The sequence below is a fragment of the Palaemon carinicauda genome, chromosome 1 (assembly GCF_036898095.1).
Source record: "Palaemon carinicauda isolate YSFRI2023 chromosome 1, ASM3689809v2, whole genome shotgun sequence".
In the NCBI taxonomy this organism is placed as follows: Eukaryota; Metazoa; Arthropoda; class Malacostraca; order Decapoda; family Palaemonidae; genus Palaemon; species Palaemon carinicauda.
Window position 1 is genome coordinate 119,412,767 of NC_090725.1, and position 64,801 is coordinate 119,477,567.

The 64,801-nt window shown below is 42.0% G+C and overlaps 1 protein-coding gene and 1 non-coding gene across 3 annotated transcripts; both read right to left on the minus strand.

Annotated features, from left to right (window-relative positions):
* Positions 1–40,630: 40,630 nt before the first annotated feature.
* Positions 40,631–59,536, minus strand: LOC137651215 (uncharacterized). Of its 2 annotated transcripts, none has more exons than XM_068384405.1 (2): positions 59,295–59,536; positions 40,631–42,164 (listed from the first exon to the last, which is right to left on the minus strand). In XM_068384405.1, exon 2 carries the CDS (start codon positions 42,137–42,139, stop codon positions 41,429–41,431), a length of 711 nt encoding a protein of 236 aa, XP_068240506.1. In that variant the 5' UTR covers positions 42,140–42,164; positions 59,295–59,536; the 3' UTR covers positions 40,631–41,428. The 2 variants fall into 2 exon arrangements, with proteins under 2 accessions (XP_068240506.1, XP_068240516.1); XM_068384415.1 differs by lacking the exon at positions 59,295–59,536 and adding an exon at positions 58,414–58,713.
* On the minus strand, positions 50,312–50,430 carry LOC137658993 (5S ribosomal RNA). Its single transcript, XR_011047449.1, has one exon. It is a non-coding gene; the product is annotated as a 5S ribosomal RNA (ribosomal RNA).
* Positions 59,537–64,801: the final 5,265 nt, after the last annotated feature.

The following is a 64,801-nucleotide window of genomic DNA, read 5'->3' on the forward strand; positions in this document are numbered from 1 at the left end:
GTTCTCTCTCTCACCCGAACCCACGACTTCGGCCTCGTTCGCTCACGACAAAAGAAACAACAAAACGAACGAAGCCAACAAACCAACACGAACCGAACGAAACTATCAAACAATTTACATCGCATTGTTTAACTATTCACAAGACAATATTCCTTGGTAACAATGCTTATTACAATTAAATATAAATAAAACATTCATTTGTACACAAACCTGCACATTTCCACTTAACGCAATGTAATATAAAGGAACATTTTCCATATACACCATGAACATAGATATTCAATAACAATTGATTTTCCATGTCGTTATTGTAAGTAACGACATATTCTCCGCCACAAAAATTATAATATACAAGTATTTACAACAGTCCCTTTTGAATCAAATCTTTTCTAGTTTCTGCAGCCACCCGAGCAGCCTTCCTGGATGGTCGGGTACTCACTTCAGGAATTTTGGCAGGATCAGGAGTCTCAACTTCTTGCCACAACTCTTAACGGGTACAACTTCACATTGGGATGCATGATCTGGCCATGGGAGGTTTTGAGGGTAGCTACCCTAACTACATTATCAGACCCCACATGCACCTGAATCACCTGACCCAACTTCCATTTGTTTTTTGGCCCTTCATCATGTACGAGGACATCTCCTATTTTGGGCCAAGAATTATGTTGGACTCCAATTCGATGAGTTTCTTAAAGAAATCAAATATTCATTTTCCCATCTTTTCCTCTTTTCCATAATTGATCACACAATTTGGATATGTAAAGGAATCTCTTTTCTACATTCTCAGTTTTACTAAACAATGGATCTTCAGATACCTCCTCCCAATTAATCGTTTCCTTGGGAAAGGATCTTAATTTTCTACCCAAGATCAGGTGATTAGGTGTTAAAATCTCCTTCTGATCAAGGTCCCCCGATGTGTAGCTTAGTGGCCTGTCATTTATGATAGATTCCAATTCCCCCAAAATGCAGGATAATTCATCATAACTGAGAAGAGCTTGACCGACTACCTTCTTCATACAGGTTTTCAATAGTCCGATCAATCTCTCCCAGATTGCACCAAACCAAGGTGCTCTTGCTGGTATAAATTTCCACTTACACTCTATTTTCTCCAGATGGTTTTGAAAAAGGGGGCTATCTGCCATCGTTTTCAGATATTCAGATGCTGCTACGAAAGTAGTGGCGTTGTCACTCAACATTAGTGAAGGAAAGGCTTTACGGCTGCTAAACTTCCGGAAGGCCATGAGGAATGAGTCAGCGGACTGATTTCTGACTACTTCCAGATGTATACCCCTAGTGATCGGGCATGTGAATAGTATGACATACACTTTCTCTGGATTTTGCTTCCCTTCCTTTATCCATAACGCCCCGGTGTAATCCACCCCTGTAACGCTAAAAGGTTGTTTCCATTGTACCCGGAATTCCGGCAATGGGGTCATTATATTAGTTCTATATGGTTTTCCTTACAGATCACGCAATAATGTAACACGCTCTTGACCAGTTGTCGCAGCCGTGGTATCCAGAACTCCTGTCTTACACTAGCTACAGTAGCGTTCACCCCCATGTGTGCTTGCATCACATAATGTTGTCTTATTATTAACTTACTCAGAACACAACCCTTTGCGGTAAAGTAGGAAATTTGACTTCTTCAGGCAGTGTCGCGTGTTCCAACTTGCCTCTACATCTCATTACATTATCATCCAAAAACAAATTCAACTGGCGAATTAATGTCAATTTTGGGTTTGTTTCCTCCCTCTTCAGGCCTTTATATTCTTCTGGAAAGTACTCTCTCTGCAGGAGAACAATTGTTTTGACCTTTAATTCTTGTAACTCTTCCAGAGTCAAACTATCAGTTTTTCTGTCATTGGTTGATAGTTTGCAATTCTTTACAAATCGCATTATCCAAGCTATGGTCTTAAAGACCTTGTCAGCTCTGCTGAATCTTTCTCAATCCAGCAGGCGTGTTGCATCTATATCCCCTACAACATTGACCACAATGTCCTGTTTACCCTGTATATGTGTACACCCCACCCATGACCTATCAATTGGCAGAGTGTGATTTTTTAACCAAGGAGGTCCCTCCCACCAAAAGGAGTTTTTTGCTAACACCTTAGCACTCTTTCCCCGTGTCAACCAATCACTGGGATTTTCAGATGAGGGTACGTAACACAGGACTGACCCCGGAATCAAAGAGTTAATCTCAATTACTCTGTTTCCACAAACACAGGCAGAACATTACTGGACACAATCCAGTAAGGGCAACTTTACTGTCTGACCAGACATATAATTGTTTAAACTCCTTCTCATCAAAGGAGTCAATAATAAATTTGGTCATTCTTGCTCCTAGCAACAATGCCATTAATTCCAATTTCGGAATTGTGAATTCCTTGATGGGTGCCACTCTACCCTTTGCTAAAATTATATTAGAGCTTTCACCATTTGCTCTATAGGCCACACAACCATATGAAGTTTCGCTAGCATTGCAGAATATGTGTAAGGTATCACCAATTCCTAGGCTAGCACTCTTAGGAAAAGATATTTCAAAACACTTCTCCAAGTCCTTGCGTATTTCACTCCATTCCTCTTGTAGCGGGTTGGTGAGTTGTTCGTCCCAATCCAGATTTTGCCTCCACAATTTCTGCAAAAATATCCTTGCTTTCATAGTAACAGGGAGAAGCAATCCCAATGGATCATATATTTGAGCAACAGTACTGAGAATCTCTCTCTTTGTTTGACTCGATCTATTAACCCTGGATAGGTACGATGGGTCGTTTGCGACCCCGAGCGTCAAAAAAAAACAGGTTTTTCTCACGTGACTCACCCCCGTGACTGAATTTGTGGGTGATCGACCTGCAGGAGGTGTCTCCCCTACACGCTCTAGTAGTGTCCAGATGTGCATTGCTGTAGCTGTACTCCTTCCCCGATTTCTGAGACGCGTCGGGGTCGTTCGCGTCCGAGTTTACCCTTCTAAGGTAGTTTGCATAATTATCAAAGTTATTACGTATTATGAAATTGTCGTAGAATGGTGCAACTTGTATAGGTTATCAGTTGTGGAAAGTCTTGGTGGATTGTTTGGCTACCATGTGCATGATTTTTTTTTTTTAGTTAAAATGTCGTTCATCACCACGAGGACCATTTTACCGCGAGTGCCCCTTTTTCATTTTTTTTCATTTTTTTGCCAAGTCATTTTTCCGTAAGATATTGCCAAATAGGGTCGTAAAACTTTTGCTTGTTTAGTGTTGGAAAGTGTGTCTAGATGATCTGGCTACCCATGCATGACTTTGTTTTTGTCAGATACGACGTAGTTATTGGTATATTGGGTATTTAACTGCGGTTACCAATTTCTGTTTTTTTTCAATATTTGTAAAAATTACTACGTAGTAAGGAATTGCCGTATATTATTCTTTTTTTTTTCATGTTTATGTGTTAGAAAGTGTGCCTTGATGGTTGGGCTAACACGTGCATGTCTTTTTTTTTATCTGAGATGCCGTATATTAGAATGTCGGGCATTTTACCGCGAGTGTCTCTTTTTCATTTTTTTTCATTTTTTTGCCAAGTTATTTTTCCGTAAGATATTGCGAAATAGTATCGTAAAACTTTTGCTTTTTTAGTGTTGGAAAGTGTGTCTAGATGATCTGGCTACCCATGCGTGATTTTGTTTTTGTCAGATACGACGTAGTTATTGGTATATTGGGTATTTAACTGCGGTTGCCAATTTCTGTTTTTTTTCAATATTTGTAAAAATTTACTACGTAGTAAGGAATTGCCGTATATTATTGATTTTTTTTTCATGTTTATGTGTTAGAAAGTGTGCCTTGATGGTTGGGCTAACACGTGCATGTCTTTTTTTTTTTTATCTGAGATGCCGTATATTAGAATGTTGGGCATTTTTCCGCGAGTGCCCCTTTTTATGTTTTGCATTTTTTTGCTTAGTCATATTACCGTAAGGAATTGGCAAGTAGTCTCGCAAAACTTATATTTTTATAGTGTTGGAAAGTGTTTCTAGATGATCTGGCTACCCATGCCTATTTTTTTTTTAGCCAGATATGGCGTATATATAAGTATGTGTTCGATTTTCCTGTGATTGCCATTTTTTCGTTTTTTCCCATTTCTTTCAAAATTACTACGTACTAAGGAACTATCACAGAGTAATATTTCATTTATATGTTTATTTGTCGGAAAATGTGCCTTGATGGTTTGCCTAGCACGTGGCTGAAATTTTTTTTTTCTGAAATGCCGTATATTAGAATGGCCATTTTTCCACGAGTGCCCCTTTTTATTTGTTTTGCATTTTTTTGCTTAGTCATGTTACCGTAAGGAATTGGCAAGTAGTGTCGCAAAACTTATAATTTTATAGTGTTGGAAAGTGTTTCTAGATGATCTGGCTACCCATGCCTATCTTCTTTTTTTAGCCAGATATGGCGTATATATAGGTATGTGTTCGATTTTCCTGTGATTGCCATTTTTTCGTTTTTTCCCATTTCTTTCAAAATTACTACGTACTAAGGAACTATCACAGAGTAATTATTCATTTAGATGTTTATTTGTCGGAAAATGTGCCTTGATGGTTTGCCTAGCACGTGGCTGAATTTTTTTTTTTCTGAAATGCCGTATATTAGAATGTTAGCCATTTTTCCGCGAGTGCCCCTTTTTATTTGTTTTGCATTTTTTTGCTTAGTCATGTTACCGTAAGGAATTGGCAAGTAGTGTCGCAAAACTTATATTTTTATAGTGTTGGAAAGTGTTTCTAGATGATCTGGCTACCCATGCCTATCTTTTTTTTAGCCAGATATGGCGTATATATAGGTATGTGTTCGATTTTCCGGTGATTGCCATTTTTTCGTTTTTTCCCAATTCTTTCAAAATTACTACGTACTAAGGAACTATCACAGAGTAATGATTCCTCTAGATGTTTATTTGTCGGAAAATTTTGTTTACTTTTTTTTTTGATTGAATATCATCAAATTTTTTTAGCTAAAATATTATATTGTTTTACATTTTTTTTTTTTCGATTTTATTTCCCTTCAAAAAAAATTTTTTGGGTCAGAATTTTAATTTTATAGTCGTAAAATAATCGACAATTATCCAGCAACCCACCATACAATTTTTATGCATATCCAATAATAATTAGATTAGTAAATAACACCTTGAAATTGACATACCCTTCCTACATTTCAAGTGGCAGATTAGGGAGTCTGAGTCAGTGTGGTTGGCGGCCATTTTGTGGACATATCCGAAGCGTAAGCTGCCCTATCTATATATATTCTTGTTCCCTATAGAATTTGTGATATTTTGGTATATTTTTACCTGCATAAATATCATATTATATATTAGATATATGTATTTTTTTACGAAATTTCTAAGTACTCAAAAAATTACCTTTAGATATGGCCCCTGATATAAATGTAATTTACAAAATAATGAAGATTTTTTTACATATTTCTATTTTAGGATAACATATGTTTATTCCCTAAAAAAATTAGCCACTTCCTATTTCATTTGGGTACCCAAAAAAATTCATGAAATTTGGACAAATTTTTTTGGCCAAAAAAAATTACCCTTTTTTTCTCATTTCAGATCTTCACCTCCATGGGTCTGACTTCATCCAAAATACATCAAGATGTGTCCTAAACATTCAAGAATCAATTCCTAAATGGATTTGTGTATATATGTATAAACTTTTTTTTTATGAATTTTTATGTCAGGTCTTTTTTTTTCTACTTAATTTTTTAAAATATTTATAATAAATAGTTTTTCTGCAGATGAGTAGTATTTATCTTTACAGTTGTTTTAAGCATTCATTGAAGTTTTTTTTGGCAAAAGAAAAAAAGAGATTACTGCAAAAACTGATTTTTCAAGAATTTTTTTTGGCGTCGGGGTCGTTCGCGTCCGAGTATACCCTTAAAGGGGTGTCCGAGGAGCGTACCTATCCAGGGTTAATATGAGTTGGATTGATAGATAGGATGTCTTTAATTATATCCCAATTCAATCCCAATACTTTATGAATTTGTGTTTGTTTGGCTTCAATTTGATAAGCAGCAGCAATAGTTTGTATAGACTCGCTATTGCCAACCCATTCCTTCAAATATAAGTGAGCCTGAGCAAATATTTTGTTGGCATTAAAGTATAAATCCATCAACTCAGATTCACTATTAGCCGTAAATTGTGAATTATCTACGTACAAACCTTAATCCATTTTTACCTTGTTTTGATGAGCAACCAAACACTATTCTTATTGGAGTAGTGGCACTGTCTTTAAGCACTCCATGATGTGCCAAGTAATGACAATCCACATCAGATTTATTATAGATCACCTTCTCAATGAATCCTCTATCTTCTTGCTCTTGCAAGATTTTCAGATAATGATTCAAGTAATCCACATCCTTCTGAAACTTGATGCTCTGCTGTCGAAGTCTACTCATGGCTAAACCAAAATTTGTCTTCAATATGAATCTATTGGTTCTCCGCAGCAATGCGACAACATACTGTTTATCAATTTCAGAATAGGTTATATTGCTCTCAAAGTCCTTTAAGACCCTCTGGTCTTGTTCTCGCAACTCACTGCAATCCATTCCCAGTCTGTCCAAACTCCCCAATGCGTCGAGATCAGTCTTGGGATTTTCATTATGAGTAGCTTCTATTTCTTCAGTTTGTACAGCTAGCTTCAAAATTGTCAATTGAGTCTCCCTGAGGGGGGGGGGGAGCACTACATGTGCCTGTCACCACATAACCGAATATGGTCGGCAGCAATATTAAGTTTCTAACCCTTTTGAACCCTGGATGCAAAATATTGTAAACATTATCAACCCCTATTAACAATTCAATAGTTGATTGATTCTCAACAGGCAAATCAAAATCTTTATCAGCCAAGCTGATCTTAGTTTTACATAACGACTTTAAACGTCTCTTAACGTCGAACAGGTTTACTAGCTAGATAACCTCTCAAGGCTATCTTTTCAACTCCTTTGGACCTATATTGCAGTCTCTCTAGAGCTGATCTTTTATCTAATGTCCTCTCGGCACAAGTATCCAACAGCCCTCTAAGTCGTACCCTGCGACCTTTCTTCCCTTTGAGGGGAATTGTTGCTGTTGGCAATATGGATTGCTTACCTGACTTATTTGGTTTGTCCTGCTCATTTACTGATAGCGTTCCCACTTGTACACCACTTTGTTTATTCTTGCTTTGCTTTCTTGTTTGGTCTCTATCACACAAGATGTGATGATGTCTCATCTTACAACCATTATTGCAACTTGATTTGTCACAGTCCACACTAAAATGCCTCTTAGAAGGGCACACAAAACATAACTGTAAAGCTCTGGTGCGATTCAACCTTTCATCTCTGGTTGCGTAAGTTTTGCACTGTGTCCAACAATGTTCTTTATCACAAAGAGCACATCTTGTGGATTGCTGATCACTGGACTTATTCACATTTTCCTTGGTTTTCTGTCTAACAGCTTGGGATTGATTTACCGTGAATGTAGATATTGACGACAGAGTTTCAGTTTTATTCACATCAGTTGAAACAAAAGTTCTTAGATTGCGAATTTCCTCTTCTAGGCATTTCTTAAAGGTGTCTAATACCAACCAATCGTCTCCACACCACGCTTCACAGTCTCATTCACGCTTTGAGGCAATTTGGTATAGAGCAAAATAACATTAAGCTCATTTAATTCCAGCCTTTCACTTTGAAGCGATCTTATTGAGCATTCGAAATTAGCTCTGAAAGTTTGCAATGATTCAGAATTGGCAGCAGGAGACTCCATTTCTAGCAATCTTCTCACCATAACATGCTTAATTTCATCTCTCTTTCCATAAGTAGATAGGAGAAGAGCTACAGCTTGTAGATAATTGGCGGCCTCAAATTTAAATCCCGAGATTAATTTCGAAGCTTCTCCTATGAGCAAACTTCGTAAATATGAAAACTTCTGAATTGGTTCCAAGTCTTTCCGCTGGTGTACTGACACATCGTATAGTTCCCAGAAGGAATTCCATTATAATATTTCTCCAGAGTACTGCGGAAGATCCAGTTTGGGCAATCTAATACTGGCTGTAGGTAGTGGCGGTGGTTGCGTTAGCAGATTTAGTAACTTCAAATTGTTAGTAATAGAGCTATTGAGTTTGCCGATATGTGTATGGACGTTTCTTGCATATTCAGCTAGATTTATCATTTCATCAGACATTTCTTCTTTAACTAAATCCAAAATTTGTTCATCCAAAGCAAGAACTTTGTTCAGATTATCTAAAATAGAATCCCTAAGGGAAGTTATAGCATCAATATCAGTTGAATCGATCACTTCGGTCATCTTCCCAATAAAACGTGTGATAACGGATTTATAACCGCCACGTCTACGCTTCAACGACTCCATTGTGACAAGACCAAACTTAGAAAATACAAATATAATATATTCAAATTTTCAATAATTAATAAATATGCATCCAACTGTAATAACTGGGTTCAAAAGTTAAATTAGCAAATTTTCACAAAGGTGACTCATCACCCAATAATTTTCTCCCAAATTAAACAATGAAAAGGAGAAATTTTATTATACGTGCGTAGTGGAATGTGTAGGCCCTGACCTATACTTAACCCAGCCCTAAATCTGAAGGGGAAGGACGGGGTAACCACGATCCTACTCACCTTCTACCACCCTTTACTTTTCACATATTTGTTTGACTCAATGCAAATACGTTGAGCCAACGCCTTGTAACTTTTATGATTGAAATGAATCCCATCTCTGGCTAAATCACCTTCTGATAATAAAGTAGGGATCACCTTAACGCTTGTATCTCGCTTTAATTTTTTGTTTAAACAGTTTTTTCTCTTTTGATACTTTCCGGCAGAGGTTCTAGATGGTGTTTTACGTATATCTATTAACATAACAAAAACCTCTGAATTATTGATTGTACGTAGACTCTCTACCAATCCCAGAATATTTTTGTGAATACTATTCACCAGGTTAGGGTTATCTCCTGGTACATCTAAGTCATTGCTACCTATGAACAAGATAGTGATACTAGGCCCATAGGTAGTAAGTTCGGTTATCAGGCCAGGTGTCATAAGGTTGGTTGTAACAGCCCCTGGTCTACCAAATGTCTTATATTCTAAGGGTTCCAATAATGCCAATCTACCACCATGAAAACAATTCTCCATATGGGTGACATGAGAATGTCCCACAATAGCTACTTTACGCTTCATTATTAAATTGTTAAACGAGAATTATTCTAACAAGAAAAAATTTACATTAATTCAAAGTAAGGGAAAATAACAAAACCAAATTTAAGACAAGGCAAGCAGGACAAGGCCTTACTAATTTAATCAAACTTTTATTCGAAACCGTTTTAATCAAGCCTGAAGTGCCTCTAACCTACAAATAGCACGAAAAAAAGTATTTAATGTTTCTTGCGGCACCTCACAAAGAGAAAGGGAGACGGGTTACCCACGTCTGGTTATGTAGGCAGGATACCGCATACAATTTAAAGAAACGCGCAAAAACGAAAGGATTCAACAAGGTTAGGGAGAGTAGGCATTATCCAGCAAAACATCAACACAACATAGTTAATAGCAAGAAAACCCTGCGTAAATGTCCAATAGAATCACCAAGGGTATTAATCGTACATGTGACTAAACCAAAGAATTATTATATGATCGACGTTCAAAACTAAGAAATTATCGAAAAATCTCGCAAATTTCACATAAACCTGGTTAACACAGTAACATATTTCTGCGGACTTCTACTAAAGATTCATCAAACCGGCTTACGACTTCATATATACCGCGGACAAGTACTATGTGACAGCACCGAGTAAGGTTGTGAACTCAAAGGCAGGTTGGAAACGACTGAGTTATATTATTGTAGAACACTCTCCTTATATACAAAACCTCAAGGCAACAGGACATAACAAGTTCACAAGACAGACAATATCACAGAGGAAAAACCAGACATGAATTTTCATGTTCGTTTTAGTGCGAGGGAAGAGCGAAGATACAAGCATAATATATACAAAAGGAATTATGTACAATTGTGTGAAACACGGTTGGTACATGGCTCCCCCCATAAAAATGACATACTGTACATGTTAAATAGGGCGCCCTGATCTAGAGAGGCGAACTGTAGGCGGGTCATCTGGCAGCAGATAAGCAGGTTTTAGACGATCAATGGAGACCCAGTCTTCTTTGCCGCGAATGTTTAGGAGGAATGCTTTCGGACTGCGTCGGATCACAAGGAAAGGGCCCGTGTAAGGGGGCGTTAGTGGTGGCTTGCTGGTGTCGTTGCGCAGGAAGACGTGCGTTGCAGAGTGCAAGTCTGTTGGTATGTGATGCTTCGCTGGGGGTTTGTAAGTCTGGCGGCACGGAGTAAATTTTCCCACGACATGACGTATGCGCTGGAGATCGTCGGAGGAGGTTGTAGAAGGAAAAAATTCGGCAGGGACGACCAACGGGTCGCCATTCACCATTTCAGCTGCCGAGACGTCGAGGGCGTCTTTAGGAGTGGTCCTTAGTCCCAGGAGGACCCAGGGAAGCTGAGTAAACCAGTTGTAATCCTTGCAGCGGGACATCAAAGCTGCTTTGAGGGTGCGATGAAAACGTTCAACCATTCCATTGGCAGCGGGGTTGTAGGCCGTTGTCTGATGTAGGGTGATGCCCAGGAGATTCGCTAATGACGTCCACAATTGAGAGGTGAAAGTGGTTCCCCCGTCAGAAGTAATATGCTCAGGGATACCGAATCTTGAAATCCATCCAGAGAGTATGGCAGATGTACATGAGGCGGACGTTGCAGTTTCCATGGGAATGGCTTCAGGCCAACGAGTGGAGGGGTCGATGACGGTAAACAGGTAACAATGTCCTTGTGATGTGGGTAGGGGGCCTACAACGTCAACGTGAATGTGTGCGAAACGACGCTGAGGTTGAGGAAAGGTGCCCACTCCTGAATCCGTGTGTCGATGTACTTTGGAAGTTTGGCAAGAAGTACAGGCGCGGACCCAACCCTTAGCATCCTTAGAAATGCCGTGCCAAATGAACTTTGCCTTCAGCAGCTGTGCAGTAGAACGGCACGAGGGATGTGAAAGGCCGTGAATTAAATCAAACACCTGTCGGCGCAGGGGAGCAGGAATCCAAGGTCACGGTCTACCAGTACTGACGTCACAGAGGAGGGTGGTGTTGGAGTCTTCAAGGGGAAAGTCTTACCAACGGAGGGACGTGCAGGATGTCCTACAAGCTTGATACTCTGGATCCTGTCGTTGGGCTTCAGCCAGGGCGTTGTAATCCAATCCCAGTTGAACGGCAGCCAACGTGTTTCTTGACAGGGCATCGGCAACGGGATTCATTTTCCCAGGGACGTATTGGAGGGTGCAAGTGTATTCAGCCACGGCGGAGAGATGTCGGCGTTGACGGGCGGACCAGGCGTCAGACTGTCGAGTGAAGGCGTGCACCAGAGGCATGTGGTCTGTGCGAATGACGAAGGGCGTACCTTCTAAGAAATGGCGAAAGTGACGGACAGCCAAGTGCACCGCCAGCAATTCTCGATCGAAGGTAGAATAACCCGATTCTGCCTTGGACAGTTTTCTGCTGAAGAAGGCCAATGGGCGGGGCGAGCCTTTGACCACCTGCTCGAGTACTGCACCAATAGCGACGTCGCTGGCATCGGTGGAGAGAAGGAGAAGGGCGTGTGGGATAGGAAAAGTGAGAGCCGCAGCAGTTGATAGGGCCTTCTTTGCATTGCAGAAGGCTGCTTCTTGAAGGGGACCCCACTTCAGGTACTTCGGCTTGCCCTTAAGGGAGGCGTAGAGGGGAGCAAGAGTGGCGGCAATGGCTGGCAGAAAACGGTGATAATAGTTGATCATGCCCAAGAATTCCTGCAGAGCTTTGACGGTCGAGGGCACGGGGAAGTTCTGAACGGCTGCTACCTTCTCAGGGAGGGGGTGGACACCTTCAGGAGTGATGCGGTGCCCTAAGAACGACATTTCGTTGGCGCCAAAGGTACACTTGTCGTACCGGACTACAAGGCCGTTTTGTTGCAGGCGGTCGAGCACGATGCGCAGGTGACGGAGGTGTTCCTCTTTTGAGGAGGAGAACACAAGTATGTTGTCCACATAACATACACAGAAAGGGAGGTCCCCTAAGATGACATCCATGAGACGTTGAAACGTTGCCCCAGCATTACGAAGGCCAAAACAGGAGTAATTAAAGGTGTATGTACCAAACGGAGTGGTGATGGCGGTCTTGGGATGTCTTCTGGGTTCATAGGCACCTGATAATACCCCTTCAGGAGGTCGAGCGTAGAGAAAACCTTCGCTTTGTGCAGGTAGGAGGTCACGTCGGCAATATTTGGGAGGGGGGTAGTGATCCGGTTCTGTTTGCATGTTCAGGCGCCTGTAATCCCCGCACGGACGGAGGGAGCCGTTTTTCTTCAGAACGATGTGTAAGGGCGACGACCATGGGCTGGAGGCCTTTTTGGCAAAGTCCCATTTTCTCCATTTCGGCGAACGTCTGTTTGGCGGCTGCCAATCGTTCCGGTGCCAGACGTCTGAATTTTGCGAAGACTGGGGGTCCCGTCGTCTTGATATGGTGATAAATACCGTGCTTGGCAGGAACCGTGGGCGTTTGGCGAAGTTCTGGACGGAAAACTTCCAGGTACGACGTGAGGAGGTGGGCGTAGGCATCCGTGGGTGCGCTGATGTGGAGAGCGAGGTTAGAGGGGGCGGGTTGAAGAGGTGTCGACAAGTACAAGTCTGCGTTGACCAATCGTCGGTGGGCGACATCGACCTGAAGGTGGAAATGAGAGAGGAAATCCGCACCGAGGATTGGCATTGTGACGTCAGCAACGAGAAACTTCCAATTGAATTTACCGTTTCCAAACGATAATGTTAGGTTCTCGTAACCGTAGGTGGGTATCGCAGATCCGTTGGCAGCTACTAAGCGGACGTCGGCAGATGTAGACAGACTACGTCGTGCCTTGAAGAGTTTCCTTGGCAAAAGAGAACGACAAGCACCCGTGTCTACCAAAAATCGCACGCCCGTTCCTGCATCCTGTAAAAAGAAAAGATTAGAAACATGAGAGGCCACCGCCACAAGCGATGGCCTACTTACACGTTTTTTGGCCACTGACAATCCTTGGCACATTTCTTCGCGGTTGCCCCGAATCTGAAGTGGTAGTAGCAAAACTGCGGCGGATGGGAGGTAGTAAGTGGCTGTAGAAGTCGTTCGTTGGGGCGCGAGCGATTGGTGGGTGGTGGGCGGCTTTGTCGCCGCTTCGGCACGTCACGGGGTAGGCGTGTATGTCCTACGGCATTCATGTCAGCTTCGGTTGACGTTGAATAGGCATCCTCGTCGTCGGGTGGAGGCGTTGATGGAGGTCTTGAAGTGGCTGTCCATAAGGGCGTCGGCTTTGGTCATCAAGTCCTTTATGGGTAAACTATCGACATCGGGTATGGCAGCGCGTACAGGTGCGGGTAAACGGCGTATCCAAAGGGCACGAAGTAGGTTCACCTCACGAGGAGAGCCGTCTGCGGCAGGTTGAAGGCGAGCGATACTGGTCATTTCCCTGAGGGCAAGCGAAGCCCTTTGGTCCCCCAACGGTTGTTGAGAGAGCTGAAAAAGCTTTGCTATACGGGCGGCTGGCAACGGCGAGTACTGCTGCAGAAGGTATGTTTTGAGGGCGTCATACGCTATTGGGGTGTCTCCTTGTTCACAAAGCCAGTCGGATATTTCTGGGAAGGTGTCCTCGGGTATCGCCGCGAGAACATAATCCGCTTTGGTGGTTGAGCGAGTCACGCCCCTGATACGGAAGTGGACTTCAGCGCGTTGAAACCAAGCAAACGCCTCTCCGGTGGCGAACGGTGAAAGTTTCAATGGGGCGGCCGCAGCGCCAACTGCTGTAGTAGAGTCCGTCTCCGTCATAGTACCAACGATGGAGGGGCGAGGGAGGTGTGGGTGGAAGGCAGTGGGAGCGAGTCGACTTCCGGGGTCACCAATGTGACGGCGCCGAGTAAGGTTGTGAACTCAAAGGCAGGTTGGAAACGACTGAGTTATATTATTGTAGAACACTCTCCTTATATACAAAACCTCAAGGCAACAGGACATAACAAGTTCACAAGACAGACAATATTACAGAGGAAAAACCAGACATGAATTTTCATGTTCGTTTTAGTGCGAGGGAAGAGCGAAGATACAAGCATAATATATACAAAAGGAATTATGTACAATTGTGTGAAACACGGTTGGTACAACTACAAACTTTTACCAACTTGGCTCACAACACCAAATATACTGCCGACATATCCTGGTCACGGCACCAAATTATCGTTACTTATTAGGGTCAAACAAGCAACAACATATAATGACTTCAGTCAATTACAGAAATTACTAATTACCAGATTCGTTTAAGAGAACTCAAGACCCTTTCTCTACATAAAGAATTCATTGCATTGTGTTACAAAGACAAAAGGACATACTGTACTATATTCTATTGTCCTTCCCCCCCCCCCCCAATTATTACTTAATAGTTTCATATGAAGTTCTTGCCGAGTTCGGATTACAATAGGCACGGGTAAACCACGATACCATTAATATATATTTAATTTTACCCAGTCACGGAATCCCATGCATAGATATGCATATCCCTAGCGATTTATCCCATTCAAGGCAAATAAATAATATATGATACTCATCCAAACTTCGGTTGACTAATTCATCCACTTCATTAAATGCTGGGAAGGAACAGCATCGTTAATCAAAGTGAAATTCTCTTCACTCTGATTAAGTTCTCCTGTTACCAAACCACGCTACAAATGTTGAGACTTGAGAAGCGACAGACAGCAACCGTGGCCGTTACCTCTGCTGCCTCTGTCGTGAAAATAATTTGTTCGCTCTCTCACCCAAACCCACGACTTCGGCCTCGTTCGCTCACGACAAAAGAAACAACAAAACGAACGAAGCCAACAAACCAACACGAACCGAACGAAACTATCAAACAATTTACATTGCATTGTTAACCAATTATACAACTATTCACAAGACAATATTCCTTGGTAACAATGCTTATTACAATTAAATATAAATAAAACATTCATTTGTACACAAACCTGTACATTTCCACTTAACGCAATGTAATATAAAGGAACATTTTCCATATACAGTGAACCCTCGCTACTTCGCGGTTCGACAATCGCGGATTCACCACTTCGCGGGGTTTTTCCATAACCCATATATATATATACATATCGCGGATTTTCCGGAAAATTCGAAAATACCGCGAAATCTGAAGACAACCAAATACGATATTTTGTTACCTGTAATTCCATTAATACTGTAATTAGTAATATCTGCTCTTACTGATTGTTCATTGCATTACATATGATATATAATTCAGCACAGAAAGAAATAAAACACGAAAAGAGAATGTGATCATACGATAATGTACTGTATACAGTACGTAGTAAAATTAAATCGAACATGAAACGCAAATCAGATGCAGTCATACAATACGTATTAGAATGGTGTACAGTAAGGCTGCTGTTAACTACTACTGTACGTACAGTACTACAAATGTAATGGATGTGCTTCTTTTCCATGAATCTTTTGTATGTATACGTACGTAGTACTGCATCCAATAATATTCTTTGTTGCAAAAATCACATTTCGAATAAGCGTACGAGAGAGAGAGATAGAGAGAGAGAGAGACACACACATCCTACAACAAAAGCGTAAAATAGCGTACGTAAAGCTGTATTATTATTATTGTTATTATTATTATTATTGTTGTTGTTGTTAATAAAATTATTATTGTTATTATTATTATCATTATTATTATTATTACAGTACTGTACTGTATTATTATCATTATTTATTATTATTACGGTATTACTTAATCTACATACGTTCGGTATGCGCGGGGCATCTTCTATGAGTTGGTAACCTACGCATCATAGTACTGTAAGACGGGTTGTGATTGGTTCAAGCGCTGATAGATGACGAATCAGAACTCAAGTTTTGTTATCTAGCCTGTGATTGGTGTTTTGCCATCATCTCCTACCCGGAGCATCTAGGTTCTCGCGGGGCTGGATCGTCCACTCTCTGTTACCGCGTATCGCTGAGTAGACGTTCTTAAGTTTGTGAATCTGTGCTGTGTGCGACTTTTTTAAGTTGAACTTTTTGTTACTGTAAATCCTACTGTAATGGCTCCCAAGCGTTCTGCTTCTCTTAAGGCTGGTAGTGAGCCTAAACGCCACCGAAGGATGATGACGATAGCTGAGAAGGTTACGCTTCTCGACATGTTAAAAGATGGTAGAAGTTACGCGGCCGCTGGCCGCCATTTTGGCATCAACGAATCTACTGTTCGCTATATCAAGAAGGACGAGGCGAACATTAGAAAGACGGCTGCAATCACCTTTAGCAGATCAGCGAAGCGAGTCGTTACAACGCGTAATAAAACGATCGTACGCATGGAAGGTGCTTTAGCTGTGTGGATTGCCGACTGCCGGAAGAAGAACATAGCGTTGGATACGAACACCATCCAAACAAAGGCTTTGAGCTTATATGAGAATTTTGCTGCAAAGGAACCTAAAGACGACGACGGCAACCATGCTGAAGATGATGATGATGCAGATGATCCTCAACCAGGGACATCCACTGATTCCCAGCCTCAGAAACGTTTTTCCGCCAGCAAAGGATGGTTCGCGAAGTTTCAGAAACGCTTCGCCCTGAAAAGCGTTTCCCTGCATGGGGAGTCTGCTTCCGCTGACACTGCCGCTGCTGAAACTTACGTGAACCAGACGTTCAAGAATATTATCGCCGAAGGTGGATACAAGCCGGAACAAGTCTTTAATATGGATGAGACCGGCTTGTTTTGGAAGAGAATGCCGTCGCGAACTTTCCTGTTCAAAGAGGAAGCCAAAGCCTCTGGCTTTAAAGCATTCAAGGATCGCGTTATCCTCGTGATGTGTGGCAATGCTGCTGGATTTTTGCTAAAGCCGGGGCTTATTTATAAGTCGAAAAATCCTCGCGCTTTGAAAAATAAAAATAAGAATCTCCTTCCCGTGTACTGGATGCATAGGCCTAATCAAAAAGCATGGATTACGAAGATGCTGACCTCCAACTGGTTCCATCAGTGTTTTATCCCGCAAGTCAGCAAATATCTCTTATGGAAGGGCTTGCCATTCAAGATCCTTCTCCTTATGGATAACGCTGGTGGACACGCAACTGACCTGTCGCATGAGGGCATTCAGGTTGAGTTCCTGCCACCCAACACCACGTCATTAATTCAACCGATGGACCAGGGGGTTATCAGGGCGTTCAAGGCCCTCTACACGAAGAACACCTTGGCGGACCTCGTTGCGTGTGTGGATGCTGCCCAAGATGATGAGGATGAAGATTTAACTTGAAGGCGTACTGGCGGCAGTACACCATAGCCACGTGCCTGCAGAATATTCAGAAGGCACTTCAAGAGATGAAACCTGCAACCGTGAATGCGAGCTGGAAGAAGTTGTGGCCCGATATTGTTTACGACGACAAGGGATTTACTCCGTCGGAAATCCAACACTCTGCAATACGCAAATCTGTGCAGTTGGCTGCCATAATTGGAGGTGACGGGTTTGGCGACATGACGACTGGAGACGTCGACGAGTTGTTGGACTGCCATTCCCAGCCCCTAACTGACGCAGACCTCGAAGACCTGACGAAATCGGCAAGCGAAGAAGAGAGTGAAACTCAGGAAGAGACCCAAGAAAATGTCGAAGAAACGGGCTTAACATTAGAACGGCTTGCCAAGGCCTGCAACCATGCGAAGGAGTTGAAAGAAATGTTGTAAGAGTGGGACGAGGATATGGTTCGCTCGATGCAATTCTGCAACAAGATCGATGAAGACATGACTCCCTACAAAATGCTCTTGGATCGAAAAAAGAAGCAGCGGCAACAACTTCCGATCACAATGTTCTTCCAGCCTCGCAAAAAAGAGCCAGTTCCTCCTGCTAGTACGCCTTCGGAAGAAATTGAAGAAGTTTCCCAGGAAGAAGTTGAAGAGGTGTCCCAGGAAAAGACACCTCCGTCTGAAGAGACGTAAAATACTACCTGGCTGCACAGTAGAACACATCATCAGCTTCATCATCATCATTTCTACTGTGCAGCAAATTCATCGCCATCATCATTCAAGTTTTTCTTCAACTTCTTTCGTGGTGAGTACAGTAACCATCTTTATTTTTTACTTTAATATTCTTACTGTACATTCTAAAACTGTATTTGTGCCTGTTTTATAGTTTAGTACTGTGCGTACTGTATGCATTAAGTTAAAGGGAAGGTTTTAAAAGTCTACATGTTGTAACCTATCATATTTTTTTTGTTTAAAATTTACATTTACGTACATAAAACAATCTCTCTCTCTCTCTCTCTCTCTCTCTCTCTCTCTCTCTCTCTCTCTCTCTCTCTCTCTCTCTCTCTCTCTCTCTCTCTCTCTCTCTCTCTCTCTCGTAAATTGTTTTCCTGCTTTGCTACGTACAATACTGTATGTGCTGTACAGTACTGTATGATTTTATATAGATACGGTAAATTATATTTGTAAGGTAACATATTTTGTAAATGCTTTTACTGTAAATACTGTATGTACTGTATCATTATTTATCACTATCATCATGCATGTTAAATGCCTTGTTTGTTCTGAGCGTGGTTGTTTACTGAGCGTACAGTACTTTATGACGCCGTCGTTTCAGGCGGCGTCATAAAGAAAAACATTTCATTTGGAAGTCCTAAGAAAAATACGTAAACTAAAACATTGGTAATAAAAAAATCAACATACAGTACTGTATAATCAATATAATCGATGCAAAAACTAACCTATACATATATGTGTACACTAAATGAGTTTGTTTCTTCATTATGATCAGAGATGAACGTAAACAAAACATTGGTTGCCATTTTTTATCGTGCTTTTTAGGTGTTTAGGAAACGCATGATATAAAATCGCCTTTAATATTTGTGCCTGTTTTAGTTTAGGGTGCTGTAGTACATGCATTAAGTGTTCTGTACATTAAAGGGTGGTTTGTTAACAGTACTACGTACAAGGGAAGGTTTTAAAAGTCCGAATATACATGTTAAATAAATAGGTAAATATGATGTCACTACTTCGCGGATTTTCACCTATCGCGTCCGCGTCTGGAACCTATCTACCGCGATAAACGAGGGTTCACTGTACAACATGAACATAGATGTTCAATAACAATTGATTTTCCATGTCGTTATTGTAAGTAACGACAAAAATAATTCTTGGATAGGACACAACAGTACATGTATTCATTGTGGTCCGACAAAAATGTAGTCTTTTACAGGAGAATGGCCAAGGCTACTCGCCTACACTCCACCTGTTATTTACTACCTCGTTAATTATTTTTTGGGCTCAGCCATGTCGTCCTGATGGAAGGTTCCTTTAGGTAGCTTTCTAAGGGATATTTGGCTACAGCGATACTCCCAGAGAATTGACCACAGGTCTCCAGATTTCTAACTCCTGGCACGAGTATCCTTAATATAACTTTTAAGGATATCGCATAATAGAAGGGGACGTATTTCTTGGTACGACACACAGCAATCTTCACCCCGAATAGAGTTTTCGCCTTGAGGGGGAAGAGTGGCGAGTTTGAAGGGGAGCCGTTATCAAGGTTACCCGGTGGATCCCCTCCCTGTACTACTATGGCGTAACTATTCCTTTAAAAGTAGCCATTTAAGCACGGTGTTTTTCCCACTTGCTCTCGGTGTCGTTACTGTTTTTAAGGAATATTACCATGCAATCTCCACTATCTTCATCCTCTGAAAAGTTGAGTACAGTGGCACCTCTAATTACGAATTTAATCCGTTCCACAACCGACCTCGGGTGTAGAAAATGTTCGGTTGTAGAAACGAATTTTCCCATAAGAATACAGTACATTGAAATAGGATTAATCCGTGGTTGAGCCCAAAAACCTATGATAACTCCTTAATAAATTACTACACATAATTACACATGACAATAATGCACACTAAATTAGATAATAGACATGTAAAAAAGAATAATTATAAAGAAATAATAAATAAGAAACGGGTTTTTAGCGTCACTTTACCTTAGAGTCCAGCGCAGGTGTCGGTCTTGCTATGCAGAGAGGAGACGGACGGGCGGCGAGGAGGTAGAGAGGGTGACTACGATAAACGTACACTACTGTAACTTATTCTAACTTACACTAAGTGAACTTTAACCTAACTTAGCTAATTTATTTTTTTTATTTTTATATTTTATTTTTTTTTTACATTTTCTTTTTTCTTTTTGATGATTAATTTTAATCACTTTCACTCTACACTTAAAATTGATTGAATTTTTTTCTCTACAATCTTTGCCGTTTTCTTTGTTTCACTTTCTTTCGCTTCATCACGAGTTCGCTTCGTAGTTTTTTAAAGAAGCTGTCGATAGAAAGTTGCTTGGTACAGCTTTTCAGAATGTTTCGAAAATAAGTTAGGGAAACATCATCGAACTGCGCAACTACATGACAAACCTGCAATTTTTTTGGATGGTATTTGTCGATGAAGTCAACCACGTCTTGATATTTTCCTAGCACCTCTTTTATTTGCGCCGAACCTAACACATGTTCTACCTCCTCGATCCCTTCCTTGTCATCACTCATGTGCTCCGACATAGTATGGAGTTCCTTGAGCTCCTCTGTAGTAAGTTCGTCGTGATGTTCTTTTGCAAGTTCAGCTCATGCTTTTCAATAATTCCTTGCTTTACTTCTAAAGAAAGCATTTCCTTATTCCTTTTCTCACCACTACCACTACCACTTGCGAAACTAAGCCTTTTAGGACCCATGATTTACGTAAAATATCGTAAAAGGATGAACGTAAAAAATCACGATTAAAACACAGTTAATAGCAGAACGCACAGGGCACAACCACACGAAGCCGACGAGAACAGAGGAATGTCCCAAGCCACGCTAATTGAGGATCCCTCCCAGGTAGAAATGCTGCCTTCTATCGGCGGAAATAAAAAATATATCCGGCGCTATGAGTACCATCTACGTGTACGGGTATTGCTGGTCTGCTATTGGTCGGCGTCACTAAGATGCCAATACACTATTGGCCGAAATCCTTCCCACAATGCCTGAGAGAGATGCTGCCTCTCTCTCTCTTTGTTATACGCGCACTCAGTTCAGAATCTCGTGTGCGTTTCGTAAAGACTTGATTTTGTGTGAGTGCTTGCGATATCGTATTTTTTGTGCATTTTAGTGCTTAATTCTAACTTTAATTCGTTAGCCATGGGTCCCAAGATTGCTAGTGATGTTAAAGTGAGAAGTAAGAAGATGATACTATGGAAACGAAGCTGGAGATAATAAAGAAATACGAAAAAGGCATGCGCATCGTTACCTTTGCTAGTACGTATGGGCGTAACCAGTCCACAATTGGTACAATTATCAAGAACAAGGAAGCCATTAAAGCAAGTAAGTCTTCTAAAGGCATGACTGTCCTTGCCAGAGGAAGGACCTCAATCAATGACGAGATGTGGAGACTCCTTCTACTATGGATTAAAGAGAAGGAAATCGCTGGTGATACACTCACGCAATCGGTAATTTCGCACAAGGCGATCGCCATCTTTGCCGATCTCGTGGAAGCCCAGAGAGACGCCGGAGACGAAGGAACGTCGCAGCAAGCCCCCCAAGAGTTCAAGGCTTCTCATGGGTGGTTTGATCGTTTTAGGAAGAGTACTGGTATTCACTCAGTCGTCAGGCATGGAGAGGCGGCCAGTTCTGACAAGAAAGCAGCAGAAGAATTACTCAAGAAGTTTGAGAAATTAATTTCCAGAGAAGGCTGCATTTCTCAGCAAGTGTTTAACTGTGATGAAACTGGCCTTTTCTAGAAGAAAAGGCCCCACCGTACATATATCACAGCTGAAGAAAAGAAACTTGATGGCCATAAACCGATGAAGGACAGACTTACGCTCGCATTTTGTGCAAATGCCAGTGAGGACTTAAAAATTAAGCCCCTAATGGTATACCACTCAGAGAATCCTTGTGCCTTCAAGGCACAAAATATCACGAAGGAGAGGCTCTCGGTATTTTGGAGGTCTAATGTCAAGGCCTGTGTCACGAGGACCATATTTATTGAGTGGATAAACGTCCGCTTCGGTCCTGCTGTCAAGAACTTTTTAGAAGAGAACAACCTTCCTCTCAAATGTCTCCTGGTACTGGACAATGCCCCTGCTCACCCTCCTGGCCTCGAGGACATCATTCATCCTGACTTCTCCTTCATCAAGGTTCTCTTATCTACCACCAAACACCACCCCTCTCCTCCAGCCTATGGACCAGCAAGTGATTGCCAACTTTAAGAAGCTTTACACGAAGCATCTGTTCAGAAGATGCTTCGAAGTGACCGAAAGCACTCAACTCACCCTACGTGAATTTTGGAAGGAGCATTTTGACATCGTTCAATGCCTGAAGATGATTGACAAAGCTTGGAATGAGGTTTCACGGCACACCTTGAACTCCTCATGGAAGAAACTGTGGCCAGCTGTTGTGGCAGAACAAGACTTCGAAGGCTTCGATCCCTCAACCAAAGACGAGGCCGTTGATGATCCTGCCCCTGAGGGTGATGTTGAGGAAATAATTTCAATCGGGAGGTCCATGGGGCTTGTTGTCGATGAGGCTGACGTCCATAACCTTATCGAGGAGCACAGGGAGGAGCCTACGACTGAAGGCTTGAAGGAGTTGGAGGCAATGCGGTTGACCATCATTCAAGAAGAGCACAGCTCTAGTGGTGGCGAGGACGGGGGCGAAACTGAAGAAACGACATCGGCAGAAATAAGGGAAGCTATCGGTTGGTATGAAAACCTTACGAGTTTCATTAAAAAAAAAAACACCAGAAAAACTTCACACAGGTCGTCTTATGAAGAGTGTTAATGACAAGTGTATGAGTCATTTTAGAAATACAGTATGTCGAGGAATCGTCAGAAACAGGCTTCTTTGGATAGATATTTCTCCAAAAGATAAGTGTCAGAAAGCAAAGATGATATAAGTGATTCTATTAAAAAAGCTAAAAAAGAGTAATTTTTTTAAGTTCTAAAAAAATAACATCATAAAAAAAAATTTCAAAAGACAAAAATAATAAAAAAAAAAAACATTTTTAATTTTAAGTGTTTAATAGTAGGAATAAATTTATTATTAAGTGTACATAACATGATTAGCATTGATATGTTTTTATATCTACCGTCTCCTCCCCCCTCTGCCTCCACCCACTACCAGCTCAAGTCACGTCACTCCAAAGGTAAACAAAATTTAATTTTTCCTTTACAGTACAGTATATAATTTTTATTTATACCTGTAATGTTATTTAATTATATATTGTATATATAGTACATGTATATTATATATAAGTATACTGTAGTACAGTGCTTACTATACTATTTTGTTACGTACTAATTTTCAATGTTTTTACCTGGGGTTTTGCACGCATTAGCTATTCTATTGCCCGCCATATGACATTTTCACCATACGATACCAACTCCCTAGTCCACAACCGTAAGTGGGTAGTATAGTTGCCGCCACCTTTCTCCCTTGTGGTCTAGAAGACATGTCTTATATCCGGCAATGTCTCGGGCTAAGGAATCGTTATTCCTCTGCCGGCCAAGACGGCGTTGATATAGGAAACTTTGTTTCCTTGATTTGCAGCCGAAAGTAGGACGCATACCTGCCGCCAACTTTCTCTGTAAAATATAAGACCCTTTCCCTTCCCCTTCTGTCCTTCTAGGCCGTCACGATTCCTGGGGCCGGTATTCTGCAATCACCCCGCTTGCCGGGCAGACTAGGTTACCGGCTGGGCTTCTTCAAAGGCGGTTATGTTGCCGCTTCGACCATCTCCCTAACGGAAGCAATGCTCCGGGGAAGGTAAGGCCGGCCCTGATGGCTGCCGGTGGGAAACCCATTGCAACTTTTGAGTATTCTTCAGTCCTCTCTTGACTGCCATCCACAAACCCTGTAACCGGCAACAGAAATTGTGGCTGGATGGAAACTAGAAGCAATGTATTCCTTCCTTTCCATTTGAATCCTCATTCTGAAAAGAAGGCAGTAGAGACAGTAGTCCCTACATCCCTAATTATTATACTAAACTATAATAATACGGTAGTCCTTCTTTCCTTCTTTCTCTCTGTCAGCTAGTGCCGCCAGGTACTAGCCTAACCCGGTAGCATACCGGCAAAACTACAGTATAAGACAATACAGTAGCCAGCATTCCTGCAGTATAACAATACAGCAGTTAGAAAACTACAGTATATAATGATACAGTAGTATGAAATTTCCAACATACTCTGTGTATCCTTTCACAGTCCATTGCTGAGACTGTTTTAAAAAATGTTGAGGTGAAGTATTCCTTCAACATTCTGATGAATCCTAGATCATCGGAACACCAATGATTACCTATCAGTATTAATATTTTACAAGTGGTGGAGTTAGTTTTACTATCCACTTACTCCAGCTCTATGTACGAGAGTTATTCCACTCTGTAATTTCCTGATAAGGAAAATAAAAATATTGATATTGTAGGTCGCAGCAATTGCCTGGAGGGGAAACACAGGTACGTGTCTTTTCTACTTCTTTTCTAGCTTAATATCCTAAGCTATGATAAATAATAGTAAAGCTTACTATTTATGCATGTGTATATTTATCAGTGAGATAAATTACCCTATACTCATTTCACTCTTTCTTTCCTTACAGGAGGAAGCTAAGGTGAAGTGTGCAGTCCTGTTCTGCAACTACAAAAGTAGGGACTTTTGTGGCCACAAGATGTGCAGGTCTCATGCCCCCTGCTGCATCGTACACGGATCCCTGAGGTACTGGGACCCGTATTTTTAAACATATATTATATCAGTGATATAAACAATCTAGTATTCATTCACCCTTTTTTCTCCCTTACAGGAGGAGCCAATGGCGAAGTGTACAATTCTACTCTGCAACCACAAGAGTAAGGACTTTTGTGGGCATACGGTGTACAGGTTTTATGCCCCTGTTGCATCATATCTGGATCCCTGAGGTTCTGGGACCCGAAGGGTTGCTCCAATCACCTGACCTTGCTGACCGACGGCTTTGTAAAATATATCCTTGACATTACGGAGTCAAGGGATACAGCAAGGGAAACCCATCAAAGGTGAGTATGAGGCTTCCAGAAGAACTCTCTGGGACCCTACCTACCTACAAATCTTTGTAGTACCTACTGTTCCCTAAGGCTCAATCGAATACGTTTGTGCCTCAGGCATAGGTCCAGCATCCCTCTATCCAACGGACAGTGGACACGGATATCAACAGACACTGCAAAGCTTAGACATCCACCAAGATAGGATGTGTCCACTGACACCGGACAGGACCTACTGCTAGAAAGCCCTAAATAAGGAGTGGTTCAACCACCCACAGAGGACGAAGGATCCGATTTGACGGTGACTGAGGTCCCTCAGCTTACTGTGCCGGCATATCAACTTATGCCCTCAACCTCTTCACCCCCAACTCCCCAACTGGCTAGACAGGTCGGCAGGAGCGAAACGCTCCTAGAGTCGATCCAGCATACGTTGACACTGTTCCGGAAGGAACAAGAGAATAAGCAAGATCTCAAAGAGATGAAGAGAGAGGTACAGGGAATGAAACGCCCTGGCGCTTCCACGGGCTCCACTAAGCCCCTTAAAATATCTGACCTCCCTCACTGCTCCAAACCAACCCCTGGAGGTAGACAGAATACATGCCCATGTTGAATGGGAAGCTTTATATCTCCTACAAGTTGGGATCCAATCCCCTTGAAGAGCTTCAACTCTGGCCCAGCTTTCAGCATACCCAGATTGCTATGTGAGACTGCGAGATGAACCTACATCCCGTGAGGAGACTATACTGAAGGAAATCATTGTCCACGAACATGACGGCTCAAGCCATCCTTACCAAAGACCTGGAAAGGGGCCGGATATACTAACTCCAAAGTCTCAGTATTGAGCAAGAAGCATCCAACCTTCATTGCTCTTTCCTCCTGAGCCTTCCGCCTTTCGGGGAAAGCATTAGATTGTGTCATGAGAGCAGTCGAAGAGGGAAAACCCTGCCCAATCTTAGAGATTACAAACCATTATCTCTAGCTACGCCCACCTGCGAGGAGAAGTGGAAAGAAGTACATCTAACCTTCTCCGTCTCGAGGTTGGATCCGGAGATAGCAGGCTAGCAGTTTAATGAGAACCTTCCAAAGTTGCCTAACCATCCTTTGAGAAGGGAACAATAGATGAAAGATAGTCTTACCACCTCCTTGTCTCATCAGAACTGCTTAGAAATGTGTGCAGGATTTTAATCACGCCCCAGAAAACTGATTGCCCCTAAAGAGGATCCTCCGGAAATCTCCCCCAAGGGTGGAGGAGGACGTGGCCATGGAAACGTATCCTCAGGAACCTCTAAACAATGAGAGGTTCCAGGTAGGAGGTAGACTTTTCCACTTTCGGGATCATTGGACCTTCGATCCATGGGTCCACAGCCAAGTTACGAATGGACTTGGTTGGAAATGGAACAAAAATCCACATTTCCAAAATTCTTCCAACACTTCCCCCTTATTGGAAAAACATACCTCAAAACTCTTGAACAAGAAGGTAATGAGGAAAGCGAAGTCCATCTAAATTCAGGAAGGCTGTTTTGAGTTCCCAAGAAAGACTCGGACAAACCCAGAGTCATTCTAGACTTGTCTTCACTCAACAAGTTACGGATGCTTACAGTGCAACACATAGGGACCCTTCTACCAAAAGGGGCATATACAGTCTCAATAGACCTGGCAGTTGCTTACTGGCACCTACCAGTCAGTCGCCCCCTCTCCTCTTACCTAGGATTCAGGCTACAGAAGACAAAATTTGTCTTCGCAGCCATGCCCTTTGGACTGAACATAGCCGCAAAGGTATTCGCAAAGCTAACGGACACGATCGTCCAGCACCTACGCTCCGAAGGAGTACAGGTAGTAGCATAACTGGTCGATCGGCGGGTGCGGACAGCATCCAAGGTTTCTTGTCTGCAAGCGGCCAGAAAGGTGATCTAGTTCCTGTAACACCTGTGTCTCAAGATCAATCGCTAGAAGTCTCGCCTTTCTCCAGCTCACAAGTTTCAATGGTTAGGAATCCATGGGAACTTGCAGTCACACCACCTCTCCATTCTATTAAAGAAGGTACCCAGAATTCTAACTCCTGGAGCGAATATCCCTAATAAAAGAGCCAGGGATATCGTATAAATCAGAGGACGTATTCTTGACACGCCACATGGCAATCTGTACCCCGAACAGAGTTAACACTTCGTAGGGGTCAAATGGCAAGAAAACGAAAACGAGAAAGAAAAGAGGAGAGACGTTCGTAAGGCCCTCTCTTCTCCCGTTTCGTAAGCGTGCCCTGCGCCGATTCTGGCGCCATCTGCATTCCTTGTAGCGAAACACGAGGTGCTACAGATACTGTATGTAGGGAGGGGTCCTACGGCCCTTTCATTGAAAGGGAAGGGCGGGTCCATCAGGACGACATGGCCATCTTACCCAAAAATAGATTTTTCGCTTCGCTCAAAATCCGTTTTTTGGGCTCAAGCCATGTCGTCCTGATGGAAGTATACCAGAGCATTACTGTATCTGTGGATTCTCAAAATGTGCCGTACTCCTCAGAAGTATTTCCCCCAGTCGACGCGACCTAGAGACCTAAGATGTTACCGTCATACATCTTTTCAACTAATCATAAACCATGATAGAGCTTCCTGCCCCCAACAGGGAAGAGTCTTACTAGACTCTGGGAAAGTCTCGAAGAGTACATATATCTAAGTATGAACCCCAGGCAAGCGAGTATAGTGGTCTCACCCCATACTGGGTAGAGCGAAGTTCGAAAAGAATCACTGTGTCAATATGAAATATCGACCAGTCCTCCGCTCAAAACACGTATTGGACAAAGGTTTATATCCGCTTAGGAGGAAACTCGTAAATCCGCCACCATCCCTTTATGGGATGGAGTCCTCCAGCTAAGGGAAAGCATAAACCAATGCAATATTAGCTTGCATAAGGGAACATTCTATTAGAATTATCCCCGGGTAAATATACAAAGAATGAATGCTCACAGGTGAAGGAGACGCAAGGTTCTCAAGAACCAGTTTATTGACAGACAATAAACAAACAGGTTAACCACACTCATATATATATATATATATATATATATATATATATATATCTATATATAAGAGGAGGATAACTAAAACTTTAAGCATAAGTATGATAGTAAACAGAAACTTGTTTATCTGAAAGAAAAAACATTGGAGCCACTTTTAAGATACCAAAGTATCAAAGTCAAAAGTCTGTTTTACTAATCAGTCACATTAGCGTTAGAAACGCTCGGCACGCATGTTTGCACTTATGCTGGGTTCACCTTTGAAAGTGGAACAGTCAACGTGGGTCACCCAGTACCCTCACATAGTTTGTAGTACAACATGTGACTACATACTCACCCTGGAATTAATTGTCCCAATTAAGCTACTGTTCCTCGCAGAGTTAAACAGCAGGGTTAACGACGCAACCCACTGCTACCACAGAACCTCTTAGTTGCTGCACTTGCTTCGCATAGTGACGAAAGAGCACTCTGGAAGACTCCCAGCCAGTGTACGAACGAAGATGTCCAAAATCCCTACAACTAAAGAAGTTTAAGGATGAAGCAACTTTCCTCGGATCGTGACCTGTGGGTGAACAGTCAGGATCCGCTCTGCGAATAAGATATGTGATTTTCGCCCTGAGTTGTTTCAGTAATAAATTTTGAGCCTGACGTTTCTCCCCTGGCCAGATGGCCACCCTTGAAGTCTGAAGTTCTACGAAGATAGACCTTTAGGCATTCTACTGGACATAGAGATGCATCTTCTTTCAGAGGGCAGATTCTTCAGGGACCCCACCTGATGGTGGGTAACTCGTTCTTGGTGAGAAACGTAGGATCCGGAAATAGGTTCAGTTCACCCATCCAGGAACTGAACACGACCTTCCTCTCTCGAGAGGGGTATGATCTCACTAACCCTGGCCCCGGACGCGAGTGCAAAAAGGAGGATAACTTATGGGTCAAATCCTTTAACGCACACTCCTTATTGTTCAACAGCGAAGCAAAATGAAGAACTTTTCTAAAGACCATGAATTGGGCTTTGGAGGTGCTAAAGGTCTGAGCCTAGCGCAGGCTTTCGGAACTTTTATAAAAGATCTCGTTAGCGAGGTCGACCTGGAAGGCATATAGAATGGGTCTTGTCAAAGCAGACCTACATGTTAAAATCGTGTTAGTTACCGATCCATAACCATGGAGATGGATGAAGAAAGATAAGCAGAAGTCCGTCGTGATCTCCTGCGGAATCTTCGTCTGACAAGGGCTACCCATTCTCTCCAAGATGACTCATATTGCCTTTTAAAAGGTTTGCACTTATAATCCTCTAGGAAGTCCATGCTGGCTTTCGAAATCCCGAAACACTTTCTCACCTGTTAAGGAAAGAAAATCATGAGCTGCTGGGTCCGGGTTTTCTGTAATGAAGCGCAGACAATTGACTTCTGGACTCACTGGGTCAGAACTGGATCTGGTAGCGGTCGAAACTCCAATCGTAGTTCCCATGCCAGAGGGAACCCCACACTGTTCGGCCACTTGTGGGCCACTACTGCCGCTACTCCCTTAAATGATCTCAGTTTGTTGAGGACCCTCAACAGAAGGTTGTAAGGAGGGAACAGATAAATCCTGAACCATCTGTTCCAGTCGAGGGACATCGCGTCCACTGCTTCCGCCAAGGGGTCCTCGTAAGGGGACACATACAGGGGCAACTTCTTGTTGTCTTTCGTCGCAAAGAGGTCTAGCCGCAGTTCTGGGACTTGACTCAGAATGAAGGAGAATGGTCCTGCGTCTAGGGACCATTCCGACTCTATCGGTGTGAACCTGGATAGAGCGTCCGCTGTCACATTGCGGACTCCTTGAAGGTGAACTGCTGACAGGTACCATTTCTTCTTCCCCCAAATCAGAAGATGGCCAACATCACCTGGTTGAGAGGTGGTGACCTTGATCCTTGTCGATTCAAGCATCTCACAACTCCCCCGCTGTCCAGCACCAACCTAATGTGGATCGAGCGATGCGGGGAGACTTTCTTTAAGGAAAGAAGGACTGTCATAGTCTCTCGAAAATGACTGTGAGAGGTCTTGAATAGACTGGACCAAGACCCTTGGGCCTTTTTCTGATGAGAGTGAACTCCCCATCCCTCCTTCGAGGCGTCTGAGTGACTCGTCACCGACGGGGGAGGTGGATGAAGAAGAACCGACTTCCTAAGGAGTCTGGCTTGGGACCAAGACCTGAGAAGAGTATTTCGACGAAGCGGAACTGGTTTTCTCAGATCTCTTCGCGCATCTGATGCATAACTACTCCAATCTCCGGTTGCATCCTTTAGCTGTGCTCTTAGCACCGGGTCTGTCACCGAAGTAAACTGGAGAGACCCCAGTACACTCTCCAGTTCGCATCTGATATCCATACGGAATCTAGAAGTCTCTTGACAGAACCAGCTATCTACTTTCTTTTCTCCGCCATGACGGAGAAAACGGTGTGACATTAGGTCCCAGTGGATTCACACCCACCGGAACTTAGAGATGGAGGAAGTTGAGACTTTTCCTGTTGATCTTGAAGCCTAGATAATCTAGGAAATGGATCACATACAGGGAAGCTTGCAAGCATTCTGTCCTGGGTGCTGCCCACACCAGCCAAAAATCCAGGTAGGCTACTACCTGAATTCCCTTTAGGCGTAATTGACTGAGAACTACGTTCGCAAGCATCGTGAAAATCCTTGGGGCTATTTTTAGCCCGAGAGGCATGGCTTTGAAGACGTATAGTCTTCGTTGTAGCCTTAACCTTAGGTAGGAGGAGAATCGACAATAGATTGGAACGTGCCGATAGGCGTCTGACAAAACTATGGAGGCGGTAAATGCCCTCTTGGGCAGTAAGGTCCTTATGTGTTGCATTGTTAGCATCTTGAACCTGTAGTTCGCTATGAACTTGTTAAGTGGCAACAAGTCCAGAATGACTCCGAGTTTTCCGAGTCTTTCTTGGGAACACAAAACAGCCTCCCTTGGAATTAGATGGACTTTACCCTTCGGAACACTTTTCCTCTAACAGTTCTTGAATGAACTCCTCCAGAACGGGGGTGGAGTATCGGAAAAACGCCGAGGGTATGGGGATGGAGTGCTGTACCAGCTCCAGCCCAGTCCCTTCTTGAGTAGGCTGTGGACCCAGGGATCGAAGGTCCACCGATCCCAAAAGCGTTGGAGACTCCCTTCTACCAATATCATCTCGCTCGGACTGTTGTCCTGAGGTCTTGCCTCTCTGACCGCGACCACCCATGAAACCCCTTCTCCTTGAGGGGCGCCTAGACGAACTTCTGGCTGCTCCTCTAGGCTTGTTCGACAGGCAGTTGACTGACCTTCGAACGATGGGTTGAATGCCGGAGACTGTGTCGACACGAATTGGGGAACCCACTGAAGTGTGGTCGGGGTTTTTGCCACCATCTGGGGCACTGAGGGCATCAGCAAATGCCGTTGCTGCAGTTGTCTACTTGATTTAGCTGGCCGAGAAAGTATCCTAATCCTTTTAGTCTTCCTCCAAGGTTGGGGACCCCATCCGGGGAAGAATTTCTCTTGGTAGACAGGCCCCACTCCTGGAGAAGATTTCTATCGTCCGTGGCGGCCCTATCAACCTTTTTGACCGATTCACTAAGGAAAAGGTCTTTGTCCCAACTGTTGGAGGAGATTAGTTTCCTTGGCTCGTGCCTCATCGTAGCCCGGGCGAACACGAATTCCCTACAGGTTCTCTTCGCCCTGACGGAGCTGTAGAGATCCTTCGTCACAGTGGCCAGATGAGTCTTGATCACAACCATGAACGTTTCATGGACCTTGGGATCACTTGTCATCGTCTCAAAAGTGGACTGAAGAGACAAAGAGGCAGCCAGTCTTTCTTTTGTCTCGAGTTCTCTCCGCAAAAGAAAGCCAGACAGCTTAGAGAGGATCTCGCCGAACCGGCATCCGGCAAAATCCGCCTCCCACATCTGGACTGAGAAGGTAGGATGGACGTCCTTCCAGTCCTTGTTTTGCTTACTAAATCTTCCTTTCTAAAGGCCAGCAACAAGAGTTTACACTCCACCAGGGAGGGGAAAGGCTTGCCAGCCTCGACTGTTTTCAAAACCGCCGCAAACCCTTTCAGCGAAAAGGGGGAAGGCTGTGGCAGGAGAGGACACAAAGGAAGGGAGCCTCTTACTCAAATACAACTACCTTTGAGTTCATGAAGCCCCTCTCTTTCATCGAAGATGAAAGCAAGGCATGAGCCTAGCATGGTCTATCACTACGACCTCCTCCGGCTCTGTCTCTTCCTTTGAAGCTGGTACCTCCTTCAACCGGACATAGCAGTCCGGATATGCCCCTGCAGTTACAATGCAGCTGCCTTCCCATTCTTCTCCCTCTGCCTTTGTTGGATCAAGCCAACAATGGAGGGAGGGCCTGCTCTACTGCGAGAGCAGACGATGTTGAGGGAGCAGGTTCAAGGACCTGAACCGGAGCAGCCGACCTCTCTCGGCCTCTTCCGCTACCCTGTCCGGAGCTCGAACTTCATCCTGGCCTTCTGCCAGGAGGTCTTCCTCCAGACGTTCGGACACGTCTGCCATCCTGTCGTCCAACTGGATGCTAAGCAAGGCGACCGCGACTTCAGCATCCACGGGATCTGACTTAAGGGGACCTCCTCTTGAGGTTGGGGAATCACTGTAACAGTTGATGCCCTAGGGAAAAGGAAAGCCCTCATCTTCTCATTTGGAAGATAAGGTCCAGAGGTGATCTTCTGAAAGCCCCTCACCCAGGTACGAAGCTTCTCCCTAGCTATATCCCTTGAATCCACCGTTGTAGGGGAGACAAAAACGGATTTTGAGCGAAGCGAAAAGAAAAAGCCTCAATAGATAGGTTAGTGCATATGAAACATACCTGGGGGACTCAATACCGGAGAACATCCGTGGAGACAGCGCATGCCACACGCCTCCTTCAGAACCATGTCCGCAGAAGTCCTACTGCGGACGTTGCAGAAAATACATCCGCACTACGGATGGTCCTCCTGTAAAGAGAAGAAATTTCCATGAGTATCAAGTGAACTACGTATCACTGGATATGCACAGTAGCATAACAAAACGGAAAGGAAAGGAAAGACACATCCTTGTATTTCCCGCACACCCAATTGTTGTAGCCTTCCAGATAATAAAATCGTATAGTTAATCTATGCCAGATTAACCAATGGAAAATTTCCAAAGGAAATAGGTGTAGCCCTCGCCTAAGGAATGATTTTAAAATACCGGATAGTAGACAAGAAAGAACTCACTTTCTTATCTGTAAGGCCAACAGCAACGGGTCGTGCAAGACCACAAAGAATAAGGAAAAGACACATACTTGTGAATCCCCCACAATCACCTGTGGAAGCCCACCAGCCATTAAAATCAAATGGTTAGTCTTTGCTAGAATAACCAAAGATCATATTTCCCTAGGGAAATTAGGTGTAGCTCACACCTAAGGTAAGATTTTACCATTCTGGCTAAAGATGAAAAGAATTCTCTTTTCATCCCTGTAAGGCAACACCAAGTGATTGCACAAGGCAACACAAGTAAGTTAGAAAAGACAGTGTTGTAACCTACTATATCATGGTCTCCCCTGGTAGAAAACACTATACAGGGAAGAACTGATACAGTACATGAGGGTGGTGTGCCGGCCGGCTCTTGCCGGTCAGTACCCCCCCCCCTTTTCCAAAGGTAGGTCTCAAGTATGCAACTTAGGATCACCCAGACGGGGGAGAACTCCAGTTCCTATGCCTGAACCGGCCGGTAGTGGTTGCCGGTCCGTAGCTACCCGGTTGGCACCCAGCTGCCGGCCATCGCTCTTAGTGGCCGGCCAACCGAGTGATGTAGCAGGCCGGCCCGGCAGCGGTGAATAAACCCTGCCGGCTGGCATCCACACCAGGTAGCGCCCGGCTGCCGGCCGCCACTCATAGCGGCCGGCAGGTGAGCATGGAGACCGGCCAGCAAAGGCATAAAACCACCGCCGACCGACAGCAAGAGAACTAGCGAACACCCCCCTACCGACGGCCGGCCACTAGGCCGGCAGACGGCAAGGACAACACAAGAGAAGACAACAGAATGGGTGCCGGGCTAAGAGGCTATGTACCTCCGCGCCCGACACCCGAAAGAGTGCCGAGAGGAAGGGGAGACACTTAAGTCAGGCTTCCTAACCACTGCTTACTGAAACTACAGACGGCAGCGGTTGAGGGACCAAGGAAGGACCGGGCAGCACTCAAAGGATAGGGCCTCTGCCGGTCGGCACACTCTGCCGGCCGACAGGGGACCACGTCAGCTCCCCATCCCAACCTATGCTAGGTACGGATGTGAGACGACTGACACAAAGGAAACTGAAAAATAGAAGGGAAGGACAGAGGGTCCTGTCCAACCTTGCCTTGGTTAAGGATCATTCCAAACTAAGAAAGCTCATCTCAGCCAGAGAGATCCAGGGAGGGAGGCCGGCACTACTGGCTGCCTCCCTAAAACCAAGGCAAGGAAGGAATTGCTATTCCGGAAAGGGAACATATCCCGAACCCGGAACAGCAAAGAGGACAAGTCTGAGGGGTCACCGAGCGAAGGGATCATAATTACCGAAACCTTCCAAGGTGATTCAAGGAGGATAAACCTCCTATGCCCGTGTCAGGCAGCAAGGGAGACTCTGCCCCACGCTAGACCAACACGGACTCAGACTAATACACTGCTGTACTGTCCCCCTCTGAACCAATTCAGTTGGAGCAGGAAGGTACAGTACTACTCCAGCATAGTTATATTTGAAAATTAATTCAAACAAACCACTAGAGTTAAGCCTAAGGCTTAAACAGAGGGAAAGGGTTTGCCCCTTCCCCGAAGAGAAGGGAGCAAACGGGGAAACAGATAATATTATAAAGACCTAAGACAACCTAGCCTAGGCACTAAGAGAATCGATTACCTAAATCACCGAAACTCACTCCAATACTATCTTGGAAATTACTCGAAAAGGGCTTATATGTATAACGTTGCCTAACGCTTTAAGCAATATAAAATCACACTTGGAAGACTAATTATCATGCAGGAAGTACAAGGACCAACAACTAGGCTACGAAGACTAGTGTTGGTCAGCCTAGGCAAATCTTTCGCCAGGCGCACTACTATCGCATCATAACAGAATTCCTAATTAAGCTAAGCAGCTAATATTAAAGCGCAGGGGGCTGGGAACGTCGCTCTTGCTAACAAATAAATCCTATTCTAGCGAGCGACAGCGTCCATGACGCCTCCAGCAGGCAACAGCTCTTGTATCAAAGATAACTCTTTTGATTACTTTAATTTTAAACAAGAGCCTACATTTATACATAAAAGAAATAGTACTCAACTTATCCGAAGCAGAAGAAGTTGGAGAAAGCATAATATGAGAGAAAATCCAAGATTTTGGTAGAAACACAGGAAAAACACCGAGTTGTAAAGCTACGCAAAAAGGAATGCAGATGGCGCCAGAATCGGCGCAGGGCACGCTTACGAAACGGGAGAAGAGAGGGCCTTACGATTGGCTCTCCCCTTTTCTTTCTCGTTTTCGTTTTCTTGCCATTTGACCCCTACGAAGTGTTAACTCTGTTCGGGGTACAGATTGCCATGTGGCGTGTCAAGAATACGTCCTCTGATTTATACGATATCCCTGGCTCTTTTATTAGGGATATTTGCTCCAGGAGTTAGAATTCTGGGTACCTTAAGGTAAATTCTCTGGGAATATCGCCGTAGTTGTAATATACCCTAGGAAGCTACCTTAGAGGAACTTCCATCAGGACGACATGGCTTGAGCCCAAAAAATCCACAGATATAGTACTTTCAAGTAATTCTCTGGTATACTTCCATCAGGACGGCATGGCTAAGCCCAAAAAAACGGATTTTTAGCAAAGAGAAAAGTCTATTTTTGGCTGATATGGCCACGTCGTCCTGATGGACCCTCCCTTCTTTCGAAAAGGAGTATACAACTATGTAACGAAAGACCCCACCCGAAACTACTCATATCTACGGCTATCCATGCTTAAATGCAACAAGGAATAGTTACGCCATAGTAGTACGGGGAGGGGATCCACCGGGTAACCTCGATAACAGCTCCCCTTCAAACTCGCCACTCTTCCCCCTCAAGGCGAAAACTATTCGGGGTGAAGATTGCTGTGTCGTATCAAGAAATACGTCCCCTTCTATTATGCGATATCCTTAAAAGTTATATTGAGGATACTCGTGCCAGGAGTTAGAATTCTGGAGACCTGTGGTCAATTCTCTGGAAGTATCACTGTAGCCAAATATCCCATAAAAAGCTACCTAAAGGAATCTTCCATCAGGAGGACATGGCCATATCACCCAAAAATAGATTTTTCGCTTAGCTCAAAATCCGTTTTATCAGCCATTTCAGAAACACTGAAGACAATCTTATTTTAAAAGACAAAAAGTTTGTATACTTGTAAACACAAGCCTTGCCATTTCCTGAAGTACATCCACTGTTGCCTTCTGCAGTAAATGCTTGTATAAAAAAAGGGTGTCCATACTTGTGTAGGTATATAATTTCATTCAGTTCAATAAATTGGCAAAACTAGTCCATTCTAAATTTTCTAGGATTCTACGAGTACAGGGAGTATATTAAAACTACTGTTGCTCTTTTAATTGTATTTTGGAAATTCAATAAAAAAAACAGCTTCATACTAAAATAAGTTACATTCCCAACAATGTGGATAACTTTTTTTTTTTTTTTTATTATAGTATCATCATTAAGTGTAATAGACATCAACATCTGGTACAGGCTGTTGTAACTGTAAGGGTACATGATCTATTAAATACTAAATGCCCATAAATAGCAAAATGGTAATGTTTACTCTACACTTGTGATAGCCAAAAAAAATCTCTGAAGTTCATTTGTACTTGAATAACACTGAAGTTTCACATGCAAGTTAGTTCTTTGGTTAGTATCTACTCATAAATGATATAAAGCACAACAAACTAAGAACTAAAAAATATCCAAGCATCTCCTAAATTCTATCCCTTAAATTCTATGGATACAAATGAATCCAACCTGTGGCTTTGGTAATATTTTAGCCATTGTTTTCTAGGTACTATCATGTCCAATAGCAAAAGACAACATAGTTCATAAATTATCTGCTTTTTTATCATACTTACCCTTGGCTCAAATTTTACAATTTTACCCTTCTCTGTGTATAATTTCACAAAGACAACTGTCATCATTTGACATTACTGGAAAGACCACACTAGTATATATACTGTACACATGAAAATTGTAACATTAGAAAATTCAGTCATGCCCGTAATTAATACAATTTTACAAAACAATTGATCAGCCTAAGTGTTTAAACACTTACCACATCATTCTAAGAAAAAGAGGGAAAAAATTGGCATCACGTCCCATATCTGTGGAACTTTTGTGACTGCCACTTTCTTACAACTAATGCAAGGTATAGGCTCACTCATAGTGAATAATAACAAAAAGGAAATACTGTACCACACCTAAAAGTAAAACTGGCACATTTTTTCATCTTTACTGTGCAATCATGAGATACTAATCACTTCACAAGACAGATTTTACAACAGCAAACCATAGGCTCTCACCTGAAAAGGAAACTTCAACATAAAATTCAACAAACTAAGTCTCAGAAGGAAACAATATAAAAGAGGTGAAGCTTTTGCTAGATACACATAATTGACCAAAGTACAAAATCATAAACACCAAATTACAGGAACTACCAACAACTTTGAAAGTAACAAGAATAAATACATGACAGAGGACTAGTACTACAGAACATCACGTGTTCACTGTGTTCCTTAAGCGGAAAACAATAATTCACGATAATAACCGAGCAATAAAATCTAAAAAATAAAATGTCCGCTCATAAACATACAAAATAAGCTTGATATATCAGCTATTACACACACTAACAAGTACACATAGAATAATTATTGCACTAACGATCTAGAACCAAAAAAACAAAAACAATTGCAAGTGTCTGGATTTTGGAATGCTACTTAACCTGAACAATAAATTGGCTTGAAGCCTACGGAAAGTGAGTTTTTGAGATCCTTGAAAAGTATTACCACTTTCAAAAACCTTTAATTGCTCCCATCATATTTTCCTCTTTCTACTGTAAGAACAAACTCAATGTGAGCAAACATGACTGAATCTTGACTAAAATACAACACTATAGTATACAAATCTATAAACTAAATTTTCCAATGAAAATCATATGAACATCCTTAATTTTAAAAGAACAAAATCACAAAATTATGTTGTATTATTTAACATGTAATTCATCATCAATAATTTACTCAATGTCTCTAGATACAACACATGCAGCATCCAAGAAATTTAAAGTTTTCAACATCCAATAGTAATGCTACTGCCTTTCATACGATGTCTATTAAAATAATAGTCACCCCCCATAAAATGGGATATTATAACAATAACGCTTTGTAAAAAAGCACAAATATGTTCAATATTGCACAGAGTGCATGCTATGAAGCACTCACTATTTGTACATTTAATGGGAAAAAAATCACGAGCATTCAAATTAATATTGCAAGAGATTATGTACCCAATATTTCCTTGCATATTTAAAAAAATAGAAGTGGGAAAGGACTTATGGAATTTGGGCTATTTGTTATCAAAACCCTATACTATGCATAATACAGTATAAAATACAACTCATTGAAAAATAAATCCACTTTTGACACAATACAGTACTTAGTTGGAATAATAGTTGCCATGTAAGAAAATAATACAAAGACAATACAAATCAGGTCAACACATATGCTGTGAAAAAATCTAAGGCAAGCATTTAAAATATCTTTCCGTTGTGATATGTTTCATCTAGATTTTCAAAAAAATGTAACTACTAAAGGTTATAACCTAATTACATCCATAAATAATTAACTTCATAAAACATTAAAATCATTAGCATGATGATGATTAGCAAACTATATTTAAAGCAGAAATAAAATTGGGCAGGAAACAAATGTTAAGATTTTACTTTGAAGCAACAAAGTAGTTACAGGAAAAGTGAAAGGTAATTTATAATAAACAAATTCCATACAACTTATACCTACTAAAAACATTTCACTCTAAATGTTTCTTTGGTTATATATAAATTTGTTGCTTAAAAAACAATTTCTCAAGCCATTTGAAGAATAAAAAATTGTACACGAAATAATTTTGTGAGCTATAAACAACCAGCATCTTTTTGTATACTAAGTAGACTTCAAATGCCAACTTTATATAAGATTTATTTTGTACTGTACTTACTTCCTAGTATCCATTAAAAATACATGATTCAAGGGATAAAATATGAATGCTGGGTAATTGTTATTGAATTAAATAAAAATTTCCTTAAATTCATCATTTCAAAACATACCTGTACATATTCTGTTATTGTATTTTGTGCCTCAAAACATATACCTCCATAAATACTGTATAATTTTACTCCTGAGTTCGTAGATCTTTTGCTCCTATACTTATAATTCCATTTTATAATTTTGCTTTGCCTTCAAACATTATTCACTTGTATATTTTACAGAAGTTTCAGGTTCAATGCAGTACTTGGTGCTTGTAACACCTTCACTAACATTAGCAGTCCTATTTCAAATTTAGGAATACTATTCCAGCTACACAACTATTTGTCAACCTTATCAGGATGGATAACTGTTAAAATCTAGAACAATGAAACCATGAGTTTCCTTATTTGCTTTCTTTGACAACTACCTCTTAACTGCTTGATTATTTGAATGTATATTAAAGGCATGTGACCATGTCCTAGAAACTGAACATATCACATATGATCAATACACAATCCCCCAAACATCCTATCCATAGCTCAGTGATAATAATAGAGGTAACATTCTTAGTGCAATCTATCACGTCTCGAGTGCAGCCAAAACTAAGAACCCAGAGATAGTCACAAATGTAGATGTGTTAAATTGTAGCTCTAAATACATGGTTGCTTATTGCCTTTTGTTAGATACAAATGAAGGAAATATGCATTTTTTTTTTTTCTAAAGAAAAAGAATATTTCTTAGCTATGAACATTGAAGGGAACCATTCAGAAAACAATTATTTGATTAAAATTGTAAATCATTTGATTTAATATACAAGTTTGGAGCTCAGGCATATAAAATATTTTGATATCACTAATGATTCAGACAAATCTGAAGTGAACTTTTAGGCCTAGTTACACCTACTGATACTTGTAAACAAGACCATAAAGGTTTACTAATAATAGAAAAATGAACAAAGGAACAAATTTGTTTCATGGAAAAATTTAGTAGTTAATGAGTACACCCCTAGCCTAATTTTGTGATTGTTTGTTGACTTTAAAACATGAATTCACATTAGCAATGCAAATGATCAAAACAAAAATGTGTAAAATTTAATTTTCATGCTGTCACATTTATTTTGATAGTTGGCAACCATATCCCATAGTGTCAATCAGTAAAGTGAAAATTGCAGTTTCACTTGCTGAACAAGAGATTTTTTTTTCTTATGCAAAACAAAAATAATTTAAATTAATCATGCTAGTAAGGTTTTTATTCAAATGAGTTGGAATGAAACTGGATCATTCATACACGTTTCATAAGACCATTGTAAATATGTATTAGGAGACATTTTTTGAGGTTGACATAAACAGTACAGTACTTTATTTTTACATAATTCACATTATAGTGATTTTGGACAAAATATATTGCATTTTCTGTAGAAAACAAGTAAAAAATTAAAAGGCCTCGACTGCCAGCTCTAGAATTTCTAACAATATGTTAAGGATGTGAACCTTTGGCTTTTGACACCGATTGTAAAAGAATTTAGCATTTAGACAAAATTGATGACTAACCTCATGCAAAGAACCTTTACATACATTTTGTACCAAATACTGAAATAAATAAATACAAGTCCAGTATAACATTCTATGAACTGTGACAAGCAGAACTAAAGTTTAGGAACAATGCTATAAAGGGAAGAAAATACATGTGAAAATTTTGCATGAGTCTTCATAAAAAAGTTCAAGGTTCACCAATTACTAAATATAAAATATAACAGCTACAGAGCTGGTCTACTGTCAGTCATGAATACTCGCATCCCAATTTAAATAAGAAAATCCACACAAAAAAAACGAGGGAAATACAGAAAATTACTTTACACATTGCTTTTCCTGATACACCTTAATAGATCAAGGGACATACAGAGTATGCATATGAAAAAATTAACATTCATTATACTCGCAAATACAGTATGACCAATTTCCATAAAGACCCTGATTAAAGTTGTAACACAATCACATTTCAATAAGTTTGCAATTATTATCAAACTTACGAATTACATCCTGATGGAGATTGTGTATTTTGTGATTCAGAATTCTCACCTTCACTACTAGGCACACTGTGAACTGTTGTTTGGACACCTTCACTAGCATGTTGTCGTGATGATACTAATGCCATTGCCTGAGTTAACCACTGAGCTGCATATAAGCCATCATAAACATGTCTAGCCAGATGTTGCGTCAAAACAGGCAGGGATGTAAACTCTAAGCCACATGCACCACACTGCTGAGGAGTTCGTACCGCATTGGCTCTATTAGTATTTTCAGGATGGCCACTCGAACTTTTCCCAATCTCTCTGCTACCCAATTTACGGTGCCTGTTCAGACGAGCATTTGGTTTTGTATGAACTGTCAGTGGACCCAAGTTCAGAGCCTGCACAGCCTGTGATAGCACATCATCAGCACTTGCTTGAGGAAGCGGAGGTACACGCATTGAATCCACTAAACAATTTCCTCTAAGAGACTCATTTGACTTGGTATCACCACCAAAGCTGTTTTTTACACAAGTATTGCACATTTTTGTATGTTCGAGTTTTGAACTTTTCCTGCTGACTTCGGATGCTTTAGAAGTATCTACAACAGCATGAGTGGATTCATTTGTCACATGTGACTTCTGTAAATTAAAAATTTTCTTGTTGGGTTGGTCAGCAGTGATGCAATTCCTGCCACCTGAATTTGTGACATCAATAAGGGGAGACATCTTGCCTTACTACATTCATTACCTCCTGGAAAAAAAAAAAAACAATCAGCAGTGGAAATCTGCAATTACGAACATCATAAATCCCAATAATACCATATATCCCGTGTCATAAGATGCCCTTTTTTCTTCTAAAAAATTTCCCCAAAAATCACCCTGCATCTTACCACTAAGAAAAAGTTGTATTGGGGAGTTTGTTAACCCTGTAACACCCAACTAATGACATACAAGCACTCACACTCACCAGACATAAAATATAAACCTACAATCATTCATATGTACTAAAATTTATTTTCATATTTCACTTCGTTTAATGAAGTACAGTAGCAAGTTGTTTGTTTTGGTAATCGGCTGATGGCTAGCCAATCACCTTCTACAAGCAAACATGTCAACTAGTGATCTCCTAGCAGACTACGCTATCACATATTTGTTGTTTATTATGCAGTATTTGTCTATTTTCTCATATTTTGATATTTTTAATAAAGCAATATTTTGATAATGACTTTGTTGTCTGTGTTCCGAAATAATACAGACAGACAGTTGCTAAATACGACTTTGGAAACAACATATCACCGGTAGTTGAGTGCAGTGTTACCAAGTTAGCAGAAAAGTAACTAGACATAGAGTAGCATACAGTAGCAAAAATATGCCACCTAGAGGAGTTTCTATAGACTTCTTTGATCAATAATTAAGAATTTGGGAAATTTACTGGATTTTACTTAACCTAAATTTGATTAAGAACAATTGGCAACACTGCTTCAATGTAAACAACACTTGAAATGCCAGAATGGTTTAGTGGTTTTTTGTATGAATATATAATAAAATTGGGATAACTGGCGAGCAGCTAATTAACATTAACTTAAATATTTCATAATACACACAAAATATGAAAATTAACTGTGGCAGACAAAAATCTTACTAGAGTCGCTGACTAGGAATTTCTGCTAAAATAGCTTGTAAAATCCTCAATTTATTTTTCCAATAACTGCTTTGCTAATTTAAGGGTGTGTCTTACCACTTGCAGTCTTATGACATGGGAAATACAGTAATTTGTATTTTTCCCAACTATACAAACCTGTCTTCTAATAGGAGAATAACTCAAACACAGCTAGAACTGGGCAGGCTGCAGTGGCAGGATAGAAAGCACACTAAGCCGCAGGAGAATCATGTAAACGAACACCTGCGAGCTCCGCTATGAAGACCTGGAATGAACTGGCGACAAATTGCACTGGCATTTCCAAGCCACTTCACAAAATGAGGACAACCTCTTGCACCTGCAGGGCGTTTGTCAAAGGTCCCAGAGATCGCCATGCTCAGAAGGGGCGAAGATGGTGACAATCCTCCCGCTAAACAAACACAGTGTGCACGCTCACTGCGAACGGTGAGCGCACAAGGATAGTACTCTACTGAGTACTAACCTGAAGTTCCTCCGGAGAAGAACTACGGAAGACAAAGTCTCTAAGGGCACACGGCCGAGCAGAAAGGACTACCTTTTGTCGGCTTGGGAAGGGAAGTGCTGCAGCTAACCTTGGCAAGAGCAAGTGCTTTGACTAAGACCTCCAAACTCTATTTTTGGGGGGAACTCGCAAGTTCTGTGGATGGCAGAGTAGAAGCAGAGAGTCAGTGACTTCCTACAGGATAGGGAGGAATTCGCTGCTCCACTATGGTTAACAGGAATGACTTCCTTACCCGAAGGTTGCCCAACAAAGGCTATCATTTTTTCAATCATCCTCCAGAGGAGGCTGAGCAGGCAGAGGAGGGGGGGCAGAAATCAGAACTTCTCTGCCTTCAAGAATTCTACCCCGTAGACGGAGAAAACCAAAATACTACGGTACTTGTTCTGCCTCCCAAGTATTGCTCCCACTGGGAGGAATGTCCTCTGCACGAAGGGCAAGTCAGTCTCCATAGTTGACCTGAGGGTACCGCAAGAGCATCCCAATTGGCCAGGACCCCACGTCGTGCGCAAGCTAACATTTACACTCACAAAGTTAATATAGCCAATGAAGAAGATAAAGAAGAGTAACGTCTACTACATGGCTGAAATCAAAAGTGAATTGATAGTGAGTGAAGGGGGGAGGGCAGTACTTCCCCCTGCTATCACTGGTTGTTGACAACTTGATAAAAAAATTTATGGCCATAACACCAGGTTGCAATATTATTTTCTATGTAAAGCATGAAGGTTTGTACTTGTGTAATAACTCAATTGTACTAAGGTCAGATATGGGAGTGTCAAACTTATGACAGGCACTTTGTGTTTTGTGTTTCCGGAAAGAACCCATCTACAAGGCAGCATCTTCCCACCACAGGAGCATGAGGGACTTCACCAAGGGCGTTAATCATGATGAATAAGGCCCATTATATTAATAAAATTTGATGCTTCTGCCTCAGAGGGTATTGCTTTGAGCAGACGACTCAGGAGTCTTCTATCCCTACATGGGATGAAGGGCCTGGAGACATATGTCTAGGCCTGGACACTGGTAGAGTAGGTACTTCCTTGTTTAGCAATAAATTAGTAAATTTGCAAGTAATATGTATTTTTCCTAACGTACAAACCTTTAGTTATTTAATTATCTTTCGATGAAGAAGGAAGACTATCCATTAAGACTTTAATGCAAGGTGGCAACCACTCAACCACTAGTTAGTGGGAGGATGGAGGGGTTAACCCGGTACCCCCCCTCACTCTCACAGCAGTGATATTTCACCACTTTTGATTGTAGGCACGAATTATTGGGGACAGGTGACGTCAGGAGAATTTGATTAAATAGCTAAAGGTTTGTACGTTGGGAAAGTTACAAATTACTTCCAAATTTGTCCTTTGTTCCATCACTAAACAAACCCAACGCTATTTAATAGGGATGACTCACCAGTTGGGAGGGCGGTAGTCCGACCTCTGGCTTGGTCACTGACCAAGATTTTTACATGTACAAAGTTAGACTGTAACTGGAAAAATCCTCGACACCTCGCGAAAAGGAGACATTGTGCAATGTGCCCGTAGCAGCCTCAGCAGCCTGTGTGGTTGTGAGAAACTAGGAATGTAAATTCAAAACAGGCATTCTCAAAATTCATTCATGTAGATCAATCCCAGGTAACCAATGCCCTCAACCATCTGCTACTTGTCCAACAAGATGCCTGAGGTATTTTAAACCACTTGATGTACATCCAACACAGGACCAATGGAAAAAGTATCCATATTCCCATGGGTTACGTGTTGCAGGTAGTGGACGGTGAAGTCGTCTCACACTTCCACACACCTGCGTCATAGAGTAGTTGCGTTTAAATCCCAGGGACGTGCTTGTGCCCCTGACGTCATGAGCTCTAGATCGTCGAGTAGGAGGGTCAGGATTCAGTGCATGGTCAATGATTCTGCAAATCCAAGCTGAAATGGTATTCTTTGTGACCCTCCCTGTGCTAACAAAAAGCCCTGGCACATGGGGACAAGCTGCTACAGTGCGTTTAAGATATATCAAACTCCTCACTCAGCATAGTAACAGTTGATCTGGGTCATCGGTTACAGAACAAAGCCTCGCCATCCGAAAAGCCCAAAATCTAAGATCCGTGACCGATGGATTTTGAGTCTTTGCAATAAACTCAGTGACGAAGAAGTGTCACCTCCCTTATCCCCTTGAATGGGTGACGTCGTAGGATAGACCATGAAGTTTACAGTACTAACTCTCTTTGCTGAAGCTAAGGTGAGTAGGAACACAGTCTTCAAAGTTAGATGGCAATCTCTTACCTGGCGTAATGTTTCGTAAGGAGCGCCCTTCATGTTCTAAGGAGGTCTAACTTCCGACTGGAAGCAACTGATCTCATAGCTTCGTATGAGGAGAGAAAACTCCAACGAAGAGGAAAGATCGACTTTCGCTGCTGGGACCGAGAGGAGCTTTTCCTCCCAATGGTATACAAAGAGCTCCACTATTGTTGGAATAGTGACATCGAGGGAAGAGATACCCCTTCCATGACACCAACCATGGAAGACTGTCCACTATGCCTGGTAGACTGAAGCAGAGGATCTTCAGAGGTATCCAGAGATTCTTCTAACAACTTGTTGTGAAAAGAGAGGAGATGCTGGATAGTCTCCAAGCATGAAGACGTAGGGAAGCTACTGCTTTGTGGAAAATCATGTTGTTCGAGTAGACCTGGTCGTGTGAGGGAGTTCCCTCGGTAGCTCTATCAGGAGCTGTAGAAGGTCCAGAAACCATTCCACATGATACCATGGCAGAGCAATAAGCGTCATGATAGGTTGTTGGATGCTCTGGTCTTGTTGAGCACCCTTCCCATTAGACAGAACGGGAAATGCATACACATTGATGTTGTCCCACCATTGTTGGAATGCATCTTACCAGCCTGAGGGTCCGGGACTGGGGAACAATAAAGCGGGAGCCTGAAATTCAGGGACGTCACGAACAGGTCCACAGTCAGGAACTTTGTTGGCTATCAAATGATTCAAAAACCCTTGCTCTGCTCAGATTGTCTGCGAGCACATGGTTCTAGGTAAATTCCCCACGGAAAATTCCACCACGGTAAATTCCACCTAAGGTAAATTCCACCCTCATAGAGGTAAGAAAATTAGATTTATATAAAATTGATATAAAAAGGTTAAAGAATGAATAAATTTTCCTCTCATAAAAAAAATGGCAATCGTATTAAAAACCGTATTTAAGAATAAATATTCCAATAACATTTATTTCAAATTGCAAGCAATAGCCCTTAGAAAATCTAAACAATTTTCATGTTCATAATTTTCAACTAAATTTTTCAATCGTGCATCAATAAGTTGATAAGTCTTCTTTTTTGGATTTCGAGTCTCCACGTCGAATATGTGCCATTTTTGTTTGTCATAATCCTTCCTCCTTTTTAAAGTTACAGTTTCCAAAAAATGGGATTGGTTGATGTTATTGAGGATCGCAATGCATTGTGAAAACCTTCGACTGCATTGTTTGATCTTGGCAAGTCATTTAGAACTTGTTCACGAACATTCCAAAGTTCAATCGGAAACTGTGGGGTTTCTCTTCTTTGATGATGACCCCGTCCCCTCACTGTTCCAATATATGTTGTCTCAAAATACACTATGAATTTGGTAGGGATGTCTTCATCATCAGATAAATCTAAAAAAGCATTGACAACGTCCTCAATGGGCAAAAATGCTAAAGCACACAAGCACTTTATATTAACCTGGAAACTGTCATCTGTGTTGTACCTATGACTTTCACCAAGTGCACAGATCTTTAGCCAAATAGATTGCCCAAGATAAAAAAACACAGCCAACTACTTCACAATGTGGAAAATTGGAAACAAAGAAATAATGGAGAGCTTGTTCAAAACCATGAGACAAGTTGTCGGCTGACAATTCACAAGCAAATTACGAATAGAAGAAAAAAAGACTAAAATATGAGGATTCTTTTTTGTCCAGCAGTAATGCAAATAGCCTTGGCACATATGATCCTCCTATGATTACATGAAGGGTTGTTAACTGACACCACAAACTGGGTGACAGTTTTGAAAGTTCCATCACAAATAACCATTTTCCAAGTACAGTACTTCACCGTAAAAGGAAATTCAAATCCTGACCTAGAAGTTGGAAGGACTGGAATTCCTAAAGAATGCTGCCTCCAGTTACATGTTACGTGCAAGTCCAGAAATAGTTTGCAACTGCGACTGTACTTCTTCATCAAGATTTTGTACACCATTTGCTATCACTTCACAAGTAGACACTGTGCCTGTTCTCATCACCTCACTCTTCATTAAAGAAACTGCCTTTCGAGTATTAACACTTGCTGGGTGATTATGGAATCCAGTTGAAAGAATGACTTCTGATTCAGTACAGTTAGAAGTTGTTTGTATCCTGGCCCGGCAACCTTTTTAAAAGTTCACAATGCCAGTATATTTTAGTTTTTCTACTGTTATCTGCATGCTTTCCATAAATATAATTTTCTTCACACAACTTTCGTTCATTTTTTTTCAGATGAGATAAAGGTTGCCATATTGAGGGCTTCCAAAGTTTAACTAAATAAGAAATCTTAGTAGATGCTCAAAGTAAATTTTCTTGAAGTGCTTTGAAATGATCAACTACCTGTCCAAAAAGGAGCCTGAGGTTAGACCAGCTGTTGTGTAGCCACCACAGAGCGATAGAAACGTATCGATACTCCTGTGGGTCACGTCCTGCAGGAAGCAGGCTGCGAAGGTCATTAGACGCTTCCAGACTCCAGCTTGTAGCACCTGCGTCACAGAGTAGTTCTACTCGAAGGCGAGGGACGTTGCGATGTATCCGACATCGTGCTGTAGGGCGACGTGACGGGGGAGGGTCTGGATTCAGGTCGAGATGAATGTCCTTGAGTCCGAGCTGAAGAGGTATACTGGTGACTCTCCCCTGTGTCCTCCCTGTGCTCCCAACCCGGCTGCACGTGAGGACAAACTGCAGCTGTTCTCAAAGATAACCCCTCGATTCCTTTACTGGCAAGAAGGAGAAGGTTTGGGTCATCTGATACAGAATGGAGACTCGAAATCTTGAAGGAGTCGGACCGAAGGCCCGGGACTCCAAGATTCTGAGTCTAGAAAACAACTCAGGAGCGAACCTGAATGTTGCCTTCCCCTATTCTCTTGAAAGGGCGGAGTCGTACGAGACCATGAAGATCGCTTACACACTGGCCGAGGCCAGAGTGAGCAGGAGCACCGTCCCCCAAGATGGAATACGATCAGAGGCCTGACGTAATGGTTCTTGAGAAGATCTCTTAAGGGACTAAAGAGTCCGAACCATGCTCCATGGAGGAGGTCTCACTCCGACTGGGGGCAGGGACGTTCGCAGCTTCGCATAAGCGAAGAAAGGTCCAGCGGGAAGGAAAAAGTCTATTCCTTTCAGCCTGGAGGCCAGGGAAAGGCTGAGCGATAGGCTTTACTGCCGAGAGCGGAAAAGAGTTTCCTCCCGCCGAAAAGTTCAATAATACCGTTATTGCTGAAGAAGAGGCCCCAAGGGAAGAGGTATCTATCCCACGACACCAACCACAGAAGACTCCACTTCGCCTGGTAGACCCCTGCGGATGACTATCGCAGGTGACACGACCTCCGCTCCGCGACCGTAGCGGGTTGTCTCTTCTTGAGGCGGCGGCGTAGTGTCTCCAGGTGTGAAGCCGAAGCGATGCAACAGCTCGTGAAAGATGTTGTAGTGTGGTTGTTTGAGTAGCCTGTGCCCCTGGAAGAAGCTCTCCCGGGAGTTCCGTCAGGGGAAGCAGAGGGTCCGGAAACCGTTCTGCGTATAGTCACATTGGAGCTCTCAGGGCCATCGAAAGGTTGACAGACAACCTGGTCTTGTTGAGACCCATTCTCAACAGACAACAATGGTGGGAAGACACAGGCGTCGATGTTGTCCCACCGTCACCGGAAAGCATCTTGCCAAAGAGTTTTGGGGTCTGAGACTGGGGGGAAGAACAGCGGAAGCTCTAAGTTCCAGGCTGTCGCAATCAGGTCCCCTAGGCCAGGACTTGCTGGTTACTATAGGCCAAAAACCCCCAGGTACTCTCTATCTGCGAGGCTCTGCTCAGATAGTCGGAGAGAACATCCCTCTACCCGGAATGAGCGAGCCGATAGTGGTATTGAGAGGACCTCGGATCATCTCAGTATCTCTACTGCAAGATGCGAAGGTATGAAAATGCGTCCCTTGCTGGTTGGAATACGCCAGTACCATGAAGTCGTCGCGCGAGGAGCGACTCGGCAGGAACTGTAGGATCTGTAGAGGGGCCAGACTACGGCCCCTAAGCCTGCCTGAATGATGGGGAGGTATCCTTCAGGTCCTGACCATAGGCCTGAACCGGAACATGCCCCCCCCCCCCCTCATTTTCTTTGACGAGTCCGAGAACAGCATCAAAATGTGGGGAAAGGACGAGAATATCCACTCCCATCAAGAGGTTCCATAGGTCAACCCCCATTGCAGATCTAAACGTTCCGCTGGTCCAATAGGGGCCAGAAAGTCCGGTTAATCGTTGCTTTGATACCACCGGAACTTGGGCCGCCTCACAGGGAACTTATCCTGAGGCGACCGGTCGGGACTTTAGACGGGTCGATGAGGAAAAGAGACCCAGGAAACGTTCCAAGGTAGGGCTGAAAGCTCTGCTTGACTGAGAACAGGTACTGCGACTCTCCTCAGCCTTGCCACAGTCAACTGAAGGGAAGGCTCGGAGAAGGAGGCAACAGCATCTGGTGTTCCCAGGCGGTCACTCATCCAAGTACTGACCAGACCCAACGTTGCTTAACTTCGCTGATCGGACGAGAAGCAGTGTTTTCAACGTGGTATGGCCGTTGACTCGATATCATGGCTAGATACTCCAGATGTTGAGGCAGAAGTAGAGAAGGCTCCTAGCAAATTACCATGATCCCTCACTCTTGGTAAAGACCCGGAAGCTTGTCCCGGCGTTGAAGAAGGTCGAACCCGAGCCTACCGGAGTTGACCAGACCTCCAAAAAGCGAAGGAGGCGGAAGCCTGCTCCTGAGCGGCCATGAGGAAAGCAGGGAGAGTTCTCTGGGGAAAAACCTGCGATGCCGTGGCGGGATCGCCACACCGCATCTTAAGCAGGAACACCTGTAGTCTAGGCTGAATTGAAAGAGCTTCCTGGAAGATGGATGGAATGGAAACTGGAAGTACCCGTCCTTCCGATCCAGGGCCTAAGGAGTCCTGCAGCCTCGTTACCCATCTGATCGACTCTGCTGTTCCACGCTGGACGAAGTTTGTTCGACAAACTTGATCAGAGCTGAGAGGTCGACGACGGAACTCCCGTCTCAGATGCTTTCCTACGAGAAAGGATCGACTGAAGAAGCCGGGGGGTGAAGCCGTCGACGACCCTATGGAGGACCTTCTCCTAAGGCATGGATCCTTCTGCCCAAACGGGCAAAACTCTTGCCGACCCCATGGCATAGAGGTTCAGTGACACTGGATTCGCTGACAGAGACGGAGAGATGGTAAGAGCGAGGCGCGATACCCTTGGCTGATCACGGAGATCGTGCAGGAATCGGCATCGGGAAGCTGTTATCCGGATGAGTAACCTTAGGCATCCCCCAGCGTGAGACCTGCAAGGGGGGGTTGCCAATCCTAGAGTTTGTGAGCTCTGCCGCTCCCTCTAGGATTATGCCTCCCCGGGAAAGCCTCCCGTGCTACCTGTCCCTGACAGGAGGGGACTGCTATTGTACACCTTGTCTTAGCTGCCGTAGCCGGTCCGATAACTTAGGCCGACGAGGCTGAAAGGAGAGGCGATGGAGGCCTGCAGGGTCTGGAAGAAAGCGCCTTGGAGGAGTGAAAACGGAAGTCGACTTCCTCCGCACAACAGCTGTCCATGTCTCTGTCCTTGGGCTCAAACAAGCTCTTCCCAAGGATGGAAGAGTGTCTGAGCTTGTCGACATCCACGGATGAGACACCCGAGGGGAAGCCCTCGGTCACTGCGTCTAGATGCTCCAACATCGAGTTTGCCCGCAAGTTTGAAACTTGGCAACGGAACGCAAAGGTGCTTGAGCCTGAGAAGAGGAAAGTACCTATGATCTTCCTGGAGCTTCCTTGTACAAAACCTCAGGTCGCAACCGAGGAGGGAAAGGACCTGGTAAGCCCCTTCCATGGGATGGAGAAGAGGAAGGGCTAAACCAGTCACCTCTTGCCCAACGGAGAAATCTCGAAAGGAAAACTCCCTGGCACGACCCTTCCAGGGAATGACGAGGAGGAAGGGCTAACCCAGGTTCTGGAAAGAAGAATATTGCCCAGACCTCTCTGAAGATTCTTCCTGCTCTTGCACGTGCCATGCTCTGCGTTTATGGGGTGAAGACCGTGTTCTGGAAATACGCGCTCCAGAAGACTCGCCAGGCTGGCCGTGTTGCGAAACCCCGACGGGAATTGCGGTCGCAATCGCCCTGGCGCTCGCGCGATGGTAAATCAATAGTTCGCGTGTGGCCGAACGTGGAAGCGCCAGTGCGCGGGCACGCAGGAGCGCGGACGAAAGTGCGCGAGGAAGCGCAGAAGGAGGGCGAGCGTGGTTGGAAGGGCGAGAGCTGGCGGCCGGAAGGGCGAGAGCTGGCGGCCGGAAGGGCGAGAGCTGGCGGCCGGAATCCGATAGTTCACAGGCAAGCGATGACCCGTAGGCAAGCAATGGCTACTGCAGGAATCAAGCCGGCGCTCGCGCGATGGAACCCCGTCGGTTCGCGCGATGGAACACCGTCGGTTCGCGCGATGGAACACCGTCGGTTCGCGCGATGGAACACCGTCGGTTCGCGCGATGGAACACAGTCGGTTCGCGCGATGGAACACCGTCGGTTCGCGCGCGGGCGAACATTGGAGCGCATGTGCGCGGGCGAGCGCAGGCGGTTGGGAGACCGAGGGCACGTAGGCGGGCGATGGCGCGTCTTGGCGAGCAAAGGCACGTTGGCAAGCGATGGGGCGTCGGCAAGCGATGGCGCATTGGCAAGCGATGGCTTGTTGGCAAGCGACGGCGCGTTGGCGAGCAGTGGTGCGTTAATAAAACGCTAGCGCGCGGTGGAAAAAATTAATAATAGTTGGGAAAAATACAAACCATTTCCACATATAACAAGCTTGGGTTATATATGTTTTAAAGTAACTCTCATTATCAATTCCCTTTTGTCATAATGTCTGATATTCTGCCCCAGTACTGTACTATAACATTTTATTCACTGTAAAGATTTCAATTTTTCTTAAATGGGTTTAAATGTTTTGCAAGCATAATGTATATGTTTAAGGGGTATGTATATATTTTTGTTTGGTCCTACCAACTCTCTTAACAACATTTGTTTTTGCAGCACGCCCTACTCTCTGTAAGGTTTGAATGTGTAACCAGAGTTTGAGTAAATAGAAGTACTGTACTTTACAAGAATAGGTTCCTTCATCAAGAAAAGAAAAAAGAACAGATACGGCAGACATTTACGTTGACAGAAGTTCCCAATTGTAAGGGAAATTTACTCGAGACCACTGTATGTACAGTATATAGGAACAGAGTATCTGTCTAGTACTGCTCATAACAATTATGAATGTGGTTGATGGCCTGTTACCAGTGTGTAGTGGTGGGTGTGTCTGCTCTGTATTCATTTTTCACTGCCTGTGAACTCTAAGTACCATCATGTGTTTGAATGAATAACACCACAACCAATGTATTATAAGGCCATTGGCGATTGCTCGTGTTGTTGACAAAATTTTTGAGACATTGTTATTGTGGGCCTGCAGAGACCTGCACAGCAGCGTATGCGGCTGAACTGTTCAAAGAAAAAATTGTAAGTGACTTTGCAGCTTAGTGGTGAACTGGATATTGAAGGGACAGTATTGATTCAGGGGAAAGTATGGTAGCGCAGTATTTTCACAGATCTATATTTTCTTATGAGTAATTTCTAGTTTGTTTGTTATTTGTGGAGCTGGAGTGTAAAGGACTGATAATTTTGCCCTAAATTTGGTTATTGGAACTGACAGATAAATACTTAAAAATAAATATTTTTTTTCTTGCTTATACAATATGCAAAAGGGATGCTAATTCTTCATTTAATTGATTATTCTAATTGATATGATATTCCTAACAGTTTTCTGCAAATAAATTTTTTTTTATGTATACAGCATTTAATTTCAGAAACCTCCCTCCACGGCCCCCCTTCCCCAGCCACTGTTTTTAAGATCTCTTAAGTACCGTAATTTATCATAATTCTTTCCTCCCACACTGTGTCCCGTAATTAATTAAACAATATTTCCTTTCACCTAATGTTCTTATACTTGTACTTATGATCAGCAAGCAAAAGGGAGGAGAAGCAAACGGGTAAGTCAGGTTCTACCTGGGTCCCCTTGCCCAGTATAAATCAAGGGGTGGTGCCCAGAGTTCCGTTCTCTTGACCTGTTACTTAGGTTTTTAGGGTATTCCACCATTGTATATTTGTTGTGTAGTGAACGTCGGGTTGCGGTCGGCATTCGGACACTAGGCAGTTCGGGTGCTACCTCTGGCCACAGTCCGCAAACCACTACACAATTTTTGGTGCCCAGAGCTCCGTTCTCTTGATCTGTTACTTAGTTTTTTTGGGTATTACACCATTGTATATTCGTTGTGTAGTGAACGTCGGGTTGTGGTCGGCATTCGGACACTTGGCAGTTCGGGTGCTACCTCTGGCCACAGTCCGCAAACCACTACAGCGCAGGCGAAGAATCGCGCAGGCGCGTAGGAGATCGCTGACGCGTAAGAGACTAGGGATGATTAGCGCGCATCGCGCTAATCAGAAGGCGCACAGGTGCATCAGGAAGGTGAGCGCCGATGCGAGCTGTCAATAAGGCGATCCTGGACTATCAGGAAAAACTGTTGGCGCCCATTGGTGCGTGGCAGAAAAGGGCGCGCAGATGTGCGCTGGCGATTGAAGGAAGCTGGCGCACAGAAGGACAGAAGTAAAGGTGAGCGCTGGCGAGCAGGAGGAAGATCTACGGCAAGACTCAGCTACCGGAGATAGTGGTCCACAGCAGGCGAGTGCTAGATCGCTACTGATGGTGTCCATGGGACCTGACACGCGTGGAAGATCGATGGCGATCGTTGACGCGCAGGAGATCGCTGACGAGCAGGCGAACATTGACGCGTCTGTGGTCGCTGGCGAGCAGAAGGGCGACGCGTGGAAACCTGTGCGTAGAAGAAGAGTCCTTGTCCAAGACCTGAACCAAAGTTCTAGGTTGCGCGGACGAACGTGGACGCACAGGGCGCGTATCAGGAACTGGAAGCGCAGGTGCGCTCTGACGGGCAGGAGATTTTAGAGCGCTCAGGAGACCCATGGCGCACAACAGGAACAGCAGGATGTTCGGAGTCCTCAGGAGAGCGCTGGCGAGCAGTGGGGCGACGATCATCAGGAGAGCGCTGATGAACAGGAGAGCGCTGGCGAACAGGAGAGCGCTAGCGATCCGGAAAACGCTGATGAGCAGGAGAGCGCCTGTGCGCTAACACTGCAGAAGGGCGCGCAGGGGAACCCTGACACGCAAGGGAAGCACCCCCCGTGGGAGGCAACCCTTTGCCCCGAAGGGACCGTTGCCCGTCGGATGACGAGGTCAGACTGCTGTCCATCTGCACCAGGGGCGGAAGGTCAGGAAGGCGTTGGAGATCAATCCCCAGAGAGATCTAAGGAGGTAGGAGCTGCAGGCTGCATGCGGAGGAGATTCAAAAAGGCGCCTCTTAGCACCCTTATAGGGAGATGGGAGGCCCTTACGACGTAACAGACGGTGAGCCTTACGGAGAAGGCGGCCAACAGCAACAACAGCAGAAGAGTCCTCCGAAGAGGAGTCTGAGTGTACTCCCTCGCGAACGAAAGAGAAACACTTCGTAGAAGAGACGGGTCAGCCAGTGACCTAAAAAGAGCAATCCTCCGAAGAAGGGCTCCTGCAGTTGCCCAGCCCCTTGAGCGTAACTGCAGGTGCGACCGCTCAGCACCAAGAGCATAGTCGCACGAAAAAAAGGCAAGAGGAGATCCCCCAAAGGAAAAAACTCAAGCCTGGACAGGAAAACTTCCCTCGGAAGGAAAGTTACCCACCCAAGGAGGCGAGCCTCCTGAGTCTTGAGTGTTCTAAAATGAACTGGAGAGCTGTCAGTCGTCACGGGAGTACTTCCAGGAGAAGGAGACACGCCCCTGACGAAGATCTATAGGGGAGGCAGCAACAGCAGAATCCCCAGGCCTCAACAAGACAGCTCACTCCGTTGCCACATTACAGAAACGAACTAGATCGTTAACTGTGAAAAATAAAAACAAAAATCATTAGTTAACATTCATTCCCCCGGGAAGACTCCGAAGAGGAATCCCGAGGAAAAAAAAAAACACAAGAATTGCACAACAGGCACGTGCCCTCACAACCACTTACACTCACGGAAGGAGAGCTGTAACAAACACAGAATTATAACAATTATAATTATGTAACTATGTAATTGTGAAATTTAAAAATGAACGAACACTAAATAAAGAACGAAAACCCCGAAAGGAATCGTTCTACAAAACTGAAAAATCAACCAATACAATTAGATTCATAACTAATTGAGACAAAACATACGGCGTAGCAACCCCACCCACACGGGAAGGAAGCTACTCAGACGTAGTAAAGGTAACGTAGTAAGGGTGAACGACTGAAGTCAAACTCGATCGCAACTCATGAAATTACACCGTGGTGGCCTAACTGCCGAGGGCTCCACGGAGATATCATACACTACACACACAAGCACGAACTCTGAAAAGGAAACTTACTGATTTCTATACTCAAATATATACATAAACATGAAAAAATGTTTACATATATAATGAGTAAAAGAAAAGTAAGTGATTAAGTAAAGACAAAACAAAAAATGGCTGCCAAGAGAGGACAAAGACAGGCACGTCTGTCCATTGTCCGAGCCAAAAGTGAAGTGAGACATTTCACCGGTGTGTGAGGGAGGGAGGGGTAGCAATCTACCCCTCCCCCTACCCCTGCTAACTAGCGCGGGGTAGGAAACCCTCGTTAAAATCTAATGGCTCGTCATTTCAGCTACGCCGAAAGTAATACCCAATGTAAATAGCGTGGTTTGTATTTCGGTTACGGAACAAAGTAAATTTCAACTTTTTAATAATTCAGAGAAATATCATAAACTAAGGTAGTCCCTCCCTGATCTTAGCTAATATTGGCATGTCATTACGAGGGCTACCACCAGTTGGTCCATCTTCTATTATTAGAGGTTGCGTCCGCCCTTCTACAAACTACAGTACTTGGTAGTTTATAAAACGGTGGACACACCACGATAACTAGTCCCAATAGAGCTGACAAGGTCAAAAGGGGATACTGTACTAGCTACTCTGGTTTAATCATAGAACAGTACAATATTAGTTTGGATATTGGAACTCCCATAATTGAATAGATCTTTGCAAATACACAATTTTAAATCCCATGTACTACTGACAAAATATTCTATCAACAAAGTTACAGATTTTCATAAAAAAAATTCCTATTTTGCTCCTTTTGTTATCTCAGCACATGCCACATGAGACTCCTATTGCACATTGCCTCTGTAGTAAGCTACTTGTTGGAATTGAATAAAAGGATCAACGATTGTAGAGTATTCTAAATTTTTGACATTTGTTTTCTATAGTGGAATATATAACATAATTACAGCTCTTATTTTCTTATGTTAATAATGGAAGGTCAAGGTAGAAACATATGTTTGATATATTCACTCTGATAATGGGAAATGAAAGCCAAGTCTAAGTTTGAACTGAGGCTGAAGTGTGAAACTACAACTCACCCCTTTGTTAAATATGTATTCACCCATTTATGTTTGTAAAATTGAACTAAGAGATAGATTACATAAATAACGCCAAAATACTAGCCCACGTGACTAATGCACATAATGAAACATATTCCGCTTGCCAGAACATAGGAACAATAAGATACAGTACAGTAATGTTACATTGCAAGCCAAGTGATCTAAGGCACAGCATAAACCAACTGAACAAAGTGATATATTAGATAAATAAAATGCCAAAATATTAGCTCATGGAGCTAACGGCGTATTAAAACATGTTACGTTTACCCAGACATAGGAACGATGAGATAACGTGTATATGCGTGCCAAGCGAAACTACGGCACAACTAAAACCATCAATAATTAGTGTTAATTTGACGTACCAACACAGGTATTTACACGCAATTAATTAAGGAGGTATTTGTAGTACAATAAATACAGCTATGAATAACCCCACAGAAAATGGAATTGAAAAATAAAATTTTCTATGCATCCCTAAAGCACCAGAGTTTTGATGATGTTTTATTACTATTACTGGGTTCTAATAACAGTAACTTTTTGTTGGTCTAATGACTTTTTTGATGATTGGCAGAAACAACAATGTTTAAAAAAGTTAATTCAAATATCATATAATTAGATTGGTAAATGGTATATTTCAAGGTGTTTCAAACGTAATTAATGACAATACCTAGAGTAACCCCACAGCTTCTCAGTTATGTTGGTAGACAAACCATAACGCAAAAACTATGGATTTCCGCCAGAAATTACAATAAAAAAAATTCAAAAACGCCACAAAATACACTAAATAACAGCCTTATTTTTTACAAACTCTTTATTGCACTGTTCTGTACACACCAACACAGTAAAGTTAGGCTAGGATATTTTAGATTATGCCATATCTCTTTGATTCAAGTAAGATAGGAGTGAACTTGCCTATTTCTATGCCTGACTATCTGTTATTAAGCTCACTGGTTATCACAATGTCAAGAGTAAGAAATTCTAGATAAAAACGTTTAAGTAAAAACTTACCCAGACACCATTTTAATTCACAGGCAACGGTGACATCAAATCTACTGAGTGAGAGCCTACCCTAGAAATTCTGCCATAGAAACTAAGGTAGGCAATAACATTTGAGGTTTTGATCAGGTCAGTACTTATGGATAAGGTTGCCTAAATTTAACTTTAACCCTTCACAAAACAATGTTTCCTGCCTAAACCCTCATAGGTCTGATAAACACGACCACTTCATCAAACAGTCTACAGTACACTAGGGTAGCCTAACTTCTATCCAACTCCACACAGGATGACAGTCAGCCAAGGCAATGTCTTCACCACAAAGATCCACAAATGTATGACAGCCCTCAAGCCTTTGCTCACAACTGGCCTATCAGGATACAGTAACCCCTTCAACATCCCCCCCCCCCAATAAAAAAAATCCCCCTAATCAAGAGTAGCCTACATCTCAAGCTCAACAGAAAATATAGGGGTAGGCTGCCTCATATAGGATCCACAGCCTGACCTTTCAATTGATTTGCATATTCACAAACCGATGGGGGAAAGAAGCCTCTCTTTTTCCTTCCCCCACCCCGTCTTTTCATAACGAGAGCCATCCCTTCCCCCATACAAGCCTTAAGGAACCGTGAGGGATTTTTTTTCCTCGTGCGCATTCATGGGACGCTTAAAATATGCATCCAGATCCTTTACACAAGTTACCTGGACCCACCCAACCCCTTCCTTCGCCATTCCCTCCCACCCCCAGCTATTTGCATAGGCCAACCCTCGTCTGTGTATGCATACGCAAGTAGTATTTAAACCCTCTCTACTCATGATGGTCGTTCTACGCAAAAAAAAAATTAAAAAAAAGACTACCAAGCGACCGTTTGCGTTAAATGGACAACGGGTTAACGTACCTGCATGCTCCAAGGCTATTCTGAATTTTGTAAATGATCCAGGCTGAGTATACGGTGAATATTCATGGCTGGCGTATGTTTTGCCGACTCTCAAGTGTACCACCATCGGTACATCAACATAACCTTCCACCATCAGCAGCGTCTGATCTGGTTGTTGTTGTCACCCATTGGACCAAAGGAAGGAAGGAGGAAGGAACGCTCTCCTCTCCCGTTGCTTCTTCCCCATACTCATTCGTCTCTCGTCTCTCACTCTCAGGGAAGTCCTTCTTTTCCTTTTCTTCTACCGTTGATTTTAATTACTTCATACGCAATAACACTTTCCTTAAAAGAATATGCAATGTTGTTTCAGACAAAACATTCGTCTTATATACATATTAATATATGTTTTCTTATAGTTATGGATGGTCATATATAATATATATATATATATATATATATATATATATATATATATATGTGTGTGTGTGTGTGTGTGTGTGTGTGTGTGTGTGTGTGTGTGTGTAATTAACCTTTATCATCTTCATAATCTAGGGATCTGTGTATTTTGAAAATTTTCATCTTTTTTATTTTTTATTTTCATAATTCTAATTTCTTTATAATATAATCTCAACATAATTAATCGTAATATTTGTAGAAGATGGTGTATAAAAGGAAGTGTAAACTTTTGTAAACCAGCAATCACTTGATAAAGAAAAAAAAATTGGAGACGATGCTGTAGTGAATAAAGTATGAAGAAAAGGAAAAATCATCGTTCAAACTCAAAGAAGCTGAGAAAATATGAAGATTCCTGCAAGAACCACATTAACGCCACTATAGCTATCGCCCTTCAATGAAAATTGCATTAGAGAGAAGCTGTGTCCCAATAGCCATTATATATATATATATATATATATACATATATATATATATATATATATACATGTATATATATATATAGAGAGAGAGAGAGAGAGAGAGAGAGAGAGAGAAAGAAAGCGCTTATTCTCCTTTCCATTTTCTAAACTGCTAAAGTAGTAAAATTCATGAATTTGTATATATATATATATATATATATAGTAGTATATATATTTATATTTTATATATATACATATATACTTATATACATATATATATATCATATATATTTAGATTTATGTATAGCAGTATATATATATATATATATGTGTGTGTGTGTATATATATATATATATATATATACACACATATATATATATATAGCTGATTCCCATTTCCATTTTCTAAACTGCTAAATCAGTAAAATTTATGAATTTGTATATACACACACACACATATATATATATATATATATATATCATCTCCTCCCACGTCTATTGGCGCAAAGGGCCTCTGTTAGATTTCGCTAGTCATCTCTATCTTGAGCTTTTAAATCAGTACTTCTCCATTCACCAACTAAATCACGCTTCATAGTCCTCAGCCATATATGCCTGGGTCTTCCAACTCTTTTATAGCCTTGTGGAGCCCAGTTAAAAGTTTGGTGAACTAATCTCTCCTGGGGAGTGCGAAAAGCATATACAAACCATCTCCATCTACCTCTCACTATGATTTTATCCACATAAGGTACTCGAGTAATATCTCTTATAGTAGCATTTCTAATCATGTCCTGCCATTCAACTCCCAATACTCTTCAGAGGGCTTTGTTCTCAATTTTACAAAATCTGATGGATATTATTTTATTGCTGTACCTCGACTCGTGTCCATACAGTAACACCAATCTCACTAAACTAATATATATAGCCTAATTGTCATATGTAATTTCAGGCGATTTGATTTATAAATTTTACTTAACAATAGCCATTCTGATTTTTTTTTCAATCTTTCATTAAACTCAAATTCTAAAGATCCTGTAGCCTATTAGAGATCATAGTTCCTAAATATTTAAAGGATTCCACCTCATTAATCCTTTCTCCTTCCAATATTTCATCTCCCATTGCATATACCATTCTCATCATCTCTATCTTTCTACTGTTTGTTTATCTTGAGCCCAACCTCCTGTGATATTTCATGTATTCTGGTAGGCCAGCTTTCCAAGTCTTGCGGTGTTCTGCTAATAAGAACAGCATTATCCGCATATACTAGGTTAGCTAATTTCCTTTTACAAATCCAGTCCAATCACTCTCCACCATCCCCAGCCATTCTATGCATTATAAAATCCATGGGGAGGATAAACAACATAGGTGACATTACATTCCCTTGGAGTACTCCTCTGTTTACTGGAAATTCATCTGATAGGACACTAAGATTAACTTTGCACTTTACTATGTTAATGGACAGCCTTAATCAAATTTACATATTCAAGAGGAACTCCAAAATAATGCAGGACTTTCCACCAAATTGTCCGGTGCACTCTATTAAAGGCCTTTTCATACTCAATAAAAGCTATCAAAAGGGAATTGCTATATTCTACACATTGCTGTACCACATATCGCAAAATTAAAATTTGGCTCTCTTTTCTCTTTGATATGAGCATACTATATATTTTCATGACAACTGGCATAAGTGTAATGCCTCTGTAATTATTGGAGTCAGTCAGATCTCCTTTTTTTCCATATTCACCAATAGTCATGGGCAAGACATGTAATGAGAATGACTTGATAGTAGATGGACATTAAGAATAAAAGAATGGATCCCTAGCCTTCGCAACGTGAGCAAGGAAAGAAAGAAAAGACGATGGATTGACGAACTAAGAAAATTAGCTGGTATAGACTGGCACAGAAAGACCCAGGAAATACCATACATAGACACGAGTGGTAGGACATCTCTGAGGTCTTTGTCCTGCAGCGGACTAGTTACGTCTGATGATGATGATATATGATCATGTACACACATTTATATATATATATATATATATATATGTATATATATATATATATATATATGTGTGTGTGTGTGTGATAATAGATAAACTGATTCCCAATTCCGAAGAGCGAGACAAATGCTACTACATTTATGCTTTGACTGAATTGTGGGTGATTCCTGTACAGGGAATTTTCACTTCTTTAGCTGCTGCATACACCGATGTAAAATGCTCCTCAACAATCCATCAATCCGTCCATTTAGAGATTAGTTAACTCACTTCCAATCTGCTCTTAAGCCATCTTCGTTTGTTGTAGATTACTTGGCCTTTCCGCTCGGACACGGGCTCTTGCAACAACGTGGCCTGCAATTTTCGCCATGTGGATATTAAGTCCTTTTCTGTTCAATTCCTCTGCACACCATGTAACCAAACACAAATTTTCTTCACCCACCTACTTATACTTGTTCACTATACACACTATATCAACTCATTGCTATTCGTTCTTTCCTTATAACCAAACCATCTTAAAACCGTCCAATGCAATGTTTTACTACTTTTTCTGTCGTCATAATTCTCCCCCTTTCGTCCTTTCCAATGTTACACGTACTTCAGTCTTTTTTCACTCACTAATAGGTCTATGCCTGTTTTACCTGTTCTCTAACTTGCTTCTTCTCTCATCCTACCATCATGTATAATATGTCTTTCATACATACCCATCTGAATCAAATGCTTTAATTTTTTTTCTTTTACTATTCACGGTGAAATATATCGTACAATTTTCCTTGTTTCAATTTACACTCTTGCAAACACTTTCCAAAACTTTCACTGGTCCTTGTAGTTTCTCCGACATCCCTACATTCACCAGACAAGCTATCTAAGCTCCAAGGCATTGGGCAAATGTTCCGGGGTCGTTCTTTCAATGTCCCGGTTGGACTGCTAGCCTTGAAACTCACAGTTGCTTCAAAGTTTTGGAAATTTAATAGTATATGTTCTTTTGATAAGCTTAGGAAGCTTTTAACAAGGGGATTTAAGATTTTTTTTTTTTATTACTAAACTTAAAGAACTTCGATACAGTAAGGTGTTAAAAGTTTAATCTCAAAGCAACGATTGTGGAAAAAGAATACAGATTTTTTTCCAATGAAATTGCACAAGTTATGTATTTATTGATACTCTGCATTCAATTTATTTTGATCAAACATTCTTTTTTTGATTTGGCATATTTCTGCTAACATTTTAACCGTCGATAATTATTTCACACCTATTATTTTTCTGTAATGATTTACTAAGACTAAGTATAAAACTATGGACAAAGAAATAGGTGAATATTTCTGATCGCTTATTTATTTTATAATAAAAACAAATTCCTTAAAGGCATACAGATGATCTGATCAACAATTAAGCAATGTGTCCTAATTTTCTTTTTGTTCCCTTCATTCATTTTCCCATTATTATTTCTTAATATAGCCTCTCTCTCTCTCTCTCTCTCTCTCTCTCTCTCTCTCTCGGAGTAATAGGCCGGGAGTGATCCACGGACATACCAATCATGTTAGGTATTTTACCATTCAATAAGTAAGCCTACAATTTCTAAACGTAGGCAGTGCTGTCGCCAGAGTCGTTTTGATATATATATATATATACAGTATATATATATATATATATATAAATATATATATACACACACACACACACACATATATATATATATATATAAATTATATATTCATACACACTATATATATATATATATATACTGTATATTTATGTATAAATATATATATACATATATATATATATATAGACACACACACACACATATATATATATATATACACACATATATATATATATATATATTTGTATATATATGTATATATATACAAATAAATATATATGTATATATACAGATATATGTATATATTATACATATATATATATATATATATATAAATATATATATATATATATGAGTGTGTGTGTGGGTTGAAGAGACCATCTATAATCTATTCTCCTCAGGTATATAAGTCAACCACGTGGAGGCATACGATTAAGATTAAGAAATAAAATCAAAGTAAAAGCTTAGTAATCGGCAAAAAATGCATGGTTCAAAATTAAGTTCTCTGAAGATCCTAGTTTCTGTAAAAGGAGATATGGAGTCAGAGAACACCGAATCTTTAATTACTAAAAATATAAATCTATAATATTCATAACAAAGGCAAATCAAGGCACGAGTTTTAGAGGAGACTTGTTTATCTAAGAGATTTTTTACTTAATCACACAAAGAGAAACTATCAAAACGAAGGAATGCGCTACTTGGCGTAGCCTACTAATCTGCATCAATTTCCTAATTCAGCTCTACACAATTATTTCTATATGTAAAAGGAGAGAGAGTTGATCAAAATAATGAAGATAAACTCTTGTTTCCTGTTTTCATAACATAAAGTCAGGAGGAGTATATTTTTTCAATATTTCCATAAATCATTCTTGATACCATTTCTTCCCTGACATGACATGGATTAATAGGTTCTACAATACACACACATATACTGTACAGATATATATATATATATATACACACACACACATATATATATATATATATAGATAAATATATATATATATATATATGTGTGTGTGTATATATATATATATATATAGTCAGAGTTAATATACAATATAGCCTATAGGGTATATA

What these genes read in the sequence shown, in the direction of transcription:
- LOC137651215 (XM_068384405.1), bottom strand. Translation starts at nt 42,139, where the DNA reads ATGTCTCCCCTTATTGATGTCACAAATTCAGGTGGCAGGAATTGCATC.